The 72,089-nt window shown below is 37.9% G+C and overlaps 1 pseudogene; it reads left to right on the top strand.

The window, feature by feature from the left end:
* Positions 1-71,566: 71,566 nt before the first annotated feature.
* The window catches only part of LOC133814559 (uncharacterized protein At4g38062-like), a 4,552-nt pseudogene continuing 4,029 nt past the window's right edge, over positions 71,567-72,089 (top strand).

Here is a 72,089-nt window from a genome sequence, read left to right as displayed (position 1 = left end):
GTGTGAGAAATCCTTGCCATGTCATCAGTAGCCGTTTTTGGGTAAACACTAGGGTATTGCCCTATCTACAACTTGAATCCTTAGTGCTATTATTAATATTGAATCCCAATATCGTGATCAAAGAACTAGGGTTCTTGAGTTTCACAAATCTCGGGAGAATTTCAATAAGACGATGGATAATCGCACTATAGGCTCTCTCTCTCTCTCAATATTCAGGAAAAAGATTCAAAAGAGAAAAAGTCCCATCCTTGAGCTATTTCATGCATATTTATAGGCTCATGGGGGGTTACATGGGCCATTGAGCCTTAACTCTCCTTAATATCTGAGTATCAAGGTAATAAAGATGAAATAATCAATGTAATTATTACAAGATCACAATCTTATAACGGAATAAACCGAATCATACGAGTAACCTGGTCGTACCTAATAGTCAGTCTTGATGAAGAAATTTGTAGCTAGTCAATAATCGAACAGCACCGCTTTATTTGAATTCTGCCACATGTCATCCATGTGTGAGAAATCCTTGCCATGTCATCAGTAGCCGTTTTTGGGTAAACACTAGGGTATTGCCCAATCTACAACTTGAATCCTTTGTGCTATTTTTAATATTGAATCCCAATATCGTGATCAAAGAACTAGGGTTCTTGAGTTTCACAAATCTCGGGAGAATTTCAATAAGACGATGGATAATCGCACTATAGGCTCTCTCTCTCTCTCAATATTCAGGAAAAAGATTCAAAAGAGAAAAAGTCCCATCCTTGAGCTATTTCATGCATATTTATAGGCTCATGGGGGGTTACATGGGCCATTGAGCCTTAACTCTCCTTAATATCTGAGTATCAAGGTAATAAAGATGAAATAATCAATGTAATTATTACAAGATCACAATCTTATAAGGGAATAAACCGAATCATACGACTAGCCTGGTCGTACCTAATAGTCAGTCTTGATGAAGCAATTTGTAGCTAGTCGATAATCGAACAGCACCGCTTTATTTCAATTCTGCCACGTGTCATCCATGTGTGAGAAATCCTTGCCATGTCATCAGTAGCCGTTTTTGGGTAAACACTAGGGTATTGCACTAGTTTCAAATGGAATCCTTAATGCTATTATTAATATTGAATCCCAATATCGTGTTCAAAGAACGAGGGTTCTTGAGTTTCAAAAATATCGGGAGAATTACAATAAGACGATGGATAATCGCACTATGGGCTCTCTCTCTCTCACAATATTCAGGAAAAAGATTCAAAAGAGAAAAATTCCCATCCTTGAGCTATTTCATGCATATTTATAGGCTCATGGGGGGTTACATGGGCCATTGAGCCTTAACTCTCCTTAATATCTGAGTATCAAGGTAATAAAGATGAAATAATCAATGTAATTATTACAAGATCACAATCTTATAACGGAATAAACCGAATCATACGAGTAACCTGGTCGTACCTAATAGTCAGTCTTGATGAAGAAATTTGTAGCTAGTCAATAATCGAACAGCACCGCTTTATTTGAATTCTGCCACATGTCATCCATGTGTGAGAAATCCTTGCCATGTCATCAGTAGCCGTTTTTGGGTAAACACTAGGGTATTGCCCTATCTACAACTTGAATCCTTAGTGCTATTATTAATATTGAATCCCAATATCGTGATCAAAGAACTAGGGTTCTTGAGTTTCACAAATCTCGGGAGAATTTCAATAAGACGATGGATAATCGCACTATAGGCTCTCTCTCTCTCTCAATATTCAGGAAAAAGATTCAAAAGAGAAAAAGTCCCATCCTTGAGCTATTTCATGCATATTTATAGGCTCATGGGGGGTTACATGGGCCATTGAGCCTTAACTCTCCTTAATATCTGAGTATCAAGGTAATAAAGATGAAATAATCAATGTAATTATTACAAGATCACAATCTTATAAGGGAATAAACCGAATCATACCACTAGCCTGGTCGTACCTAATAGTCAGTCTTGATGAAGCAATATGTAGCTAGTCGATAATCGAACAGCACCGCTTTATTTCAATTCTGCCATGTGTCATCCATGTGTGAGAAATCCTTGCCATGTCATCAGTAGCCGTTTTTGGGTAAACACTAGGGTATTGCAATAGCTACTAATGGAATCCTTACTGCTATTATTAATATTGAATCCCAATATCGTGATCAAAGAACGAGGGTTCTTGAGTTTCAAAAATATCGGGAGAATTACAATAAGACGATGGATAATCGCACTATGGGCTCTCTCTCTCTCACAATATTCAGGAAAAAGATTCAAAAGAGAAAAATTCCCATCCTTGAGCTATTTCATGCATATTTATAGGCTCATGGGGGGTTACATGGGCCATTGAGCCTTAACTCTCCTTAATATCTGAGTATCAAGGTAATAAAGATGAAATAATCAATGTAATTATTACAAGATCACAATCTTATAACGGAATAAACCGAATCATACGAGTAACCTGGTCGTACCTAATAGTCAGTCTTGATGAAGAAATTTGTAGCTAGTCAATAATCGAACAGCACCGCTTTATTTGAATTCTGCCACATGTCATCCATGTGTGAGAAATCCTTGCCATGTCATCAGTAGCCGTTTTTGGGTAAACACTAGGGTATTGCCCAATCTACAACTTGAATCCTTTGTGCTATTTTTAATATTGAATCCCAATATCGTGATCAAAGAACTAGGGTTCTTGAGTTTCACAAATCTCGGGAGAATTTCAATAAGACGATGGATAATCGCACTATAGGCTCTCTCTCTCTCTCAATATTCAGGAAAAAGATTCAAAAGAGAAAAAGTCCCATCCTTGAGCTATTTCATGCATATTTATAGGCTCATGGGGGGTTACATGGGCCATTGAGCCTTAACTCTCCTTAATATCTGAGTATCAAGGTAATAAAGATGAAATAATCAATGTAATTATTACAAGATCACAATCTTATAAGGGAATAAACCGAATCATACGACTAGCCTGGTCGTACCTAATAGTCAGTCTTGATGAAGCAATTTGTAGCTAGTCGATAATCGAACAGCACCGCTTTATTTCAATTCTGCCACGTGTCATCCATGTGTGAGAAATCCTTGCCATGTCATCAGTAGCCGTTTTTGGGTAAACACTAGGGTATTGCACTAGTTTCAAATGGAATCCTTAATGCTATTATTAATATTGAATCCCAATATCGTGTTCAAAGAACGAGGGTTCTTGAGTTTCAAAAATATCGGGAGAATTACAATAAGACGATGGATAATCGCACTATGGGCTCTCTCTCTCTCACAATATTCAGGAAAAAGATTCAAAAGAGAAAAATTCCCATCCTTGAGCTATTTCATGCATATTTATAGGCTCATGGGGGGTTACATGGGCCATTGAGCCTTAACTCTCCTTAATATCTGAGTATCAAGGTAATAAAGATGAAATAATCAATGTAATTATTACAAGATCACAATCTTATAACGGAATAAACCGAATCATACGAGTAACCTGGTCGTACCTAATAGTCAGTCTTGATGAAGAAATTTGTAGCTAGTCAATAATCGAACAGCACCGCTTTATTTGAATTCTGCCACATGTCATCCATGTGTGAGAAATCCTTGCCATGTCATCAGTAGCCGTTTTTGGGTAAACACTAGGGTATTGCCCTATCTACAACTTGAATCCTTAGTGCTATTATTAATATTGAATCCCAATATCGTGATCAAAGAACTAGGGTTCTTGAGTTTCACAAATCTCGGGAGAATTTCAATAAGACGATGGATAATCGCACTATAGGCTCTCTCTCTCTCTCAATATTCAGGAAAAAGATTCAAAAGAGAAAAAGTCCCATCCTTGAGCTATTTCATGCATATTTATAGGCTCATGGGGGGTTACATGGGCCATTGAGCCTTAACTCTCCTTAATATCTGAGTATCAAGGTAATAAAGATGAAATAATCAATGTAATTATTACAAGATCACAATCTTATAACGGAATAAACCGAATCATACGAGTAACCTGGTCGTACCTAATAGTCAGTCTTGATGAAGAAATTTGTAGCTAGTCAATAATCGAACAGCACCGCTTTATTTGAATTCTGCCACATGTCATCCATGTGTGAGAAATCCTTGCCATGTCATCAGTAGCCGTTTTTGGGTAAACACTAGGGTATTGCCCAATCTACAACTTGAATCCTTTGTGCTATTTTTAATATTGAATCCCAATATCGTGATCAAAGAACTAGGGTTCTTGAGTTTCACAAATCTCGGGAGAATTTCAATAAGACGATGGATAATCGCACTATAGGCTCTCTCTCTCTCTCAATATTCAGGAAAAAGATTCAAAAGAGAAAAAGTCCCATCCTTGAGCAATTTCATGCATATTTATAGGCTCATGGGGGGTTACATGGGCCATTGAGCCTTAACTCTCCTTAATATCTGAGTATCAAGGTAATAAAGATGAAATAATCAATGTAATTATTACAAGATCACAATCTTATAAGGGAATAAACCGAATCATACGACTAGCCTGGTCGTACCTAATAGTCAGTCTTGATGAAGCAATTTGTAGCTAGTCGATAATCGAACAGCACCGCTTTATTTCAATTCTGCCACGTGTCATCCATGTGTGAGAAATCCTTGCCATGTCATCAGTAGCCGTTTTTGGGTAAACACTAGGGTATTGCACTAGTTTCAAATGGAATCCTTAATGCTATTATTAATATTGAATCCCAATATCGTGTTCAAAGAACGAGGGTTCTTGAGTTTCAAAAATATCGGGAGAATTACAATAAGACGATGGATAATCGCACTATGGGCTCTCTCTCTCTCACAATATTCAGGAAAAAGATTCAAAAGAGAAAAATTCCCATCCTTGAGCTATTTCATGCATATTTATAGGCTCATGGGGGGTTACATGGGCCATTGAGCCTTAACTCTCCTTAATATCTGAGTATCAAGGTAATAAAGATGAAATAATCAATGTAATTATTACAAGATCACAATCTTATAACGGAATAAACCGAATCATACGAGTAACCTGGTCGTACCTAATAGTCAGTCTTGATGAAGAAATTTGTAGCTAGTCAATAATCGAACAGCACCGCTTTATTTGAATTCTGCCACATGTCATCCATGTGTGAGAAATCCTTGCCATGTCATCAGTAGCCGTTTTTGGGTAAACACTAGGGTATTGCCCTATCTACAACTTGAATCCTTAGTGCTATTATTAATATTGAATCCCAATATCGTGATCAAAGAACTAGGGTTCTTGAGTTTCACAAATCTCGGGAGAATTTCAATAAGACGATGGATAATCGCACTATAGGCTCTCTCTCTCTCTCAATATTCAGGAAAAAGATTCAAAAGAGAAAAAGTCCCATCCTTGAGCTATTTCATGCATATTTATAGGCTCATGGGGGGTTACATGGGCCATTGAGCCTTAACTCTCCTTAATATCTGAGTATCAAGGTAATAAAGATGAAATAATCAATGTAATTATTACAAGATCACAATCTTATAAGGGAATAAACCGAATCATACGACTAGCCTGGTCGTACCTAATAGTCAGTCTTGATGAAGCAATTTGTAGCTAGTCGATAATCGAACAGCACCGCTTTATTTCAATTCTGCCACGTGTCATCCATGTGTGAGAAATCCTTGCCATGTCATCAGTAGCCGTTTTTGGGTAAACACTAGGGTATTGCACTAGTTTCAAATGGAATCCTTAATGCTATTATTAATATTGAATCCCAATATCGTGATCAAAGAACGAGGGTTCTTGAGTTTCAAAAATATCGGGAGAATTACAATAAGACGATGGATAATCGCACTATGGGCTCTCTCTCTCTCACAATATTCAGGAAAAAGATTCAAAAGAGAAAAATTCCCATCCTTGAGCTATTTCATGCATATTTATAGGCTCATGGGGGGTTACATGGGCCATTGAGCCTTAACTCTCCTTAATATCTGAGTATCAAGGTAATAAAGATGAAATAATCAATGTAATTATTACAAGATCACAATCTTATAACGGAATAAACCGAATCATACGAGTAACCTGGTCGTACCTAATACTCAGTCTTGATGAAGAAATTTGTAGCTAGTCAATAATCGAACAGCACCGCTTTATTTCAATTCTGCCACATGTCATCCATGTGTGAGAAATCCTTGCCATGTCATCAGTAGTCGTTTTTGGGTAAACACTAGGGTATTGCCCTATCTACAACTTGAATCCTTAGTGCTATTATTAATATTGAATCCCAATATCGTGATCAAAGAACTAGGGTTCTTGAGTTTCACAAATCTCGGGAGAATTTCAATAAGACGATGGATAATCGCACTATAGGCTCTCTCTCTCTCTCAATATTCAGGAAAAAGATTCAAAAGAGAAAAATTCCCATCCTTGAGCTATTTCATGCATATTTATAGGCTCATGGGGGGTTACATGGGCCATTGAGCCTTAACTCTCCTTAATATCTGAGTATCAAGGTAATAAAGATGAAATAATCAATGTAATTATTACAAGATCACAATCTTATAACAGAATAAACCGAATCATACGTGTAGCCTGGTCGTACCTAATAGTCAGTCTTGATGAAGCAATTTGTGGCTAGTCGATAATCGAACAGCACCGCTTTATTTCAATTCTGCCACGTGTCATCCATGTGTGAGAAATCCTTGCCAAGTCATCCGTAGCCGTTTTTGGGTAAACACTAGGGTATTGCACTAGCTACAAATTGAATCCTTAGTGCTATTATTAATATTGAATCCCAATATCGTGATCAAAGAACTAGGGTTCTTGAGGTTCACAAATATCGGGAGAATTACAATAAGACGATGTATAATCGCACTATAGGCTCTCTCTCTCTCTCAATATTCAGGAAAAAGATTCAAAAGAGAAAAAGTCCCATCCTTGAGCTCTTTCATGCATATTTATAGGCTCATGGGGGGTTACATGGGCCATTGAGACTTAACTCTCCTTAATATCTGAGTATCAAGGTAATAAAGATGAAATAATCAATGTAATTATTACAAGATCACAATCTTATAAGGGAATAAACCGAATCATACGACTAGCCTGGTCGTACCTAATAGTCAGTCTTGATGAAGCAATTTGTAGCTAGTCGATAATCGAACAGCACCGCTTTATTTCAATTCTGCCACGTGTCATCCATGTGTGAGAAATCCTTGCCATGTCATCAGTAGCCGTTTTTGGGTAAACACTAGGGTATTGCACTAGCTACAAATGGAATCCTTACTGCTATTATTAATATTGAATCCCAATATCGTGATCAAAGAACTAGGGTTCTTGAGTTTCACAAATCTCGGGAGAATTTCAATAAGACGATGGATAATCGCACTATAGGCTCTCTCTCTCTCTCAATATTCAGGAAAAAGATTCAAAAGAGAAAAAGTCCCATCCTTGAGCTATTTCATGCATATTTATAGGCTCATGGGGGGTTACATGGGCCATTGAGCCTTAACTCTCCTTAATATCTGAGTATCAAGGTAATAAAGATGAAATAATCAATGTAATTATTACAAGATCACAATCTTATAACCGAATAAACCGAATCATACGAGTAGCCTGGTCGTACCTAATAGTCAGTCTTGATGAAGCAATTTGTGGCTAGTCGATAATCGAACAGCACCGCTTTATTTCAATTCTGCCACGTGTCATCCATGTGTGAGAAATCCTTGCCATGTCATCAGTAGCCGTTTTTGGGTAAACACTAGGGTATTGCACTAGCTACAAATTGAATCCTTAGTGCTATTATTAATATTGAATCCCAATATCGTGATCAAAGAACTAGGGTTCTTGAGGTTCACAAATATCGGGAGAATTACAATAAGACGATGTATAATCGCACTATAGGCTCTCTCTCTCTCTCAATATTCAGGAAAAAGATTCAAAAGAGAAAAAGTCCCATCCTTGAGCTATTTCATGCATATTTATAGGCTCATGGGGGGTTACATGGGCCATTGAGCCTTAACTCTCCTTAATATCTGAGTATCAAGGTAATAAAGATGAAATAGTCAATGTAATTATTACAAGATCACAATCTTATAAGGGAATAAACCGAATCATACGACAAGCCTGGTCGTACCTAATAAGTCAGTCTTGATGAAGCAATTTGTAGCTAGTCGATAATCGAACAGCACCGCTTTATTTCAATTCTGCAACGTGTCATCAATGTGTGAGAAATCCTTGCCATGTCATCAGTAGCCGTTTTTAGGTTAACACTAGGGTATTGCCCTAGCTACAAATTAAATCCTTAGTGCTATTATTAATATTGAATCCCAATATCGTGATCATAGAGCTAGGGTTCTTGAGTTTCTAAAATATCGGGAGAATTACAATAAAACGATGGATAATCGCACTATAGGCTCTCTCTCTCTCTCTCAATATTCAGGAAACAGATTCAAAAGAGAAAAATTCCTATCCTTGAGCTATTTCATGCATATTTATAGGCTCATGGGGGGTTACATGGGCCATTGAGCCTTAACTCTCCTTAATATCTGAGTATCAAGGCAATAAAGATGAAATAATCAATGTAATTATTACAAGATCACAATCTTATAACGGAATAAACCGAATCATACGAGTAGCCTGGTCGTACCTAATAGTCAGTCTTGAAGAAGCAATTTGTAGCTAGTCGATAATCGAACAACACCGCTTTATTTCAATTATGTCACGTGTCATCCATGTGTGAGAAATCCTTGCCATGTCATCAGTAGCCGTTTTTGGGTAAACACTAGGGTATTGCACTAGCTAGAAATTGAATCCTTAGTGCTATTATTAATATTGAATCCCAATATCGTGATCAAAGAACTAGGGTTCTTGAGTTTCACAAATCTCGGGAGAATTACAATAAGACGATGGATAATCGCACTATAGGCTCTCTCTCTCTCTCTCTCTCCATATTCAGGAAAAAGATTCAAAAGAGAAAAAGTCCCATCCTTGAGCTATTTCATGCATATTTATAGGCTCATGGGGGGTTACATGGACCATTGAGCCTTAACTCTCCTTAATATCTGAGTATGAAGGTAATAAAGATGAAATAATCAATGTAATTATTACAAGATCACAATCTTATAAGAGAATAAACCGAATCATACGACAAGCCTGGTCGTACCTAATAAGTCAGTCTTGATGAAGCAAATTGTAGCTATTCGATAATCGAACAGCACCGCTTTATTTCAATTCTGCAACGTGTCATCAATGTGTGAGAAATCCTTGCCATGTCATCAGTAGTCGTTTTTGGGTTAACACTAGGGTATTGCACTAGCTACAAATTAAATCCTTAGTGCTATTATTAATATTGAATCCCAATATCGTGATCAAAGAACTAGGGTTCTTGAGTTTCAAAAATATCGGGAGAATTACAATAAGACGATGGATAATAGCAGTATAGGCTCTCTCTCTCTCTCAATATTCAGGAAACAGATTCAAAAGAGAAAAATTCCCATCCTTGAGCTATTTCATGCATATTTATAGGCTCATGGGGGGTTACATGGGCCATTGAGCCTTAACTCTCCTTAATATCTGAGTATCAAGGTAATAAAGATGAAATAATCAATGTAATTATTACAAGATCACAATCTTATAACGGAATAAACTGAATCATACGAGTAGCCTGGTCGTACCTAATAGTCAGTCTTGATGAAGAAATTTGTAGCTAGTCGATAATCGAACAGCACCGCTTTATTTCAATTCTGCCACGTGTCATCCATGTGTGAGAAATCCTTGCCATGTCATCAGTAGCCGTTTTTGGGTAAACACTAGGGTATTGCACTAGCTACAAATGGAATCCTTTCTGCTATTATTAATATTGAATCCCAATATCGTGATCAAAGAACTAGGGTTCTTGAGTGTCAAAAATATCGGGAGAATTACAATAAGACGATGGATAATCGCACTGTAGGCTCTCTCTCTCTCACAATATTCAGGAAAAAGATTCAAAAGAGAAAAATTCCCGTCCTTGAGCTATTTCATGCATATTTATAGGCTCATGGGGGGTTACATGGGCCATTGAGCCTTAACTCTCCTTAATATCTGAGTATCAAGGTAATAAAGATGAAATAATCAATGTAATTATTACAAGATCACAATCTTATAACGGAATAAACCGAATCATACGAGTAGCGTGGTCGTACCTAATAGTCAGTCTTGATGAAGCAATTTGTAGCTAGTCGATAATCGAACAGCACCGCTTTATTTCAATTATGCCACGTGTCATCCATGTGTGAGAAATCCTTGCCATGTCATCAGTAGCCGTTTTTGGGTAAACACTAGGGTATTGCACTAGCTACAAATTGAATCCTTAGTGCTATTATTAATATTGAATCCCAATATTGTGATCAAAGAACTAGGGTTCTTGAGTTTCACAAATCTCGGGAGAATTACAATAAGACGATGGATAATCGCACTATAGGCTCTCTCTCTCTCTCAATATTCAGGAAAAAGATTCAAATGAGAAAAATTCCCATCCTTGAGCTATTTCATGCATATTTATAGGCTCATGGGGGGTTACATGGGCCATTGAGCCTTAACTCTCCTTAATTTCTGAGTATCAAGGTAATAAAGATGAAATAATCAATGTAATTATTACAAGATCACAATCTTATAAGGGAATAAACCGAATCATACGACTAGCCTGGTTGTACCTAATAGTCAGTCTTGATGAAGCAATTTGTAGCTAGTCGATAATCGAACAGCACCGCTTTATTTCAATTCTGCCACGTGTCATCCATGTGTGAGAAATCCTTGCCATGTCATCAGTAGCCGTTTTTGGGTAAACACTAGGGTATTGCACTAGCTACAAATTGAATCCTTAGTGCTATTATTAATATTCAATCCCAATATTGTGATCAATGCACTAGGGTTCTTGAGTTTCACAAATATCGGGAGAATTACAATAAGACGATGGATAATCGCACTATAGGCTCTCTCTCTCTCACAATATTCAGGAAAAAGATTCAAAAGAGAAAAATTCCCATCCTTGAGCTATTTCATGCATATTTATAGGCTCATGGGAGGGTTACATGGGCCATTGAGCCTTAACTCTCCTTAATATCTGAGTATCAAGGCAATAAAGATGAAATAATCAATGTAATTATTACAAGATCACAATCTTATAACGGAATAAACCGAATCATACGAGTAGCCTGGTCGTACCTAATAGTCAGTCTTGATGAAGCAATTTGTAGCTAGTCGATAATCGAACAGCACCGCTTTATTTGAATTCTGCCACATGTCATCCATGTGTGAGAAATCCTTGCCATGTCATCAGTAGCCGTTTTTGGGTAAACACTAGGGTATTGCCCTATCTACAACTTGAATCCTTAGTGGTATTATTAATATTGAATCCCAATATCGTGATCAAAGAACTAGGGTTCTTGAGTTTCACAAAACTCGGGAGAATTTCAATAAGACGATGGATAATCGCACTATAGGCTCTCTCTCTCTCTCAATATTCAGGAAAAAGATTCAAAAGAGAAAAAGTCCCATCCTTGAGCTATTTCATGCATATTTATAGGCTCATGGGGGGTTACATGGGCCATTGAGCCTTAACTCTCCTTAATATCTGAGTATCATGGTAGTAAAGATGAAATAATCAATGTAATTTTTACAAGATCACAATCTTATAAGGGAATAAACCGAATCATACCACTGGCCTGGTCGTACCTAATAGTCAGTCTTGATGAAGCAATTTGTAGCTAGTCGATAATCGAACAGCACCGCTTTATTTCAATTCTGCCACGTGTCATCCATGTGTGAGAAATCCTTGCCATGTCATCAGTAGCCGTTTTTGGGTAAACACTAGGGTATTGCACTATCTACAAATGGAATCCTTACTGCTATTATTAATATTAAATCCCAATATCGTGATCAAAGAACGAGGGTTCTTGAGTTTCAAAAATATCGGGAGAATTACAATAAGACGATGGATAATCGCACTATAGGCTCTCTCTCTCTCACAATATTCAGGAAAAAGATTCAAAAGAGAAAAATTCCCATCCTTGAGCTATTTCATGCATATGTATAGGCTCATGGGGGGTTACATGGGCCATTGAGCCTTAACTCTCCTTAATATCTGAGTATCAAGGTAATAAAGATGAAATAATCAATGTAATTATTACAAGATCACAATCTTATAACGGAATAAACCGAATCATACGAGTAGCCTGGTCGTACCTAATAGTCAGTCTTGATGAAGAAATTTGTAGCTAGTCGATAATCGAACAGCACCGCTTTATTTGAATTCTGCCACATGTCATCCATGTGTGAGAAATCCTTGCCATGTCATCAGTAGCCGTTTTTGGGTAAACACTAGGGTATTGCCCTATCTACAACTTGAATCCTTAGTGCTATTATTAATATTGAATCCCAATATCGTGATCAAAGAACTAGGGTTCTTGAGTTTCACAAATCTCGGGAGAATTTCAATAAGACGATGGATAATCGCACTATAGGCTCTCTCTCTCTCTCAATATTCAGGAAAAAGATTCAAAAGAGAAAAAGTCCCATCCTTGAGCTATTTCATGCATATTTATAGGCTCATGGGGGGTTACATGGGCCATTGAGCCTTAACTCTCCTTAATATCTGAGTATCAAGGTAATAAAGATGAAATAATCAATGTAATTATTACAAGATCACAATCTTATAACGGAATAAACCGAATCATACGAGTAGCCTGGTCGTACCTAATAGTCAGTCTTGATGAAGCAATTTGTAGCTAGTCGATAATCGAACAGCACCGCTTTATTTGAATTCTGCCACATGTCATCCATGTGTGAGAAATCCTTGCCATGTCATCAGTAGCCGTTTTTGGGTAAACACTAGGGTATTGCCCTATCTACAACTTGAATCCTTAGTGGTATTATTAATATTGAATCCCAATATCGTGATCAAAGAACTAGGGTTCTTGAGTTTCACAAAACTCGGGAGAATTTCAATAAGACGATGGATAATCGCACTATAGGCTCTCTCTCTCTCTCAATATTCAGGAAAAAGATTCAAAAGAGAAAAAGTCCCATCCTTGAGCTATTTCATGCATATTTATAGGCTCATGGGGGGTTACATGGGCCATTGAGCCTTAACTCTCCTTAATATCTGAGTATCATGGTAGTAAAGATGAAATAATCAATGTAATTTTTACAAGATCACAATCTTATAAGGGAATAAACCGAATCATACCACTAGCCTGGTCGTACCTAATAGTCAGTCTTGATGAAGCAATTTGTAGCTAGTCGATAATCGAACAGCACCGCTTTATTTCAATTCTGACACGTGTCATCCATGTGTGATAAATCCTTGCCATGTCATCAGTAGCCGTTTTTGGGTAAACACTAGGGTATTGCACTAGCTACAAATGGAATCCTTACTGCTATTATTAATATTAAATCCCAATATCGTGATCAAAGAACGAGGGTTCTTGAGTTTCAAAAATATCGGGAGAATTACAATAAGACGATGGATAATCGCACTATAGGCTCTCTCTCTCTCACAATATTCAGGAAAAAGATTCAAAAGAGAAAAATTCCCATCCTTAAGCTATTTCATGCATATGTATAGGCTCATGGGGGGTTACATGGGCCATTGAGCCTTAACTCTCCTTAATATCTGAGTATCAAGGTAATAAAGATGAAATAATCAATGTAATTATTACAAGATCACAATCTTATAACGGAATAAACCGAATCATACGAGTAGCCTGGTCGTACCTAATAGTCAGTCTTGATGAAGAAATTTGTAGCTAGTCGATAATCGAACAGCACCGCTTTATTTGAATTCTGCCACATGTCATCCATGTGTGAGAAATCCTTGCCATGTCATCAGTAGCCGTTTTTGGGTAAACACTAGGGTATTGCCCTATCTACAACTTGAATCCTTAGTGCTATTATTAATATTGAATCCCAATATCGTGATCAAAGAACTAGGGTTATTGAGTTTCACAAATCTCGGGAGAATTTCAATAAGACGATGGATAATCGCACTATAGGCTCTCTCTCTCTCTCAATATTCAGGAAAAAGATTCAAAAGAGAAAAAGTCCCATCCTTGAGCTATTTCATGCATATTTATAGGCTCATGGGGGGTTACATGGGCCATTGAGCCTTAACTCTCCTTAATATCTGAGTATCAAGGTAATAAAGATGAAATAATCAATGTAATTATTACAAGATCACAATCTTATAACGGAATAAACCGAATCATACGAGTAGCCTGGTCGTACCTAATAGTCAGTCTTGATGAAGCAATTTGTGGCGAGTCGATAATCGAACAGCACCGCTTTATTTCAATTCTGCCACGTGTCATCCATGTGTGAGAAATCCTTGCCATGTCATCAGTAGCCATTTTTTGGTAAACACTAGGGTATTGCCCTATCTACAACTTGAATCCTTAGTGCTATTATTAATATTGAATCCCAATATCGTGATCAAAGAACTAGGGTTCTTGAGTTTCACAAATCTCGGGAGAATTACAATAAGACGATGGATAATCGCACTATAGGCTCTCTCTCTCTCACAATATTCAGGAAAAAGATTCAAAAGAGAAAAAGTCCCATCCTTGAGCTATTTCATGCATATTTATAGGCTCATGGGGGGTTACATGGGCCATTGAGCCTTAACTCTCCTTAATATCTGAGTATCAAGGTAATAAAGATGAAATAATCAATGTAATTATTACGAGATCAAAATCTTATAAGGGAATAAACCGAATCATACCACTAGCCTGGTCGTACCTAATAGTCAGTCTTGATGAAGCAATTTGTAGCTAGTCGATAATCGAACAGCACCGCTTTATTTCAATTCTGCCACGTGTCATCCATGTGTGAGAAATCCTTGCCATGTCATCAGTAGCCGTTTTTGGGTAAACACTAGGGTATTGCACTAGCTACAAATGGAATCCTTACTGCTATTATTAATATTGAATCCCAATATCGTGATCAAAGAGCTAGGGTTCTTGAGTTTCAAAAATATCGGGAGAATTACAATAAGACGATGGATAATAGCACTATAGGCTCTCTCTCTCTCACAATATTCAGGAAAAAGATTCAAAAGAGAAAAATTCCCATCCTTGAGCTATTTCATGCATATTTATAGGCTCATGGGGGGTTACATGGGCCATTGAGCCTTAACTCTCCTTAATATCTGAGTATCAAGGTAATAAAGATGAAATAATCAATGTAATTATTACAAGATCACAATCTTATAACGGAATAAACCGAATCATACGAGTAGCCTGGTCGTACCTAATAGTCAGTCTTGATGAAGAAATTTGTAGCTAGTCGATAATCGAACAGCACCGCTTTATTTGAATTCTGCCACATGTCATCCTTGTGTGAGAAATCCTTGCCATGTCATCAGTAGCCGTTTTTGGGTAAACACTAGGGTATTGCCCTATCTACAACTTGAATCCTTAGTGCTATTATTAATATTGAATCCCAATATCGTGATCAATGAACTAGGGTTCTTGAGTTTCACAAATCTCGGGAGAATTTCAATAAGACGATGGATAATCGCACTATAGGCTCTCTCTCTCTCTCAATATTCAGGAAAAAGATTCAAAAGAGAAAAAGTCCCATCCTTGAGCTATTTCATGCATATTTATAGGCTCATGGGGGGTTACATGGGCCATTGAGCCTTAACTCTCCTTAATATCTGAGTATCAAGGTAATAAATATGAAATAATCAATGTAATTATTACAAGATCACAATCTTATAACGGAATAAACCGAATCATACGAGTAGCCTGGTCGTACCTAATAGTCAGTCTTGATGAAGAAATTTGTGGCTAGTCGATAATCGAACAGCACCGCTTTATTTCAATTCTGCCACGTGTCATCCATGTGTGAGAAATCCTTGCCAAGTCATCAGTAGCCGTTTTTGGGTAAACACTAGGGTATTGCACTAGCTACAAATTGAATCCTTAGTGCTATTATTAATATTGAATCCCAATATCGTGATCAAAGAACTAGGGTTCTTGAGGTTCACAAATATCGGGAGAATTACAATAAGACGATGGATAATCGCACTATAGGCTCTCTCTCTCTCTCAATATTCAGGAAAAAGATTCAAAAGAGAAAAAGTCCCATCCTTAAGCTATTTCATGCATATTTATAGGCTCATGGGGGGTTACATGGGCCATTGAGCTTTAACTCTCCTTAATATCTGAGTATCAAGGTAATAAAGATGAAATAATCAATGTAATTATTACAAGATCACAATCTTATAACGGAATAAACCGAATCATACGAGTAGCCTGGTCGTACCTAATAGTCAGTCTTGATGAAGCAATTTGTGGATAGTCGATAATCGAACAGCACCGCTTTATTTCAATTCTGCCACGTGTCATCCATGTGTGAGAAATCCTTGCCATGTCATCAGTAGCCGTTTTTGGGTAAACACTAGGGTATTGCCCTATCTACAACTTGAATCCTTAGTGCTATTATTAATATTGAATCCCAATATCGTGATCAAAGAACTAGGGTTCTTGAGTTTCACAAATCTCGGGAGAATTTCAATAAGACGATGGATAATCGCACTATAGGCTCTCTCTCTCTCTCAATATTCAGGAAAAAGATTCAAAAGAGAAAAAGTCCCATCCTTGAGCTATTTCATGCATATTTATAGGCTCATGGGGGGTTACATGGGCCATTGAGCCTTAACTCTCCTTAATATCTGAGTATCAAGGTAATAAAGATGAAATAATCAATGTAATTATTACAAGATCACAATCTTATAACGGAATAAACCGAATCATACGAGTAGCCTGGTCGTACCTAATAGTCAGTCTTGATGAAGCAATTTGTGGCTAGTCGATAATCGAACAGCACCGCTTTATTTCAATTCTGCCACGTGTCATCCATGTGTGAGAAATCCTTGCCAAGTCATCAGTAGCCGTTTTTGGGTAAACACTAGGGTATTGCACTAGCTACAAATTGAATCCTTAGTGCTATTATTAATATTGAATCCCAATATCGTGATCAAAGAACTAGGGTTCTTGAGGTTCACAAATATCGGGAGAATTACAATAAGACGATGGATAATCGCACTATAGGCTCTCTCTCTCTCTCAATATTCAGGAAAAAGATTCAAAAGAGAAAAAGTCCCATCCTTAAGCTATTTCATGCATATTTATAGGCTCATGGGGGGTTACATGGGCCATTGAGCCTTAACTCTCCTTAATATCTGAGTATCAAGGTAATAAATATGAAATAATCAATGTAATTATTACAAGATCACAATCTTATAACGGAATAAACCGAATCATACGAGTAGCCTGGTCGTACCTAATAGTCAGTCTTGATGAAGAAATTTGTGGCTAGTCGATAATCGAACAGCACCGCTTTATTTCAATTCTGCCACGTGTCATCCATGTGTGAGAAATCCTTGCCAAGTCATCAGTAGCCGTTTTTGGGTAAACACTAGGGTATTGCACTAGCTACAAATTGAATCCTTAGTGCTATTATTAATATTGAATCCCAATATCGTGATCAAAGAACTAGGGTTCTTGAGGTTCACAAATATCGGGAGAATTACAATAAGACGATGGATAATCGCACTATAGGCTCTCTCTCTCTCTCAATATTCAGGAAAAAGATTCAAAAGAGAAAAAGTCCCATCCTTAAGCTATTTCATGCATATTTATAGGCTCATGGGGGGTTACATGGGCCATTGAGCTTTAACTCTCCTTAATATCTGAGTATCAAGGTAATAAAGATGAAATAATCAATGTAATTATTACAAGATCACAATCTTATAACGGAATAAACCGAATCATACGAGTAGCCTGGTCGTACCTAATAGTCAGTCTTGATGAAGCAATTTGTGGATAGTCGATAATCGAACAGCACCGCTTTATTTCAATTCTGCCACGTGTCATCCATGTGTGAGAAATCCTTGCCATGTCATCAGTAGCCGTTTTTGGGTAAACACTAGGGTATTGCCCTATCTACAACTTGAATCCTTAGTGCTATTATTAATATTGAATCCCAATATCGTGATCAAAGAACTAGGGTTCTTGAGTTTCACAAATCTCGGGAGAATTTCAATAAGACGATGGATAATCGCACTATAGGCTCTCTCTCTCTCTCAATATTCAGGAAAAAGATTCAAAAGAGAAAAAGTCCCATCCTTGAGCTATTTCATGCATATTTATAGGCTCATGGGGGGTTACATGGGCCATTGAGCCTTAACTCTCCTTAATATCTGAGTATCAAGGTAATAAAGATGAAATAATCAATGTAATTATTACAAGATCACAATCTTATAACGGAATAAACCGAATCATACGAGTAGCCTGGTCGTACCTAATAGTCAGTCTTGATGAAGCAATTTGTGGCTAGTCGATAATCGAACAGCACCGCTTTATTTCAATTCTGCCACGTGTCATCCATGTGTGAGAAATCCTTGCCAAGTCATCAGTAGCCGTTTTTGGGTAAACACTAGGGTATTGCACTAGCTACAAATGGAATCCTTACTGCTATTATTAATATTGAATCCCAATATCGTGATCAAAGAGCTAGGGTTCTTGAGTTTCAAAAATATCGGGAGAATTACAATAAGACGATGGATAATAGCACTATAGGCTCTCTCTCTCTCACAATATTCAGGAAAAAGATTCAAAAGAGAAAAATTCCCATCCTTGAGCTATTTCATGCATATTTATAGGCTCATGGGGGGTTACATGGGCCATTGAGCCTTAACTCTCCTTAATATCTGAGTATCAAGGTAATAAAGATGAAATAATCAATGTAATTATTACAAGATCACAATCTTATAACGGAATAAACCGAATCATACGAGTAGCCTGGTCGTACCTAATAGTCAGTCTTGATGAAGCAATTTGTAGCTAGTCGATAATCGAACAGCACCGCTTTATTTGAATTCTGCCACATGTCATCCTTGTGTGAGAAATCCTTGCCATGTCATCAGTAGCCGTTTTTGGGTAAACACTAGGGTATTGCCCTATCTACAACTTGAATCCTTAGTGCTATTATTAATATTGAATCCCAATATCGTGATCAATGAACTAGGGTTCTTGAGTTTCACAAATCTCGGGAGAATTTCAATAAGACGATGGATAATCGCACTATAGGCTCTCTCTCTCTCTCAATATTCAGGAAAAAGATTCAAAAGAGAAAAAGTCCCATCCTTGAGCTATTTCATGCATATTTATAGGCTCATGGGGGGTTACATGGGCCATTGAGCCTTAACTCTCCTTAATATCTGAGTATCAAGGTAATAAATATGAAATAATCAATGTAATTATTACAAGATCACAATCTTATAACGGAATAAACCGAATCATACGAGTAGCCTGGTCGTACCTAATAGTCAGTCTTGATGAAGAAATTTGTGGCTAGTCGATAATCGAACAACACCGCTTTATTTCAATTCTGCCACGTGTCATCCATGTGTGAGAAATCCTTGCCAAGTCATCAGTAGCCGTTTTTGGGTAAACACTAGGGTATTGCACTAGCTACAAATTGAATCCTTAGTGCTATTATTAATATTGAATCCCAATATCGTGATCAAAGAACTAGGGTTCTTGAGGTTCACAAATATCGGGAGAATTACAATAAGACGATGGATAATCGCACTATAGGCTCTCTCTCTCTCTCAATATTCAGGAAAAAGATTCAAAAGAGAAAAAGTCCCATCCTTAAGCTATTTCATGCATATTTATAGGCTCATGGGGGGTTACATGGGCCATTGAGCTTTAACTCTCCTTAATATCTGAGTATCAAGGTAATAAAGATGAAATAATCAATGTAATTATTACAAGATCACAATCTTATAACGGAATAAACCGAATCATACGAGTAGCCTGGTCGTACCTAATAGTCAGTCTTGATGAAGCAATTTGTGGATAGACGATAATCGAACAGCACCGCTTTATTTCAATTCTGCCACGTGTCATCCATGTGTGAGAAATCCTTGCCATGTCATCAGTAGCCGTTTTTGGGTAAACACTAGGGTATTGCCCTATCTACAACTTGAATCCTTAGTGCTATTATTAATATTGAATCCCAATATCGTGATCAAAGAACTAGGGTTCTTGAGTTTCACAAATCTCGGGAGAATTTCAATAAGACGATGGATAATCGCACTATAGGCTCTCTCTCTCTCTCAATATTCAGGAAAAAGATTCAAAAGAGAAAAAGTCCCATCCTTGAGCTATTTCATGCATATTTATAGGCTCATGGGGGGTTACATGGGCCATTGAGCCTTAACTCTCCTTAATATCTGAGTATCAAGGTAATAAAGATGAAATAATCAATGTAATTATTACAAGATCACAATCTTATAACGGAATAAACTGAATCATACGAGTAGCCTGGTCGTACCTAATAGTCAGTCTTGATGAAGCAATTTGTGGCTAGTCGATAATCGAACAACACCGCTTTATTTCAATTCTGCCACGTGTCATCCATGTGTGAGAAATCCTTGCCAAGTCATCAGTAGCCGTTTTTGGGTAAACACTAGGGTATTGCACTAGCTACAAATTGAATCCTTAGTGCTATTATTAATATTGAATCCCAATATCGTGATCAAAGAACTAGGGTTCTTGAGGTTCAAAAATATCGGGAGAATTACAATAAGACGATGGATAATCGCACTATAGGCTCTCTCTCTCTCTCAATATTCAGGAAAAAGATTCAAAAGAGAAAAAGTCCCATCCTTGAGCTATTTCATGCATATTTATAGGCTCATGGGGGGTTACATGGGCCATTGAGCCTTAACTCTCCTTAATATCTGAGTATCAAGGTAATAAAGATGAAATAATCAATGTAATTATTACAAGATCACAATCTTATAACGGAATAAACCGAATCATACGAGTAGCCTGGTCGTACCTAATAGTCAGTCTTGATGAAGCAATTTGTGGCTAGTCGATAATCGAACAACACCGCTTTATTTCAATTCTGCCACGTGTCATCCATGTGTGAGAAATCCTTGCCAAGTCATCAGTAGCCGTTTTTGGGTAAACACTAGGGTATTGCACTAGCTACAAATTGAATCCTTAGTGCTATTATTAATATTGAATCCCAATATCGTGATCAAAGAACTAGGGTTCTTGAGGTTCAAAAATATCGGGAGAATTACAATAAGACGATGGATAATAGCACTATAGGCTCTCTCTCTCTCACAATATTCAGGAAAAAGATTCAAAAGAGAAAAATTCCCATCCTTGAGCTATTTCATGCATATTTATAGGCTCATGGGGGGTTACATGGGCCATTGAGCCTTAACTCTCCTTAATATCTGAGTATCAAGGTAATAAAGATGAAATAATCAATGTAATTATTACAAGATCACAATCTTATAACGGAATAAACCGAATCATACGAGTAGCCTGGTCGTACCTAATAGTCAGTCTTGATGAAGCAATTTGTAGCTAGTCGATAATCGAACAGCACCGCTTTATTTGAATTCTGCCACATGTCATCCTTGTGTGAGAAATCCTTGCCATGTCATCAGTAGCCGTTTTTGGGTAAACACTAGGGTATTGCCCTATCTACAACTTGAATCCTTAGTGCTATTATTAATATTGAATCCCAATATCGTGATCAATGAACTAGGGTTCTTGAGTTTCACAAATCTCGGGAGAATTTCAATAAGACGATGGATAATCGCACTATAGGCTCTCTCTCTCTCTCAATATTCAGGAAAAAGATTCAAAAGAGAAAAAGTCCCATCCTTGAGCTATTTCATGCATATTTATAGGCTCATGGGGGGTTACATGGGCCATTGAGCCTTAACTCTCCTTAATATCTGAGTATCAAGGTAATAAATATGAAATAATCAATGTAATTATTACAAGATCACAATCTTATAACGGAATAAACCGAATCATACGAGTAGCCTGGTCGTACCTAATAGTCAGTCTTGATGAAGAAATTTGTGGCTAGTCGATAATCGAACAACACCGCTTTATTTCAATTCTGCCACGTGTCATCCATGTGTGAGAAATCCTTGCCAAGTCATCAGTAGCCGTTTTTGGGTAAACACTAGGGTATTGCACTAGCTACAAATTGAATCCTTAGTGCTATTATTAATATTGAATCCCAATATCGTGATCAAAGAACTAGGGTTCTTGAGGTTCACAAATATCGGGAGAATTACAATAAGACGATGGATAATCGCACTATAGGCTCTCTCTCTCTCTCAATATTCAGGAAAAAGATTCAAAAGAGAAAAAGTCCCATCCTTAAGCTATTTCATGCATATTTATAGGCTCATGGGGGGTTACATGGGCCATTGAGCTTTAACTCTCCTTAATATCTGAGTATCAAGGTAATAAAGATGAAATAATCAATGTAATTATTACAAGATCACAATCTTATAACGGAATAAACCGAATCATACGAGTAGCCTGGTCGTACCTAATAGTCAGTCTTGATGAAGCAATTTGTGGATAGACGATAATCGAACAGCACCGCTTTATTTCAATTCTGCCACGTGTCATCCATGTGTGAGAAATCCTTGCCATGTCATCAGTAGCCGTTTTTGGGTAAACACTAGGGTATTGCCCTATCTACAACTTGAATCCTTAGTGCTATTATTAATATTGAATCCCAATATCGTGATCAAAGAACTAGGGTTCTTGAGTTTCACAAATCTCGGGAGAATTTCAATAAGACGATGGATAATCGCACTATAGGCTCTCTCTCTCTCTCAATATTCAGGAAAAAGATTCAAAAGAGAAAAAGTCCCATCCTTGAGCTATTTCATGCATATTTATAGGCTCATGGGGGGTTACATGGGCCATTGAGCCTTAACTCTCCTTAATATCTGAGTATCAAGGTAATAAAGATGAAATAATCAATGTAATTATTACAAGATCACAATCTTATAACGGAATAAACTGAATCATACGAGTAGCCTGGTCGTACCTAATAGTCAGTCTTGATGAAGCAATTTGTGGCTAGTCGATAATCGAACAACACCGCTTTATTTCAATTCTGCCACGTGTCATCCATGTGTGAGAAATCCTTGCCAAGTCATCAGTAGCCGTTTTTGGGTAAACACTAGGGTATTGCACTAGCTACAAATTGAATCCTTAGTGCTATTATTAATATTGAATCCCAATATCGTGATCAAAGAACTAGGGTTCTTGAGGTTCAAAAATATCGGGAGAATTACAATAAGACGATGGATAATCGCACTATAGGCTCTCTCTCTCTCTCAATATTCAGGAAAAAGATTCAAAAGAGAAAAAGTCCCATCCTTGAGCTATTTCATGCATATTTATAGGCTCATGGGGGGTTACATGGGCCATTGAGCCTTAACTCTCCTTAATATCTGAGTATCAAGGTAATAAAGATGAAATAATCAATGTAATTATTACAAGATCACAATCTTATAACGGAATAAACCGAATCATACGAGTAGCCTGGTCATACCTAATAGTCAGTCTTGATGAAGCAATTTGTGGCTAGTCGATAATCGAACAGCACCGCTTTATTTCAATTCTGCCACGTGTCATCCATGTGTGAGAAATCCTTGCCATGTCATCAGTAGCCATTTTTTGGTAAACACTAGGGTATTGCATTAGCTACAAATTGAATCCTTAGTGCTATTATTAATATTGAATCCCAATATCGTGATCAAAGAACTAGGGTTCTTGACTTTCACAAATCTCGGGAGAATTACAATAAGACGATGGATAATCGCACTATAGGCTCTCTCTCTCTCTCAATATTCAGGAAAAAGATTCAAAAGAGAAAAAGTCCCATCCTTGAGCTATTTCATGCATATTTATAGGCTCATGGGGGGTTACATGGGCCATTGAGCCTTAACTCTCCTTAATATCTGAGTATCAAGGTAATAAAGATGAAATAATCAATGTAATTATTACAAGATCACAATCTTATAACGGAATAAACCGAATCATACGAGTAGCCTGGTCGTACCTAATAGTCAGTCTTGATGAAGCAATTTGTGGCTAGTCGATAATCGAACAGCACCGCTTTATTTCAATTCTGCCACGTGTCATCCATGTGTGAGAAATCCTTGCCATGTCATCAGTAGCCATTTTTTGGTAAACACTAGGGTATTGCATTAGCTACAAATTGAATCCTTAGTGCTATTATTAATATTGAATCCCAATATCGTGATCAAAGAACTAGGGTTCTTGAGTTTCACAAATCTCGGGAGAATTACAATAAGACGATGGATAATCGCACTATAGGCTCTCTCTCTCTCTCAATATTCAGGAAAAAGATTCAAAAGAGAAAAAGTCCCATCCTTGAGCTATTTCATGCATATTTATAGGCTCATGGGGGGTTACATGGGCCATTGAGCCTTAACTCTCCTTAATATCTGAGTATCAAGGTAATAAAGATGAAATAATCAATGTAATTATTACAAGATCACAATCTTATAACGGAATAAACCGAATCATACGAGTAGCCTGGTCGTACCTAATAGTCAGTCTTGATGAAGCAATTTGTGGCTAGTCGATAATCGAACAGCACCGCTTTATTTCAATTCTGCCACGTGTCATCCATGTGTGAGAAATCCTTGTCAAGTCATCAGTAGCCGTTTTTGGGTAAACACTAGGGTATTGCACTAGCTACAAATTGAATCCTTAGTGCTATTATTAATATTGAATCCCAATATCGTGATCAAAGAACTAGGGTTCTTGAGGTTCAAAAATATCGGGAGAATTACAATAAGACGATGGATAATCGCACTATAGGCTCTCTCTCTCTCTCAATATTCAGGAAAAAGATTCAAAAGAGAAAAAGTCCCATCCTTGAGCTATTTCATGCATATTTATAGGCTCATGGGGGGTTACATGGGCCATTGAGCTTTAACTCTCCTTAATATCTGAGTATCAAGGTAATAAAGATGAAATAATCAATGTAATTATTACAAGATCACAATCTTATAACGGAATAAACCGAATCAAACGAGTAGCCAGGTCGTACCTAATAGTCAGTCTTGATGAAGCAATTTGTGGATAGTCGATAATCGAACAGCACCGCTTTATTTCAATTCTGCCACGTGTCATCCATGTGTGAGAAATCCTTGCCATGTCATCAGTAGCCGTTTTTGGGTAAACACTAGGGTATTGCCCTATCTACAACTTGAATCCTTAGTGCTATTATTAATATTGAATCCCAATATCGTGATCAAAGAACTAGGGTTCTTGAGTTTCACAAATCTCGGGAGAATTTCAATAAGATGATGGATAATCGCACTATAGGCTCTCTCTCTCTCTCAATATTCAGGAAAAAGATTCAAAAGAGAAAAAGTCCCATCCTTGAGCTATTTCATGCATATTTATAGGCTCATGGGGGGTTACATGGGCCATTGAGCCTTAACTCTCCTTAATATCTGAGTATCAAGGTAATAAAGATGAAATAATCAATGTAATTATTACAAGATCACAATCTTATAACGGAATAAACCGAATCATACGAGTAGCCTGGTCGTACCTAATAGTCAGTCTTGATGAAGCAATTTGTGGCTAGTCGATAATCGAACAGCACCGCTTTATTTCAATTCTGCCACGTGTCATCCATGTGTGAGAAATCCTTGCCATGTCATCAGTAGCCATTTTTTGGTAAACACTAGGGTATTGCATTAGCTACAAATTGAATCCTTAGTGCTATTATTAATATTGAATCCCAATATCGTGATCAAAGAACTAGGGTTCTTGAGTTTCACAAATCTCGGGAGAATTACAATAAGACGATGGATAATCGCACTATAGGCTCTCTCTCTCTCTCAATATTCAGGAAAAAGATTCAAAAGAGAAAAAGTCCCATCCTTGAGCTATTTCATGCATATTTATAGGCTCATGGGGGGTTACATGGGCCATTGAGCCTTAACTCTCCTTAATATCTGAGTATCAAGGTAATAAAGATGAAATAATCAATGTAATTATTACAAGATCACAATCTTATAACGGAATAAACCGAATCATACGAGTAGCCTGGTCGTACCTAATAGTCAGTCTTGATGAAGCAATTTGTGGCTAGTCGATAATCGAACAGCACCGCTTTATTTCAATTCTGCCACGTGTCATCCATGTGTGAGAAATCCTTGCCATGTCATCAGTAGCCATTTTTTGGTAAACACTAGGGTATTTCATTAGCTACAAATTGAATCCTTAGTGCTATTATTAATATTGAATCCCAATATCGTGATCAAAGAACTAGGGTTCTTGAGTTTCACAAATCTCGGGAGAATTACAATAAGACGATGGATAATCGCACTATAGGCTCTCTCTCTCTCACAATATTCAGGAAAAAGATTCAAAAGAGAAAAAGTCCCATCCTTGAGCTATTTCATGCATATTTATAGGCTCATGGGGGGTTACATGGGCCATTGAGCCTTAACTCTCCTTAATATCTGAGTATCAAGGTAATAAAGATGAAATAATCAATGTAATTATTACGAGATCAAAATCTTATAAGGGAATAAACCGAATCATACCACTAGCCTGGTCGTACCTAATAGTCAGTCTTGATGAAGCAATTTGTAGCTAGTCGATAATCGAACTGCACCGCTTTATTTCAATTCTGCCACGTGTCATCCATGTGTGAGAAATCCTTGCCATGTCATCAGTAGCCATTTTTGGGTAAACACTAGGGTATTGCCCTATCTACAACTTGAATCCTTAGTGCTATTATTAATATTGAATCCCAATATCGTGATCAAAGAACTAGGGTTCTTGAGTTTCACAAATCTCGGGAGAATTTCAATAAGACGATGGATAATCGCACTATAGGCTCTCTCTCTCTCTCAATATTCAGGAAAAAGATTCAAAAGAGAAAAAGTCCCATCCTTGAGCTATTTCATGCATATTTATAGGCTCATGGGGGGTTACATGGGCCATTGAGCCTTAACTCTCCTTAATATCTGAGTATCAAGGTAATAAAGATGAAATAATCAATGTAATTATTACAAGATCACAATCTTATAACGGAATAAACCGAATCATACGAGTAGCCTGGTCGTACCTAATAGTCAGTCTTGATGAAGCAATTTGTGGCTAGTCGATAATCGAACAGCACCGCTTTATTTCAATTCTGCCACGTGTCATCCATGTGTGAGAAATCCTTGCCATGTCATCAGTAGCCATTTTTTGGTAAACACTAGGGTATTGCATTAGCTACAAATTGAATCCTTAGTGCTATTATTAATATTGAATCCCAATATCGTGATCAAAGAACTAGGGTTCTTGAGTTTCACAAATCTCGGGAGAATTACAATAAGACGATGGATAATCGCACTATAGGCTCTCTCTCTCTCTCAATATTCAGGAAAAAGATTCAAAAGAGAAAAAGTCCCATCCTTGAGCTATTTCATGCATATTTATAGGCTCATGGGGGGTTACATGGGCCATTGAGCCTTAACTCTCCTTAATATCTGAGTATCAAGGTAATAAAGATGAAATAATCAATGTAATTATTACAAGATCACAATCTTATAACGGAATAAACCGAATCATACGAGTAGCCTGGTCGTACCTAATAGTCAGTCTTGATGAAGCAATTTGTGGCTAGTCGATAATCGAACAGCACCGCTTTATTTCAATTCTGCCACGTGTCATCCATGTGTGAGAAATCCTTGTCAAGTCATCAGTAGCCGTTTTTGGGTAAACACTAGGGTATTGCACTAGCTACAAATTGAATCCTTAGTGCTATTATTAATATTGAATCCCAATATCGTGATCAAAGAACTAGGGTTCTTGAGGTTCAAAAATATCGGGAGAATTACAATAAGACGATGGATAATCGCACTATAGGCTCTCTCTCTCTCTCAATATTCAGGAAAAAGATTCAAAAGAGAAAAAGTCCCATCCTTGAGCTATTTCATGCATATTTATAGGCTCATGGGGGGTTACATGGGCCATTGAGCTTTAACTCTCCTTAATATCTGAGTATCAAGGTAATAAAGATGAAATAATCAATGTAATTATTACAAGATCACAATCTTATAACGGAATAAACCGAATCAAACGAGTAGCCAGGTCGTACCTAATAGTCAGTCTTGATGAAGCAATTTGTGGATAGTCGATAATCGAACAGCACCGCTTTATTTCAATTCTGCCACGTGTCATCCATGTGTGAGAAATCCTTGCCATGTCATCAGTAGCCGTTTTTGGGTAAACACTAGGGTATTGCCCTATCTACAACTTGAATCCTTAGTGCTATTATTAATATTGAATCCCAATATCGTGATCAAAGAACTAGGGTTCTTGAGTTTCACAAATCTCGGGAGAATTTCAATAAGACGATGGATAATCGCACTATAGGCTCTCTCTCTCTCTCAATATTCAGGAAAAAGATTCAAAAGAGAAAAAGTCCCATCCTTGAGCTATTTCATGCATATTTATAGGCTCATGGGGGGTTACATGGGCCATTGAGCCTTAACTCTCCTTAATATCTGAGTATCAAGGTAATAAAGATGAAATAATCAATGTAATTATTACAAGATCACAATCTTATAACGGAATAAACCGAATCATACGAGTAGCCTGGTCGTACCTAATAGTCAGTCTTGATGAAGCAATTTGTGGCTAGTCGATAATCGAACAGCACCGCTTTATTTCAATTCTGCCACGTGTCATCCATGTGTGAGAAATCCTTGCCATGTCATCAGTAGCCATTTTTTGGTAAACACTAGGGTATTGCATTAGCTACAAATTGAATCCTTAGTGCTATTATTAATATTGAATCCCAATATCGTGATCAAAGAACTAGGGTTCTTGAGTTTCACAAATCTCGGGAGAATTACAATAAGACGATGGATAATCGCACTATAGGCTCTCTCTCTCTCTCAATATTCAGGAAAAAGATTCAAAAGAGAAAAAGTCCCATCCTTGAGCTATTTCATGCATATTTATAGGCTCATGGGGGGTTACATGGGCCATTGAGCCTTAACTCTCCTTAATATCTGAGTATCAAGGTAATAAAGATGAAATAATCAATGTAATTATTACAAGATCACAATCTTATAACGGAATAAACCGAATCATACGAGTAGCCTGGTCGTACCTAATAGTCAGTCTTGATGAAGCAATTTGTGGCTAGTCGATAATCGAACAGCACCGCTTTATTTCAATTCTGCCACGTGTCATCCATGTGTGAGAAATCCTTGCCATGTCATCAGTAGCCATTTTTTGGTAAACACTAGGGTATTTCATTAGCTACAAATTGAATCCTTAGTGCTATTATTAATATTGAATCCCAATATCGTGATCAAAGAACTAGGGTTCTTGAGTTTCACAAATCTCGGGAGAATTACAATAAGACGATGGATAATCGCACTATAGGCTCTCTCTCTCTCACAATATTCAGGAAAAAGATTCAAAAGAGAAAAAGTCCCATCCTTGAGCTATTTCATGCATATTTATAGGCTCATGGGGGGTTACATGGGCCATTGAGCCTTAACTCTCCTTAATATCTGAGTATCAAGGTAATAAAGATGAAATAATCAATGTAATTATTACGAGATCAAAATCTTATAAGGGAATAAACCGAATCATACCACTAGCCTGGTCGTACCTAATAGTCAGTCTTGATGAAGCAATTTGTAGCTAGTCGATAATCGAACAGCACCGCTTTATTTCAATTCTGCCACGTGTCATCCATGTGTGAGAAATCCTTGCCATGTCATCAGTAGCCATTTTTGGGTAAACACTAGGGTATTGCCCTATCTACAACTTGAATCCTTAGTGCTATTATTAATATTGAATCCCAATATCGTGATCAAAGAACTAGGGTTCTTGAGTTTCACAAATCTCGGGAGAATTTCAATAAGACGATGGATAATCGCACTATAGGCTCTCTCTCTCTCTCAATATTCAGGAAAAAGATTCAAAAGAGAAAAAGTCCCATCCTTGAGCTATTTCATGCATATTTATAGGCTCATGGGGGGTTACATGGGCCATTGAGCCTTAACTCTCCTTAATATCTGAGTATCAAGGTAATAAAGATGAAATAATCAATGTAATTATTACAAGATCACAATCTTATAACGGAATAAACCGAATCATACGAGTAGCCTGGTCGTACCTAATAGTCAGTCTTGATGAAGCAATTTGTGGCTAGTCGATAATCGAACAGCACCGCTTTATTTCAATTCTGCCACGTGTCATCCATGTGTGAGAAATCCTTGCCATGTCATCAGTAGCCATTTTTTGGTAAACACTAGGGTATTGCATTAGCTACAAATTGAATCCTTAGTGCTATTATTAATATTGAATCCCAATATCGTGATCAAAGAACTAGGGTTCTTGAGTTTCACAAATCTCGGGAGAATTACAATAAGACGATGGATAATCGCACTATAGGCTCTCTCTCTCTCTCAATATTCAGGAAAAAGATTCAAAAGAGAAAAAGTCCCATCCTTGAGCTATTTCATGCATATTTATAGGCTCATGGGGGGTTACATGGGCCATTGAGCCTTAACTCTCCTTAATATCTGAGTATCAAGGTAATAAAGATGAAATAATCAATGTAATTATTACAAGATCACAATCTTATAACGGAATAAACCGAATCATACGAGTAGCCTGGTCGTACCTAATAGTCAGTCTTGATGAAGCAATTTGTGGCTAGTCGATAATCGAACAGCACCGCTTTATTTCAATTCTGCCACGTGTCATCCATGTGTGAGAAATCCTTGCCATGTCATCAGTAGCCATTTTTTGGTAAACACTAGGGTATTTCATTAGCTACAAATTGAATCCTTAGTGCTATTATTAATATTGAATCCCAATATCGTGATCAAAGAACTAGGGTTCTTGAGTTTCACAAATCTCGGGAGAATTACAATAAGACGATGGATAATCGCACTATAGGCTCTCTCTCTCTCACAATATTCAGGAAAAAGATTCAAAAGAGAAAAAGTCCCATCCTTGAGCTATTTCATGCATATTTATAGGCTCATGGGGGGTTACATGGGCCATTGAGCCTTAACTCTCCTTAATATCTGAGTATCAAGGTAATAAAGATGAAATAATCAATGTAATTATTACGAGATCAAAATCTTATAAGGGAATAAACCGAATCATACCACTAGCCTGGTCGTACCTAATAGTCAGTCTTGATGAAGCAATTTGTAGCTAGTCGATAATCGAACAGCACCGCTTTATTTCAATTCTGCCACGTGTCATCCATGTGTGAGAAATCCTTGCCATGTCATCAGTAGCCGTTTTTGGGTAAACACTAGGGTATTGCACTAGCTACAAATGGAATCCTTACTGCTATTATTAATATTGAATCCCAATATCGTGATCAAAGAGCTAGGGTTCTTGAGTTTCAAAAATATCGGGAGAATTACAATAAGACGATGGATAATAGCACTATAGGCTCTCTCTCTCTCACAATATTCAGGAAAAAGATTCAAAAGAGAAAAATTCCCATCCTTGAGCTATTTCATGCATATTTATAGGCTCATGGGGGGTTACATGGGCCATTGAGCCTTAACTCTCCTTAATATCTGAGTATCAAGGTAATAAAGATGAAATAATCAATGTAATTATTACAAGATCACAATCTTATAACGGAATAAACCGAATCATACGAGTAGCCTGGTCGTACCTAATAGTCAGTCTTGATGAAGCAATTTGTAGCTAGTCGATAATCGAACAGCACCGCTTTATTTGAATTCTGCCACATGTCATCCTTGTGTGAGAAATCCTTGCCATGTCATCAGTAGCCGTTTTTGGGTAAACACTAGGGTATTGCCCTATCTACAACTTGAATCCTTAGTGCTATTATTAATATTGAATCCCAATATCGTGATCAATGAACTAGGGTTCTTGAGTTTCACAAATCTCGGGAGAATTTCAATAAGACGATGGATAATTGCACTATAGGCTCTCTCTCTCTCTCAATATTCAGGAAAAAGATTCAAAAGAGAAAAAGTCCCATCCTTGAGCTATTTCATGCATATTTATAGGCTCATGGGGGGTTACATGGGCCATTGAGCCTTAACTCTCCTTAATATCTGAGTATCAAGGTAATAAAGATGAAATAATCAATGTAATTATTACAAGATCACAATCTTATAACGGAATAAACCGAATCATACGAGTAGCCAGGTCGTACCTAATAGTCAGTCTTGATGAAGCAATTTGTGGCTAGTCGATAATCGAACAGCACCGCTTTATTTCAATTCTGCCACGTGTCATCCATGTGTGAGAAATCCTTGCCAAGTCATCAGTAGCCGTTTTTGGGTAAACACTAGGGTATTGCACTAGCTACAAATTGAATCCTTAGTGCTATTATTAATATTGAATCCCAATATCGTGATCAAAGAACTAGGGTTCTTGAGGTTCAAAAATATCGGGAGAATTACAATAAGACGATGGATAATCGCACTATAGGCTCTCTCTCTCCCTCAATATTCAGGAAAAAGATTCAAAAGAGAAAAAGTCCCATCCTTGAGCTATTTCATGCATATTTATAGGCTCATGGGGGGTTACATGGGCCATTGAGCTTTAACTCTCCTTAATATCTGAGTATCAAGGTAATAAAGATGAAATTATCAATGTAATTATTACAAGATCACAATCTTATAACGGAATAAACCGAATCAAACGAGTAGCCAGGTCGTACCTAATAGTCAGTCTTGATGAAGCAATTTGTGGATAGTCGATAATCGAACAGCACCGCTTTATTTCAATTCTGCCACGTGTCATCCATGTGTGAGAAATCCTTGCCATGTCATCAGTAGCCGTTTTTGGGTAAACACTAGGGTATTGCCCTATCTACAACTTGAATCCTTAGTGCTATTATTAATATTGAATCCCAATATCGTGATCAAAGAACTAGGGTTCTTGAGTTTCACAAATCTCGGGAGAATTTCAATAAGACGATGGATAATCGCACTATAGGCTCTCTCTCTCTCTCAATATTCAGGAAAAAGATTCAAAAGAGAAAAAGTCCCATCCTTGAGCTATTTCATGCATATTTATAGGCTCATGGGGGGTTACATGGGCCATTGAGCCTTAACTCTCCTTAATATCTGAGTATCAAGGTAATAAAGATGAAATAATCAATGTAATTATTACAAGATCACAATCTTATAACGGAATAAACCGAATCATACGAGTAGCCTGGTCGTACCTAATAGTCAGTCTTGATGAAGCAATTTGTGGCTAGTCGATAATCGAACAGCACCGCTTTATTTCAATTCTGCCACGTGTCATCCATGTGTGAGAAATCCTTGCCATGTCATCAGTAGCCATTTTTTGGTAAACACTAGGGTATTGCATTAGCTACAAATTGAATCCTTAGTGCTATTATTAATATTGAATCCCAATATCGTGATCAAAGAACTAGGGTTCTTGAGTTTCACAAATCTCGGGAGAATTACAATAAGACGATGGATAATCGCACTATAGGCTCTCTCTCTCTCTCAATATTCAGGAAAAAGATTCAAAAGAGAAAAAGTCCCATCCTTGAGCTATTTCATGCATATTTATAGGCTCATGGGGGGTTACATGGGCCATTGAGCCTTAACTCTCCTTAATATCTGAGTATCAAGGTAATAAAGATGAAATAATCAATGTAATTATTACAAGATCACAATCTTATAACGGAATAAACCGAATCATACGAGTAGCCTGGTCGTACCTAATAGTCAGTCTTGATGAAGCAATTTGTGGCTAGTCGATAATCGAACAGCACCGCTTTATTTCAATTCTGCCACGTGTCATCCATGTGTGAGAAATCCTTGCCATGTCATCAGTAGCCATTTTTTGGTAAACACTAGGGTATTTCATTAGCTACAAATTGAATCCTTAGTGCTATTATTAATATTGAATCCCAATATCGTGATCAAAGAACTAGGGTTCTTGAGTTTCACAAATCTCGGGAGAATTACAATAAGACGATGGATAATCGCACTATAGGCTCTCTCTCTCTCACAATATTCAGGAAAAAGATTCAAAAGAGAAAAAGTCCCATCCTTGAGCTATTTCATGCTTATTTATAGGCTCATGGGGGGTTACATGGGCCATTGAGCCTTAACTCTCCTTAATATCTGAGTATCAAGGTAATAAAGATGAAATAATCAATGTAATTATTACGAGATCAAAATCTTATAAGGGAATAAACCGAATCATACCACTAGCCTGGTCGTACCTAATAGTCAGTCTTGATGAAGCAATTTGTAGCTAGTCGATAATCGAACAGCACCGCTGTATTTCAATTCTGCCACGTGTCATCCATGTGTGAGAAATCCTTGCCATGTCATCAGTAGCCGTTTTTGGGTAAACACTAGGGTATTGCACTAGCTACAAATGGAATCCTTACTGCTATTATTAATATTGAATCCCAATATCGTGATCAAAGAGCTAGGGTTCTTGAGTTTCAAAAATATCGGGAGAATTACAATAAGACGATGGATAATAGCACTATAGGCTCTCTCTCTCTCACAATATTCAGGAAAAAGATTCAAAAGAGAAAAATTCCCATCCTTGAGCTATTTCATGCATATTTATAGGCTCATGGGGGGTTACATGGGCCATTGAGCCTTAACTCTCCTTAATATCTGAGTATCAAGGTAATAAAGATGAAATAATCAATGAAATTATTACAAGATCACAATCTTATAACGGAATAAACCGAATCATACGAGTAGCCTGGTCGTACCTAATAGTCAGTCTTGATGAAGCAATTTGTAGCTAGTCGATAATCGAACAGCACCGCTTTATTTGAATTCTGCCACATGTCATCCTTGTGTGAGAAATCCTTGCCATGTCATCAGTAGCCGTTTTTGGGTAAACACTAGGGTATTGCCCTATCTACAACTTGAATCCTTAGTGCTATTATTAATATTGAATCCCAATATCGTGATCAATGAACTAGGGTTCTTGAGTTTCACAAATCTCGGGAGAATTTCAATAAGACGATGGATAATCGCACTATAGGCTCTCTCTCTCTCTCAATATTCAGGAAAAAGATTCAAAAGAGAAAAAGTCCCATCCTTGAGCTATTTCATGCATATTTATAGGCTCATGGGGGGTTACATGGGCCATTGAGCCTTAACTCTCCTTAATATCTGAGTATCAAGGTAATAAAGATGAAATAATCAATGTAATTATTACAAGATCACAATCTTATAACGGAATAAACCGAATCATACAAGTAGCCTGGTCGTACCTAATAGTCAGTCTTGATGAAGCAATTTGTGGCTAGTCGATAATCGAACAGCACCGCTTTATTTCAATTCTGCCACGTGTCATCCATGTGTGAGAAATCCTTGCCAAGTCATCAGTAGCCGTTTTTGGGTAAACACTAGGGTATTGCACTAGCTACAAATTGAATCCTTAGTGCTATTATTAATATTGAATCCCAATATCGTGATCAAAGAACTAGGGTTCTTGAGGTTCACAAATATCGGGAGAATTACAATAAGACGATGGATAATCGCACTATAGGCTCTCTCTCTCTCTCAATATTCAGGAAAAAGATTCAAAAGAGAAAAAGTCCCATCCTTGAGCTATTTCATGCATATTTATAGGCTCATGGGGGGTTACATGGGCCATTGAGCTTTAACTCTCCTTAATATCTGAGTATCAAGGTAATAAAGATGAAATAATCAATGTAATTATTACAAGATCACAATCTTATAACGGAATAAACCGAATCATACGAGTAGCCTGGTCGTACCTAATAGTCAGTCTTGATGAAGCAATTTGTGGATAGTCGATAATCGAACAGCACCGCTTTATTTCAATTCTGCCACGTGTCATCCATGTGTGAGAAATCCTTGCCATGTAATCAGTAGCCGTTTTTGGGTAAACACTAGGGTATTGCCCTATCTACAACTTGAATCCTTAGTGCTATTATTAATATTGAATCCCAATATCGTGATCAAAGAACTAGGGTTCTTGAGTTTCACAAATCTCGGGAGAATTTCAATAAGACGATGGATAATCGCACTATAGGCTCTCTCTCTCTCTCAATATTCAGGAAAAAGATTCAAAAGAGAAAAAGTCCCATCCTTGAGCTATTTCATGCATATTTATAGGCTCATGGGGGGTTACATGGGCCATTGAGCCTTAACTCTCCTTAATATCTGAGTATCAAGGTAATAAAGATGAAATAATCAATGTAATTATTACGAGATCACAATCTTATAACGGAATAAACCGAATCATACGAGTAGCCTGGTCGTACCTAATAGTCAGTCTTGATGAAGCAATTTGTGGCTAGTCGATAATCGAACAGCACCGCTTTATTTCAATTCTGCCACGTGTCATCCATGTGTGAGAAATCCTTGCCAAGTCATCAGTAGCCGTTTTTGGGTAAACACTAGGGTATTGCACTAGCTACAAATTGAATCCTTAGTGCTATTATTAATATTGAATCCCAATATCGTGATCAAAGAACTAGGGTTCTTGAGGTTCAAAATTATCGGGAGAATTACAATAAGACGATGGATAATCGCACTATAGGCTCTCTCTCTCTCTCAATATTCAGGAAAAAGATTCAAAAGAGAAAAAGTCCCATCCTTGAGCTATTTCATGCATATTTATAGGCTCATGGGGGGTTACATGGGCCATTGAGCTTTAACTCTCCTTAATATCTGAGTATCAAGGTAATAAAGATGAAATAATCAATGTAATTATTACAAGATCACAATCTTATAACGGAATAAACCGAATCAAACGAGTAGCCTGGTCGTACCTAATAGTCAGTCTTGATGAAGCAATTTGTGGCTAGTCGATAATCGAACAGCACCGCTTTATTTCAATTCCGCCACGTGTCATCCATGTGTGAGAAATCCTTGCCAAGTCATCCGTAGCCGTTTTTGGGTAAACACTAGGGTATTGCACTTGCTACAAATTGAATCCTTAGTGCTATTATTAATATTGAATCCCAATATCGTGATCAAAGAACTAGGGTTCTTGAGGTTCACAAATATCGGGAGAATTAGAATAAGACGATGGATAATCGCACTATAGGCTCTCTCTCTCTCTCAATATTCAGGAAAAAGATTCAAAAGAGAAAAAGTCCCATCCTTGAGCTATTTCATGCATATTTATAGGCTCATGGGCGGTTACATGGGCCATTGAGCCTTAACTCTCCTTAATATCTGAGTATCAAGGTAATAAAGATGAAATAATCAATGTAATTATTACAAGATCACAATCTTATAACAGAATAAACTGAATCATACGAGTAGCCTGGTCGTACCTAATAGTCAGTCTTGATGAAGCAATTTGTGGCTAGTCGATAATCGAACAGCACCGCTTTATTTCAATTCTGCCACGTGTCATCCATGTGTGAGAAATCCTTGCCATGTCATCAGTAGCCGTTTTTGGGTAAACACTAGGGTATTGCATTAGCTACAAATTGAATCCTTAGTGCTATTATTAATATTGAATCCCAATATCGTGATCAAAGAACTAGGGTTCTTGAGGTTCAAAAATATCGGGAGAATTACAATAAGACGATGGATAATCGCACTATAGGCTCTCTCTCTCTCTCAATATTCAGGAAAAAGATTCAAAAGAGAAAAAGTCCCATCCTTGAGCTATTTCATGCATATTTATAGGCTCATGGGGGGTTACATGGGCCATTGAGCCTTAACTCTCCTTAATATCTGAGTATCAAGGTAATAAAGATGTTGATGCTCATAATCTCATCAAGAGAAAATGTAAGGCCGTTCCCTCGCCATCATTCCGCGAGGCCCCCATAGGGGCGAGGCGTCCTATTCCGCGAGGCCCTCATATGGCGAGGCCATCATATGGGCGAGGCGCCCTATTCCGCGAGGTCCCCAGATGGCGAGGCCCTCATATGGACGAGGCGCCCCATTCCGTGAGGCCTTCATATGGGCGAGGCGCCCTATTCCGCGAGGCCCCCATATGGGCGAGGCGTCCTATTCCGCGAGGCCCCCATATGGCGAGGCCATCATATGGGCGAGGCGCCCTATTCCGCGAGGCCATCATATGGGCTAGGCGCCCTATTCCGCGAGGCCATCATATGGGCAAGGCGCCATATTCCGCGAGGTGCCCATATGGCGAGGCCATCATATGGACGAGGCGCCCCATTCCGCGAGGTCTTCGTATGGGCGAGGCGCCCTATTCCGCGAGGCCCCCATAGGGGCGAGGCGTCCTATTCCGCGAGGCGCCCTATTCCCTGAGGCCCCCACAGGGGCGAGGCGTCCTATTCCGCGAGGCCCTCATATGGCGAGGCCATCATATGGGCGAGGCGCCCTATTCCGCGAGGCCATCATATGGGCGAGGCGCCCTATTCCGCGAGGCCCCCTTATGGGCGGGGCGTCCTATTCCGCGAGGCCCCCTTATGGGTGAGGCGTCCAATTCCACGAGGCCATCATATGGCGAGGTCGTCCCATCCCGCGAGGCCACCGATCTGCGAGGCCCTTTGGCCACTCCCACCATGCCCATGCGCGGGGCCGAGGGAGGCTGCGAGGCCGCGCGAGGCCCCACGCGCACACGCCCCGGGAGGTCCACCAGCCCACCATCTTCTCAGGAGGTCGATGCCCCATGACTTGATGCGTATGGGCCAAAGATCCCCTTTTTCACACCTCGAAGTCCCTATGCTTAGGAGATCCAGTACGAGCCAAATGGGACATATTTGTACGACCAAATACTAGGTACGGATACCAGTGCCAGCAAGGATCATGGTCCGTACGTCTACGGCCATAGGTCAGAACCGACACCACTACCTCCTGTGCCACTACGCCTGCCACCATGCATCAGATACGGGTACAGATGAGTAGTGGAGACATCCTCCTGACACCTGCTCCTGTATAGGATGTACAACCACAACCTCTGAGGCCACACCCCTAGTACAGTACGTATGTACCACTTGGTCCCCTGGACCACTATGTACCTAAGGCCATTAGAGCCTACTATAAAAGGAACTCCAAGGCCACCTGAAAGGGGGTTGGAAATTTTACTGTAGCAGAGGCATTAGTGTGAATGACATACTGAATTCTTCATTGTTGTTATACCATTGTTCTTGAGTTATTGTTCAAGTTTTCATAGCTTTCCAATTAGCGATTTTAATTTGATAATTTTTCCAACTTAACTTCGTTGACGAGTTCTTACCGTCAACAAAAGATGAAATAATCAATGTAATTATTACAAGATCACAATCTTATAACGGAATAAACCGAATCATACGAGTAGCCTGGTCGTACCTAATAGTCAGTCTTGATGAAGAAATTTGTGGCTAGTCGATAATCGAACAGCACCGCTTTATTTCAATTCTGCCACGTGTCATCCATGTGTGAGAAATCCTTGCCAAGTCATCAGTAGCCGTTTTTGGGTAAACACTAGGGTATTGCACTAGCTACAAATTGAATCCTTAGTGCTATTATTAATATTGAATCCCAATATCGTGATCAAAGAACTAGGGTTCTTGAGGTTCACAAATATCGGGAGAATTACAATAAGACGATGGATAATCGCACTATAGGCTCTCTCTCTCTCTCAATATTCAGGAAAAAGATTCAAAAGAGAAAAAGTCCCATCCTTGAGCTATTTCATGCATATTTATAGGCTCATGGGGGGTTACATGGGCCATTGAGCCTTAACTCTCCTTAATATCTGAGTATCAAGGTAATAAAGATGAAATAATCAATGTAATTATTACAAGATCACAATCTTATAACGGAATAAACCGAATCATACGAGTAGCCTGGTCGTACCTAATAGTCAGTCTTGATGAAGCAATTTGTGGCTAGTCGATAATCGAACAGCACCGCTTTATTTCAATTCTGCCACGTGTCATCCATGTGTGAGAAATCCTTGCCATGTCATCAGTAGCCATTTTTTGGTAAACACTAGGTTATTGCATTAGCTACAAATTGAATCCTTAGTGCTATTATTAATATTGAATCCCAATATCGTGATCAAAGAACTAGGGTTCTTGAGTTTCACAAATCTCGGGAGAATTACAATAAGACGATGGATAATCGCACTATAGGATCTCTCTCTCTCACAATATTCAGGAAAAAGATTCAAAAGAGAAAAAGTCCCATCCTTGAGCTATTTCATGCATATTTATAGGCTCATGGGGGGTTACATGGGCCATTGAGCCTTAACTCTCCTTAATATCTGAGTATCAAGTTAATAAAGATGAAATAATCAATGTAATTATTACGAGATCACAATCTTATAAGGGAATAAACCGAATCATACCACTAGCCTGGTCGTACCTAATAGTCAGTCTTGATGAAGCAATTTGTAGCTAGTCGATAATCGAACAGCACCGCTTTATTTCAATTCTGCCACGTGTCATCCATGTGTGAGAAATCCTTGCCATGTCATCAGTAGCCGTTTTTGGGTAAACACTAGGGTATTGCACTAGCTACAAATGGAATCCTTACTGCTATTATTAATATTGAATCCCAATATCGTGATCAAAGAACTAGGGTTCTTGAGTTTCAAAAATATCGGGAGAATTACAATAAGACGATGGATAATAGCACTATAGGCTCTCTCTCTCTCACAATATTCAGGAAAAAGATTCAAAAGAGAAAAATTCCCATCCTTGAGCTATTTCATGCATATTTATAGGCTCATGGGGGGTTACATGGGCCATTGAGCCTTAACTCTCCTTAATATCTGAGTATCAAGGTAATAAAGATGAAATAATCAATGTAATTATTACAAGATCACAATCTTATAACGGAATAAACCGAATCATACGAGTAGCCTGGTCGTACCTAATAGTCAGTCTTGATGAAGCAATTTGTAGCTAGTCGATAATCGAACAGCACCGCTTTATTTGAATTCTGCCACATGTCATCCTTGTGTGAGAAATCCTTGCCATGTCATCAGTAGCCGTTTTTGGGTAAACACTAGGGTATTGCCCTATCTACAACTTGAATCCTTAGTGCTATTATTAATATTGAATCCCAATATCGTGATCAATGAACTAGGGTTCTTGAGTTTCACAAATCTCGGGAGAATTTCAATAAGACGATGGATAATCGCACTATAGGCTCTCTCTCTCTCTCAATATTCAGGAAAAAGATTCAAAAGAGAAAAAGTCCCATCCTTGAGCTATTTCAAGCATATTTATAGGCTCATGGGGGGTTACATGGGCCATTGAGCCTTAACTCTCCTTAATATCTGAGTATCAAGGTAATAAAGATGAAATAATCAATGTAATTATTACAAGATCACAATCTTATAACGGAATAAACCGAATCATACGAGTAGCCTGGTCGTACCTAATAGTCAGTCTTGATGAAGCAATTTGTGGCTAGTCGATAATCGAACAGCACCGCTTTATTTCAATTCTGCCACGTGTCATCCATGTGTGAGAAATCCTTGCCAAGTCATCAGTAGCCGTTTTTGGGTAAACACTAGGGTATTGCACTAGCTACAAATTGAATCCTTAGTGCTATTATTAATATTGAATCCCAATATCGTGATCAAAGAACTAGGGTTCTTGAGGTTCACAAATATCGGGAGAATTACAATAAGACGATGGATAATCGCACTATAGGCTCTCTCTCTCTCTCAATATTCAGGAAAAAGATTCAAAAGAGAAAAAGTCCCATCCTTGAGCTATTTCATGCATATTTATAGGCTCATGGGGGGTTACATGGGCCATTGAGCTTTAACTCTCCTTAATATCTGAGTATCAAGGTAATAAAGATGAAATAATCAATGTAATTATTACAAGATCACAATCTTATAACGGAATAAACCGAATCATACGAGTAGCCTGGTCGTACCTAATAGTCAGTCTTGATGAAGCAATTTGTGGATAGTCGATAATCGAACAGCACCGCTTTATTTCAATTCTGCCACGTGTCATCCATGTGTGAGAAATCCTTGCCATGTCATCAGTAGCCGTTTTTGGGTAAACACTAGGGTATTGCCCTATCTACAACTTGAATCCTTAGTGCTATTATTAATATTGAATCCCAATATCGTGATCAAAGAACTAGGGTTCTTGAGTTTCACAAATCTCGGGAGAATTTCAATAAGACGATGGATAATCGCACTATAGGCTCTCTCTCTCTCTCAATATTCAGGAAAAAGATTCAAAAGAGAAAAAATCCCATCCTTGAGCTATTTCATGCATATTTATAGGCTCATGGGGGGTTACATGGGCCATTGATCCTTAACTCTCCTTAATATCTGAGTATCAAGGTAATAAAGATGAAATAATCAATGTAATTATTACAAGATCACAATCTTATAACGGAATAAACCGAATCATACGAGTAGCCTGGTCGTACCTAATAGTCAGTCTTGATGAAGCAATTTGTGGCTAGTCGATAATCGAACAGCACCGCTTTATTTCAATTCTGCCACGTGTCATCCATGTGTGAGAAATCCTTGCCAAGTCATCAGTAGCCGTTTTTGGGTAAACACTAGGGTATTGCACTAGCTACAAATTGAATCCTTAGTGCTATTATTAATATTGAATCCCAATATCGTGATCAAAGAACTAGGGTTCTTGAGGTTCAAAAATATCGGGAGAATTACAATAAGACGATGGATAATCGCACTATAGGCTCTCTCTCTCTCTCAATATTCAGGAAAAAGATTCAAAAGAGAAAAAGTCCCATCCTTGAGCTATTTCATGCATATTTATAGGCTCATGGGGGGTTACATGGGCCATTGAGCTTTAACTCTCCTTAATATCTGAGTATGAAGGTAATAAAGATGAAATAATCAATGTAATTATTACAAGATCACAATCTTATAACGGAATAAACCGAATCATACGAGTAGCCTGGTCGTACCTAATAGTCAGTCTTGATGAAGCAATTTGTGGCTTGTCGATAATCGAACAGCACCGCTTTATTTCAATTCCGCCACGTGTCATCCATGTGTGAGAAATCCTTGCCAAGTCATCCGTAGCCGTTTTTGGGTAAACACTAGGGTATTGCACTAGCTACAAATTGAATCCTTAGTGCTATTATTAATATTGAATCCCAATATCGTGATCAAAGAACTAGGGTTCTTGAGGTTCACAAATATCGGGAGAATTACAATAAGACGATGGATAATCGCACTATAGGCTCTCTCTCTCTCTCAATATTCAGGAAAAAGATTCAAAAGAGAAAAAGTCCCATCTTTGAGCTATTTCATGCTTATTTATAGGCTCATGGGGGGTTACATGGGCCATTGAGCCTTAACTCTCCTTAATATCTGAGTATCAAGGTAATAAAGATGAAATAATCAATGTAATTATTACAAGATCACAATCTTATAACAGAATAAACCGAATCATACGAGTAGCCTGGTCGTACCTGATAGTCAGTCTTGATGAAGCAATTTGTGGCTAGTCGATAATCGAACAGCACCGCTTTATTTCAATTCTGCCACGTGTCATCCATGTGTGAGAAATCCTTGCCATGTCATCAGTAGCCGTTTTTGGGTAAACACTAGGGTATTGCACTAGCTACAAATTGAATCCTTAGTGCTATTATTAATATTGAATCCCAATATCGTGATCAAAGATCTAGGGTTCTTGAGGTTCAAAAATATCGGGAGAATTACAATAAGACGATGGATAATCGCACTATAGGCTCTCTCTCTCTCTCAATATTCAGGAAAAAGATTCAAAAGAGAAAAAGTCCCATCCTTGAGCTATTTCATGCATATTTATAGGCTCATGGGGGGTTACATGGGCCATTGAGCTTTAACTCTCCTTAATATCTGAGTATGAAGGTAATAAAGATGAAATAATCAATGTAATTATTACAAGATCACAATCTTATAACGGAATAAACCGAATCATACGAGTAGCCTGGTCGTACCTAATAGTCAGTCTTGATGAAGCAATTTGTGGCTAGTCGATAATCGAACAGCACCGCTTTATTTCAATTCCGCCACGTGTCATCCATGTGTGAGAAATCCTTGCCAAGTCATCCGTAGCCGTTTTTGGGTAAACACTAGGGTATTGCACTAGCTACAAATTGAATCCTTAGTGCTATTATTAATATTGAATCCCAATATCGTGATCAAAGAACTAGGGTTCTTGAGGTTCACAAATATCGGGAGAATTACAATAAGACGATGGATAATCGCACTATAGGCTCTCTCTCTCTCTCAATATTCAGGAAAAAGATTCAAAAGAGAAAAAGTCCCATCCTTGAGCTATTTCATGCATATTTATAGGCTCATGGGGGGTTACATGGGCCATTGAGCTTTAACTCTCCTTAATATCTGAGTATGAAGGTAATAAAGATGAAATAATCAATGTAATTATTACAAGATCACAATCTTATAACGGAATAAACCGAATCATACGAGTAGCCTGGTCGTACCTAATAGTCAGTCTTGATGAAGCAATTTGTGGCTTGTCGATAATCGAACAGCACCGCTTTATTTCAATTCCGCCACGTGTCATCCATGTGTGAGAAATCCTTGCCAAGTCATCCGTAGCCGTTTTTGGGTAAACACTAGGGTATTGCACTAGCTACAAATTGAATCCTTAGTGCTATTATTAATATTGAATCCCAATATCGTGATCAAAGAACTAGGGTTCTTGAGGTTCACAAATATCGGGAGAATTACAATAAGACGATGGATAATCGCACTATAGGCTCTCTCTCTCTCTCAATATTCAGGAAAAAGATTCAAAAGAGAAAAAGTCCCATCCTTGAGCTATTTCATGCATATTTATAGGCTCATGGGGGGTTACATGGGCCATTGAGCCTTAACTCTCCTTAATATCTGAGTATCAAGGTAATAAAGATGAAATAATCACTGTAATTATTACAAGATCACAATCTTATAACAGAATAAACTGAATCATACGAGTAGCCTGGTCGTACCTAATAGTCAGTCTTGATGAAGCAATTTGTGGCTAGTCGATAATCGAACAGCACCGCTTTATTTCAATTCTGCCACGTGTCATCCATGTGTGAGAAATCCTTGCCATGTCATCAGTAGCCGTTTTTGGGTAAACACTAGGGTATTGCATTAGCTACAAATTGAATCCTTAGTGCTATTATTAATATTGAATCCCAATATCGTGATCAAAGAACTAGGGTTCTTGAGTTTCACAAATCTCGGGAGAATTACAATAAGACGATGGATAATCGCACTATAGGCTCTCTCTCTCTCTCAATATTCAGGAAAAAGATTCAAAAGAGAAAAAGTCCCATCCTTGAGCTATTTCATGCATATTTATAGGCTCATGGGGGGTTACATGGGCCATTGAGCCTTAAGTCTCCTTAATATCTGAGTATCAAGGTAATAAAGATGAAATAATCAATGTAATTATTACAAGATCACAATCTTATAACGGAATAAACCGAATCATACGAGTAGCCTGGTCGTACCTAATAGTCAGTCTTGATGAAGCAATTTGTGGCTAGTCGATAATCGAACAGCACCGCTTTATTTCAATTCCGCCACGTGTCATCCATGTGTGAGAAATCCTTGCCATGTCATCAGTAGCCGTTTTTGGGTAAACACTAGGGTATTGCATTAGCTACAAATTGAATCCTTAGTGCTATTATTAATATTGAATCCCAATATCGTGATCAAAGAACTAGGGTTCTTGAGGTTCAAAAATATCGGGAGAATTACAATAAGACGATGGATAATCGCACTATAGGCTATCTCTCTCTCTCAATATTCAGGAAAAAGATTCAAAAGAGAAAAAGTCCCATCCTTGAGCTATTTCATGCATATTTATAGGCTCATGGGGGGTTACTGTAGAGTCCAAGAACTTTACTTAGCTAATTGTTTAGTAGTATTATAGTATGTTTAGTGTTATTTTTGTTACTATGGATTTTTGGTTCAGACCGGGAATTATTTGGACACTCATAGTAGTACTTATAGATTTTCTAAGTTTAATCTATAGTTTAAGAATATTAAGTTAACCTAAGGTTTGATTAATGTGACTGATATTAAGGATTATATTTATTATATTATAAGGTTTAGACATCAACCAATAGGATTTTAAGCACATGTTATGAATGGTAATTAAGGATTAAGTATTTTGGAGGATTAAATATAATAAGGAGTAAAGTTTGAATGTTATAGGGTCAGTCAGCAGCTTTGAGTACGTTGAGGGCTTAGTCAAGGCTGTTTACTCCATTCAAACCTAGCTAAAAATGTGTAATTTCGTGTTTAAATATTCAGCGTATGCCGATATATCGCAGCTATAGGGGGCGATATGTCGCAGCACGTAGATACGGAAAACACGAAACGATGCACGGTCGCCTCGGGCATACTGGCCCAGGCGATATATCGCCTACAGGGGGCGATATATCGCCTCCTTCAGCATGGATTCAAACTCTTTTGAATTCATTTCCTTTCAGCCATTCAAACTCCTTCAACAGTCCAGCATCTTGTGAACGAGTCTTCAGCCTCTGCTGAACGATTATTCAAATGATTTTCACCTAAAAAGCCATTATTTTTATTCAAGTAAAATCAAGATATTTTCATTCCCAAACTCTATAAATAGGACCTAGTACCCAGCCATTATTCACCATTTGCTCTAAGTTCAGAGGCTGCTAGTGTTAAGTGAGTGAGAGAGTGTAAACACTTGGTTTGGGGAAAAACTATAAGCTTAAACATCATAAGCTTATCAAACACTTGGGAAGTAAGTGAGTGTTATAGTATTTCGGTGGATGTTAGATTGATCTTGCAATCTTTGAGGTAAACCCAAAACTCTAGTCCTTTCTGTATTCTATGTTATTTCTTTTCTCAAAACCTTCTACTCAGTCCCCTAACCTTATTCTTATTTTGGTTAGGGAATCCAAGCTCTTAAGCATATAAGTTGGTAAGTATGTTTTTATGGTTTAGTCTTTCTTTCCATCTCTTTCATTTCATCTCCTTTCTTTAGACTCACTCTTTCTTATGGTTTTAGGAGTGTTCCAAAAGTCCCAACTCAGTCCATAATCCCGGTAACTTTGGTAAGGAAAATAGGCTAGAATTAATATGTTATGTGCTTATGTTATCTATATGTTTATGTTATTAAAAGTGTTATGATATGTATATGTGTATGTAGGCTTGGGCATATGACCCATATGACTAACAAGACCCCAAATGGGTTATGGGCATATGACCTACTTAGCTAGTAGGACCCCATTAACCCCATGGGCATATGCTTGTTTAGTCTATGGGACCCCAAGTAATAATGGCCATTATAATAAGTGTATTATGTGTTATGATATGTCTTTACGTTATTATGAAATTATGTTTATGTTTATGACTATGTGTTAGATTTTTCCTTGCTGGGCATTAGGCTCATTCCTTTCTGTTTATGTGCAGGAAATAAGCTTTAGAGGTGGAAAGATTCGTGACGCTTAGAGGATGTGTATCGATGGTGAATGGAGTCAAGGGGCCGAGCGTTATTCGATTCGAGGATGTAGTCTTGTTTATGCTTTTATGGTTTTAAATGTATTTTCCGCATTTTCTATGTAAGTCTTTTTAGTTTTTAAGTTATTTTTGTTTTAAAGACAATGGGTACCCATATCCTACTTATTTTATGAAAGTAACCTTTGTTTCCATAAGTTTTCAATAAAATTATGGTATTTCCGCAAAAATGTAAGTTTTATGTATAGATTCGTTAATGGTCCAAATAGTCTAGATTAGTGGGTCGTTACAGTTGGTATCAGAGCAAACGGTTCCTTCGCATGATTTTCTCCTCGATACACATGCTCAAAGCTCCGAATTGGACCGCCAAGTAAGTGTTTAAGTTACAAGTTACAAGTTACCTTGTCTATGTGTATAGCTAACGACTTTAGTGTTTATGTTTCAGTTAAGAATGAATGGAGCTTTAAGCAATGAGGATATCCGAGCCATTAAGGCTTTAAAAAGAATAAGGGAGCCAAGAAACACCGTAGGAGTACTAGAAAAGATCACTCGAAGATTGATCTTGTTCCACAAAGAGATAGGTCACCTTCAAGAGTCTAAGAAAATCATGATGAGAGCTGCAGAACAATATGTCCTAGTAATTAGGCTTTTAAAAGATTTTCCTTCAGCAATTTTAACTTTAGAAGAAATATGGGAGAATATAAATAATGATGATGACTTACAAGCAGCCCTAAGATATTATTCTCTCATACTTAAGTTCACCTATGATTTAGAGTTTCAATTCACTAATGAGCAACAACATAGGATCTTCTTGAATCTTCCCCGAGGAAATTTTGAGGCTCAAGACAATGATGATTATAAGGAGATAGATAATGATATGCTAGATGAAGGATCGGATGTAGAAGATCCCGATTTTTAGAATAGCTAGTTTTTCATTGTTTGTTTTGTTTATTTCTTATTTATGATTGTAATAAGTGAAAATCTTTTTCCAAATTAATTTCATGTTATTTTATCATGTATGAGTTTGATTTTATTTTCGCAATCATAATAAGTAATAAATAAAATGAATAATGACCAAGTTCAGTGAGGGTGGATACAAATCAATGAACCAAGTTTCCTTATTGAGAGTTAGGGGGCCTTAGTAGTGGGAACGATTTTACTGATCCCAGCCCTCCCTCAATATGGTTAACTTTGGAACAAAGATAAGTTTCGAGCCTGAGAATTAAGTCATATAGGATGATTAGAAACACACCTAGAAAATAAAGATGACTTGTTTTTCTAAGTATAGAAACCCACTCTAATAATAAATAAAGACCTATATAATTTTTCATAAGAAGTCATAATAAATAGGTCCGAGATATGTTTGTTTTAGAATAAGTTTTTGCCTTAGAGCCTATTAGGGTAAGTTCTAACAAGTTCTCGACTGTTAGAAATTTTGGTGAAGATGTTGCTCCGAAGATCTGCACGCACCAACGGAAACGCCTCCAACGTTGATTCCAACGACCAATGATGCCCTCCAGTTTGCAGAAGAGGAGTGCGTGCTACTACTAGCCGCAACGCGCCGACACCGTCAGCTGACAACACCGCGGAAATCGCTAGACGGCGACAACAAGTCGAGGAACTCTTGCAGCAACAACGTCAACAGGCGCAGACTCAGCCTCAGCCTCAGCCTCCGCCGCAACCGCAACCGCAGCTACAACAAATGGCCCTAGCACCCCAACAAGTTGGTCCATATGGGGGATGCCCAGTGACGAACTACGCGCCACATCCAGTACCGATTATGGAGTCAGTGTATGAAAGGTTCCGCAAGCAGCATGCTCCAAACTTCGAAGGGACTATAGACCCCTTTGAGGCAGAAGAGTGGCTAAGGAATGTAAAACCAATTCTTACGCACATGAACCTCAGAAATACGGACCGCATATCCTGCGTCTCGTCATTACTCAGGAAGGATGCCAGAATATGGTGGGACTTAGTTCAGCAGACTAACGATGTCACCACCATAATATGGACAAGATTTGTGGAGCCGTTCCACAAGAAGTATTACACCTCGGCAGTCATCGCTAATGGTAGAAGAATATGCTCGTCAGTTCAACAGATTAGTCAAGTTTGCACCAGAGTTGGTCCCAACCGACTTTACGAGGTTGACCAAGTTCGTCAGAGGACTTAGACCAAAGATGGAATTAGGGGTTAAGCTAGCAGACCTGGGAACTACAACAAAAAGGATTCAGAGGAATGCTAAGAGGGATTAAACGATGGTTCCAGACCAAAGTCTTTGCATTGACCCAAGGAGGAACCCATGCTAGTAACAAGCATTTATAGGTCAGATCCTATCCTCAATAGTATATGTATCGCTAGATTGGTAGCAGTATACTCGTATATCTCGTTAGGAATGATAGAAAAACTAGACAAACCTAGTGAAAGATTTAGAACTAGGTTTGTAACCGAGTTGCCTTCGGGCAGAGTAGTTCTATCATCACGAATAGTACGAGGCTTACCGATCAAGATTGAGGACATAGGACTAGAAGGAGACCTGATAGAGCTAGTAATCAAGGACTTCGACGTAATACTAAGCATGGATTGGCTAGCACGGCATGGCGCAACGATCGACAGCAAACGCAAGAAGGTGATGTTCGAGACTCCTGACGGCCAGAGACGATGCTTCATGGGACAAGCTTCAGGACTACGCACACCGTTAGTGTCATCTCTCAAAGCTCAGAGAATGATGGAGAAAGGATGCCAAGCATTCTTAGCCAGCATCACGAATGTGGAGAAGGAGACATCACTCAAAGTTGGAGATGTTCGGGTTATACAAGAATTTCCAGAAGTTTTCCCCGATGACTTGCCAGGATTGCCGCCAAATCAAGAAATAGACTTCACGATAGAATTAGTACCCGGCACCGAGCATATCTCTAAGGCACCATACCGGATGGCACCTACGGAACTCAAGGAGTTAAAGACACAGCTATAAGAACTCCTAGACTTGGGTTTCATTAGGCCAAGCCATTCACCATGGGGAGCTCCGGTACTATTCGTGAAGAAGAAGGACGGAAGTATGCGCATGTGCATAGACTACCGTGAGCTGAATAAAGTGAACAAATACCCGCTACTTCGGATTGATGATTTGTTTGATCAACTCCGAGGCGCGACTGTATTCAATTTACGGTCCGGGTATCATCAGCTCAAGGTAAAGGGAGAAGATATTCCTAAGACAACCTTTAGGACTCGTTATGGACGTTACGAGTTCTTGGTTATGTCTTTGGGTCTTACTAACGCACCAGCCGCGTTTATGGACTTAATGAATAGGGTCTTCAAAGACTATTTGGATAAATTCGTCGTTGTGTTCATCAACAATATCTTAGTATACTCCAAGGATGAAGTAGAGCACGAGGAACATTGAGGATGATTTTGACGCGATCGAACGAGCATCAACTTTACGCCAAGTTCAAGAAATGCGAGTTTTGGCTTTCGCAAGTGGCGTTCCTCAGGCACATCATATCGAAAGACGGAGTTGCAATAGATCCATCGAAGGTAGAGGCCGTGAAGGATTGGCCTAGGCCAAAGAACGCGTCAGAAGTAAGAAGCTTCTTAGGGCTAGCAGGTTACCATAGAGAGTTGTAGAGGGCTTTTCTAAGATAGTCACTCCACTCACCAACCTGACCCGGAAGCAACAAAAGTTTAACTGGAATGATAAGTGTGAGGAAAGCTTCCAGTTACTTAAAGATAAGCTTTGCTCAACACCAATACTTAGTGTACCGACACCCGACGATAAGTTCGTTGTCTAATGCAATGCATCAAAGCTAGGATTGGGATGCGTGTTGATGCAAAATGACAAGGTGATAGCCTACGCCTCACATCAGTTGAAGGAGTATGAACAACGCTATCCAACTCACGATATGGAGTTGGCAGCGGTGGTCGTTGCAAATCTGGCGCCATTATCTTTATAGAGAACGGTGCGAGATTTATACGGACCACAAGAGTTTAAAATACTTCTTTACGCAGAAGGAGCTCAACATGAGGCAGCGCGGGTGGATAGAATTAGTCAAGGATTACGACTGCGAAATCCTATACCACCCAGGGAAAGCGAATGTAGTTGCCGATGCACTTAGCCGGAAAAATTATGGGAACTTAGCAGCCTTATCCGGGATAGAAAAGCCACTACAGCAGGAGCTTATTAGTGCTGGAATAGAAATGGTTGTAGGCAAGCTGGCTAACCTGTCTATCCAATCAAATTTGTTAGAGGATATACGAATTGGCCAAGGACATGACGACACACTAGCATCACATATGGAAGCAGTCAGAGAAGGCAAGAATACAAATTTCTCAATATCTAGCCAAGGATTATTGAGATATAAGGATCGGGTATGCGTGCCAAGTGATCGGAGTATTAAGAAGATGATCCTAGAAGAAGCGCACAGCACCCCATACTCAGTTCATCCAGGGTCTACCAAGATGATCAAGACAATCTATTGGTGGCCAGGGATGAAAAAGGACATAGCAGAGCATGTATCTAAGTGTTTGGTATGCCAGCAAGTGAAAGCGGAGCATCAGCGGCCTGCAGGTTTATTGCAACCGCTTAGCATACTAGAATGGAAGTGGAATGATATAGCCATGGATTTTGTGACAGGGCTACCAAAGACGAACAAGCAGCATGATTCCGCTTGGATAGTAATAAATAGACTAACCAAGTCGGCTCATTTTCTGCCTGTTAGAACGTCATGCACGGCAGACCAATATGCAGACATCTACATCTAAGAGATTGTACGATTGCATGGAATCCCCAAGACGATAGTATCAGATAGAGGATCAGTGTTTACGTTAAGATTTTGGAGAAACTTACAGAGAGATATGGGTACTAAGTTAAGCCTTAGTACAACTTTCCATCCTCAAACAGATGGGCAGTCTGAGCGTACGATTCAGATCTTAGAGGATATACTACGCGCGTGTATACTTGATTTCGGAGGATCATGGAACAAGTACTTACCACTGATCGAGTTCTCGTACAACAACAGCTACCAGTCAACGATCGGAATGGCACCTTATGAGTTGTTATATGGACGAAGGTACCGATCACCGTTGCACTAGGACGAGGTAGGAGAAAGGCAGCTTCTAAGGCCCGAAGCTCTTAGACAAGCTCAAGAAGCAGTAACGCTTATTAGACAGCGTATGCTGGCTGCTCAAAGCCGTCAGAAAAGCTATGCGGATACCAAGCGACGCGATGTGGAATTCCAAGTTGGAGATCAAGTCTTCATGAAGATATCTCCTATGAAAGTGTCAAGCGGTTCAGAAAGAAAAGCAAGCTTAGTCCCTGATTCATAGGTCCTTTTAGATATTGGACAAAGTGGGAACAGTTGCGTATAGACTAGCCCTACCGCCAGCACTAGCCGATAGTCACAACGTCTTCCACATCTCGATGTTACGCAAATATGTGTCAGACCCATCTCACGTCCTCAAGAACGATACGATAGCACTCCAGAAAGACTTAAGTTACGAGGAACGACCGGTTAGCATCCTAGATAGAGGGATGAAGTAGTTACGGTCTAAGAGCCTTCCTATAGTCAAAGTCCTATGGAGCAACAGTTCTGAATGCGAGGCAACGTGGGAGTTGGAGGAGGACATGCAAGGCCGGTATCCGGAGTTATGTGATAAGTAAATTTCGAGGACGAAATTCTTTTTTTAGTAGGGGAGAATTGTAGAGTCCAAGAACTTTACTTAGCTAATTGTTTAGTAGTATTATAGTATGTTTAGTGTTATCTTTGTTACTATGGATTTTTGGTTCAGACCGGGAATTATTTGGACACTCATAGTAGTACTTATAGATTTTCTAAGTTTAATCTATAGTTTAAGAATATTAAGTTAACCTAAGGTTTGATTAATGTGACTGATATTAAGGATTATATTTATTATATTATAAGGTTTAGACATCAACCAATAGGATTTTAAGCACATGTTATGAATGGTAATTAAGGATTAAGTATTTTGGAGGATTAAATATAATAAGGAGTAAAGTTTGAATGTTATAGGGTCAGTCAACAGCTTTGAGTACGTTGAGGGCTTAGTCAAGGCTGTTTACTCCATTCAAACCTAGCTAAAAATGTGTAATTTCGTGTTTAAATATTCAGCGTATGCCGATATATCGCAGCTATAGGGGGCGATATGTCGCAGCACGTAGATACGGAAAACACGAAACGATGCACGGTCGCCTCGGGCATACTGGCCCAGGCGATATATCGCCTACAGGGGGCGATATATCGCCTCCTTCAGCATGGATTCAAACTCTTTTGAATTCATTTCCTTTCAGCCATTCAAACTCCTTCAACAGTCCAGCATCTTGTGAACGAGTCTTCAGCCTCTGCTGAACGATTATTCAAATGATTTTCACCTAAAAAGCCATTATTTTTATTCAAGTAAAATCAAGATATTTTCATTCCCAAACTCTATAAATAGGACCTAGTACCCAGCCATTATTCACCATTTGCTCTAAGTTCAGAGGCTGCTAGTGTTAAGTGAGTGAGAGAGTGTAAACACTTGGTTTGGGGAAAAACTATAAGCTTAAACATCATAAGCTTATCAAACACTTGGGAAGTAAGTGAGTGTTATAGTATTTCGGTGGATGTTAGATTGATCTTGCAATCTTTGAGGTAAACCCAAAACTCTAGTCCTTTCTGTATTCTATGTTATTTCTTTTCTCAAAACCTTCTACTCAGTCCCCTAACCTTATTCTTATTTTGGTTAGGGAATCCAAGCTCTTAAGCATATAAGTTGGTAAGTATGTTTTTATGGTTTAGTCTTTCTTTCCATCTCTTTCATTTCATCTCCTTTCTTTAGACTCACTCTTTCTTATGGTTTTAGGAGTGTTCCAAAAGTCCCAACTCAGTCCATAATCCCGGTAACTTTGGTAAGGAAAATAGGCTAGAATTAATATGTTATGTGCTTATGTTATCTATATGTTTATGTTATTAAAAGTGTTATGATATGTATATGTGTATGTAGGCTTGGGCATATGACCCATATGACTAACAAGACCCCAAATGGGTTATGGGCATATGACCTACTTAGCTAGTAGGACCCCATTAACCCCATGGGCATATGCTTGTTTAGTCTATGGGACCCCAAGTAATAATGGCCATTATAATAAGTGTATTATGTGTTATGATATGTCTTTACGTTATTATGAAATTATGTTTATGTTTATGACTATGTGTTAGATTTTTCCTTGCTGGGCATTAGGCTCATTCCTTTCTGTTTATGTGCAGGAAATAAGCTTTAGAGGTGGAAAGATTCGTGACGCTTAGAGGATGTGTATCGATGGTGAATGGAGTCAAGGGGCCGAGCGTTATTCGATTCGAGGATGTAGTCTTGTTTATGCTTTTATGGTTTTAAATGTATTTTCCGCATTTTCTATGTAAGTCTTTTTAGTTTTTAAGTTATTTTTGTTTTAAAGACAATGGGTACCCATATCCTACTTATTTTATGAAAGTAACCTTTGTTTCCATAAGTTTTCAATAAAATTATGGTATTTCCGCAAAAATGTAAGTTTTATGTATAGATTCGTTAATGGTCCAAATAGTCTAGATTAGTGGGTCGTTACAGTTACATGGGCCATTGAGCTTTAACTCTCCTTAATATCTGAGTATGAAGGTAATAAAGATGAAATAATCAATGTAATTATTACAAGATCACAATCTTATAACGGAATAAACCGAATCATACGAGTAGCCTGGTCGTACCTAATAGTCAGTCTTGATGAAGCAATTTGTGGCTAGTCGATAATCGAACAGCACCGCTTTATTTCAATTCCGCCACGTGTCATCCATCTGTGAGAAATCCTTGCCAAGTCATCCGTAGCCGTTTTTGGGTAAACACTAGGGTATTGCACTAGCTACAAATTGAATCCTTAGTGCTATTATTAATATTGAATCCCAATATCGTGATCAAAGAACTAGGGTTCTTGAGGTTCACAAATATCGGGAGAATTACAATAAGACGATGGATAATCGCACTATAGGCTCTCTCTCTCTCTCAATATTCAGGAAAAAGATTCAAAAGAGAAAAAGTCCCATCCTTGAGCTATTTCATGCATATTTATAGGCTCATGGGGGGTTACATGGGCCATTGAGCCTTAAGTCTCCTTAATATCTGAGTATCAAGGTAATAAAGATGAAATAATCAATGTAATTATTACAAGATCACAATCTTATAACGGAATAAACCGAATCATACGAGTAGCCTGGTCGTACCTAATAGTCAGTCTTGATGAAGAAATTTGTAGCTAGTCGATAATCGAACAGCACCGCTTTATTTCAATTCTGCCACGTATCATCCATGTGTTAGAAATCCTTGCCATGTCATCAGTAGCCGTTTTTGGGTAAACACTAGGGTATTGCACTAGCTACAAATTGAATCCTTAGTGCTATTATTAATATTGAATCCCAATATCGTGATCAAAGTACTAGGGTTCTTGAGGTTCACAAATATCGGGAGAATTACAATAAGACGATGGATAATCGCACTATAGGCCCTCTCTCTCTCTCAATATTCAGGAAAAAGATTCAAAAGAGAAAAAGTCCCATCTTTGAGCTATTTCATGCTTATTTATAGGCTCATGGGGGGTTACATGGGCCATTGAGCCTTAACTCTCCTTAATATCTGAGTATCAAGGTAATAAAGATGAAATAATCAATGTAATTATTACAAGATCACAATCTTATAACAGAATAAACCGAATCATACGAGTAGCCTGGTCGTACCTAATAGTCAGTCTTGATGAAGCAATTTGTGGCTAGTCGATAATCGAACAGCACCGCTTTATTTCAATTCTGCCACGTGTCATCCATGTGTGAGAAATCCTTGCCATGTCATCAGTAGCCGTTTTTGGGTAAACACTAGGGTATTGCACTAGCTACAAATTGAATCCTTAGTGCTATTATTAATATTGAATCCCAATATCGTGATCAAAGAACTAGGGTTCTTGAGGTTCACAAATATCGGGAGAATTACAATAAGACGATGGATAATCGCACTATAGGCTCTCTCTCTCTCACAATATTCAGGAAAAAGATTCAAAAGAGAAAAAGTCCCATCCTTGAGCTATTTCATGCATATTTATAGGCTCATGGGGGGTTACATGGGCCATTGAGCCTTAACTCTCCTTAATATCTGAGTATCAAGGTAATAAAGATGAAATAATCAATGTAATTATTACAAGATCACAATCTTATAACGGAATAAACCGAATCATACGAGTAGCCTGGTCGTACCTAATAGTCAGTCTTGATGAAGCAATTTGTGGCTAGTCGATAATCGAACAGCACCGCTTTATTTCAATTCTGCCACGTGTCATCCATGTGTGAGAAATCCTTGCCATGTCATCAGTAGCCGTTTTTGGGTAAACACTAGGGTATTGCATTAGCTACAAATTGAATCCTTAGTGATATTATTAATATTGAATCCCAATATCGTGATCAAAGAACTAGGGTTCTTGAGGTTCAAAAATATCGGGAGAATTACAATAAGACGATGGATAATCGCACTATAGGCTCTCTCTCTCTCAATATTCAGGAAAAAGATTCAAAAGAGAAAAAGTCCCATCCTTGAGCTATTTCATGCATATTTATAGGCTCATGGGGGGTTACATGGGCCATTGAGCTTTAACTCTCCTTAATATCTGAGTATGAAGGTAATAAAGATGAAATAATCAATGTAATTATTACAAGATCACAATCTTATAACGGAATAAACCGAATCATACGAGTAGCCTGGTCGTACCTAATAGTCAGTCTTGATGAAGCAATTTGTGGCTAGTCGATAATCGAACAGCACCGCTTTATTTCAATTCCGCCACGTGTCATCCATGTGTGAGAAATCCTTGCCAAGTCATCCGTAGCCGTTTTTGGGTAAACACTAGGGTATTGCACTAGCTACAAATTGAATCCTTAGTGCTATTATTAATATTGAATCCCAATATCGTGATCAAAGAACTAGGGTTCTTGAGGTTCACAAATATCGGGAGAATTACAATAAGACGATGGATAATCGCACTATAGGCTCTCTCTCTCTCACAATATTCAGGAAAAAGATTCAAAAGAGAAAAAGTCCCATCCTTGAGCTATTTCATGCATATTTATAGGCTCATGGGGGGTTACATGGGCCATTGAGCCTTAACTCTCCTTAATATCTGAGTATCAAGGTAATAAAGATGAAATAATCAATGTAATTATTACAAGATCACAATCTTATAACGGAATAAACCGAATCATACGAGTAGCCTGGTCGTACCTAATAGTCAGTCTTGATGAAGCAATTTGTGGCTAGTCGATAATCGAACAGCACCGCTTTATTTCAATTCTGCCACGTGTCATCCATGTGTGAGAAATCCTTGCCATGTCATCAGTAGCCGTTTTTGGGTAAACACTAGGGTATTGCATTAGCTACAAATTGAATCCTTAGTGATATTATTAATATTGAATCCCAATATCGTGATCAAAGAACTAGGGTTCTTGAGGTTCAAAAATATCGGGAGAATTACAATAAGACGATGGATAATCGCACTATAGGCTCTCTCTCTCTCAATATTCAGGAAAAAGATTCAAAAGAGAAAAAGTCCCATCCTTGAGCTATTTCATGCATATTTATAGGCTCATGGGGGGTTACATGGGCCATTGAGCTTTAACTCTCCTTAATATCTGAGTATGAAGGTAATAAAGATGAAATAATCAATGTAATTATTACAAGATCACAATCTTATAACGGAATAAACCGAATCATACGAGTAGCCTGGTCGTACCTAATAGTCAGTCTTGATGAAGCAATTTGTGGCTAGTCGATAATCGAACAGCACCGCTTTATTTCAATTCCGCCACGTGTCATCCATGTGTGAGAAATCCTTGCCAAGTCATCCGTAGCCGTTTTTGGGTAAACACTAGGGTATTGCACTAGCTACAAATTGAATCCTTAGTGCTATTATTAATATTGAATCCCAATATCGTGATCAAAGAACTAGGGTTCTTGAGGTTCACAAATATCGGGAGAATTACAATAAGACGATGGATAATCGCACTATAGGCTCTCTCTCTCTCTCAATATTCAGGAAAAAGATTCAAAAGAGAAAAAGTCCCATCCTTGAGCTATTTCATGCATATTTATAGGCTCATGGGGGGTTACATGGGCCATTGAGCCTTAACTCTCCTTAATATCTGAGTATCAAGGTAATAAAGATGAAATAATCAATGTAATTATTACAAGATCACAATCTTATAACAGAATAAACTGAATCATACGAGTAGCCTGGTCGTACCTAATAGTCAGTCTTGATGAAGCAATTTGTGGCTAGTCGATAATCGAACAGCACCGCTTTATTTCAATTCTGCCACGTGTCATCCATGTGTGAGAAATCCTTGCCATGTCATCAGTAGCCGTTTTTGGGTAAACACTAGGGTATTGCATTAGCTACAAATTGAATCCTTAGTGCTATTATTAATATTGAATCCCAATATCGTGATCAAAGAACTAGGGTTCTTGAGTTTCACAAATCTCGGGAGAATTACAATAAGACGATGGATAATCGCACTATAGGCTCTCTCTCTCTCTCAATATTCAGGAAAAAGATTCAAAAGAGAAAAAGTCCCATCCTTGAGCTATTTCATGCATATTTATAGGCTCATGGGGGGTTACATGGGCCATTGAGCCTTAACTCTCCTTAATATCTGAGTATCAAGGTAATAAAGATGAAATAATCAATGTAATTATTACAAGATCACAATCTTATAACAGAATAAACCGAATCATACGAGTAGCCTGGTCGTACCTAATAGTCAGTCTTGATGAAGCAATTTGTGGCTAGTCGATAATCGAACAGCACCGCTTTATTTCAATTCTGCCACGTGTCATCCATGTGTGAGAAATCCTTGCCATGTCATCAGTAGCCGTTTTTGGGTAAACACTAGGGTATTGCACTAGCTACAAATTGAATCCTTAGTGCTATTATTAATATTGAATCCCAATAACGTGATCAAAGAACTAGGGTTCTTGAGGTTCACAAATATCGGGAGAATTACAATAAGACGATGGATAATCGCACTATAGGCTCTCTCTCTCTCACAATATTCAGGAAAAAGATTCAAAAGAGAAAAAGTCCCATCCTTGAGCTATTTCATGCATATTTATAGGCTCATGGGGGGTTACATGGGCCATTGAGCCTTAACTCTCCTTAATATCTGAGTATCAAGGTATAAAGATGAAATAATCAATGTAATTATTACAAGATCACAATCTTATAACGGAATAAACCGAATCATACGAGTTGCCTGGTCGTACCTAATAGTCAGTCTTGATGAAGCAATTTGTGGCTAGTCGATAATCGAACAGCACCGCTTTATTTCAATTCCGCCACGTCTCATCCATGTGTGAGAAATCCTTGCCAAGTCATCCGTAGCCGTTTTTGGGTAAACACTAGGGTATTGCACTAGCTACAAATTGAATCCTTAGTGCTATTATTAATATTGAATCCCAATATCGTGATCAAAGAACTAGGGTTCTTGAGGTTCACAAATATCGGGAGAATTACAATAAGACGATGGATAATCGCACTATAGGCTCTCTCTCTCTCTCAATAATCAGGAAAAAGATTCAAAAGAGAAAAAGTCCCATCCTTGAGCTATTTCATGCATATTTATAGGCTCATGGGGGGTTACATGGGCCATTGAGCCTTAACTCTCCTTAATATCTGAGTATCAAGGTAATAAAGATGAAATAATCAATGTAATTATTACAAGATCACAATCTTATAACAGAATAAACCGAATCATACGAGTAGCCTGGTCGTACCTAATAGTCAGTCTTGATGAAGCAATTTGTGGCTAGTCGATAATCGAACAGCACCGCTTTATTTCAATTCTGCCACGTGTCATCCATGTGTGAGAAATCCTTGCCATGTCATCAGTAGCCGTTTTTGGGTAAACACTAGGGTATTGCATTAGCTACAAATTGAATCCTTAGTGCTATTATTAATATTGAATCCCAATATCGTGATCAAAGAACTAGGGTTCTTGAGTTTCACAAATCTCGGGAGAATTACAATAAGACGATGGATAATCGCACTATAGGCTCTCTCTCTCTCTCAATATCCAGGAAAAAGATTCAAAAGAGAAAAAGTCCCATCCTTGAGCTATTTCATGCATATTTATAGTCTCATGGGGGGTTACATGGGCCATTGAGCCTTAAGTCTCCTTAATATCTGAGTATCAAGGTAATAAAGATGAAATAATCAATGTAATTATTACAAGATCACAATCTTATAACGGAATAAACCGAATCATACGAGTAGCCTGGTCGTACCTAATAGTCAGTCTTGGTGAAGCAATTTGTCGCTAGTCGATAATCGAACAGCACCGCTTTATTTCAATTCTGCCACGTATCATCCATGTGTTAGAAATCCTTGCCATGTCATCAGTAGCCGTTTTTGGGTAAACACTAGGGTATTGCACTAGCTACAAATTGAATCCTTAGTGCTATTATTAATATTGAATCCCAATATCGTGATCAAAGTACTAGGGTTCTTGAGGTTCACAAATATCGGGAGAATTACAATAAGACGATGGATAATCGCACTATAGGCCCTCTCTCTCCCTCAATTTTCAGGAAAAAGATTCAAAAGAGAAAAAGTCCCATCTTTGAGCTATTTCATGCTTATTTATAGGCTCATGGGGGGTTACATGGGCCATTGAGCCTTAACTCTCCTTAATATCTGAGTATCAAGGTAATAAAGATGAAATAATCAATGTAATTATTACAAGATCACAATCTTATAACAGAATAAACCGAATCATACGAGTAGCCTGGTCGTACCTAATAGTCAGTCTTGATGAAGCAATTTGTGGCTAGTCGATAATCGAACAGCACCGCTTTATTTCAATTCCGCCACGTCTCATCCATGTGTGAGAAATCCTTGCCAAGTCATCCGTAGCCGTTTTTGGGTAAACACTAGGGTATTGCACTAGCTACAAATTGAATCCTTAGTGCTATTATTAATATTGAATCCCAATATCGTGATCAAAGAACTAGGGTTCTTGAGGTTCACAAATATCGGGAGAATTACAATAAGACGATGGATAATCGCACTATAGGCTCTCTCTCTCTCTCAATAATCAGGAAAAAGATTCAAAAGAGAAAAAGTCCCATCCTTGAGCTATTTCATGCATATTTATAGGCTCATGGGGGGTTACATGGGCCATTGAGCCTTAACTCTCCTTAATATCTGAATATCAAGGTAATAAAGATGAAATAATCAATGTAATTATTACAAGATCACAATCTTATAACAGAATAAACCGAATCATACGAGTAGCCTGGTCGTACCTAATAGTCAGTCTTGATGAAGCAATTTGTGGCTAGTCGATAATCGAACAGCACCGCTTTATTTCAATTCTGCCACGTGTCATCCATGTGTGAGAAATCCTTGCCATGTCATCAGTAGCCGTTTTTGGGTAAACACTAGGGTATTGCATTAGCTACAAATTGAATCCTTAGTGCTATTATTAATATTGAATCCCAATATCGTGATCAAAGAACTAGGGTTCTTGAGTTTCACAAATCTCGGGAGAATTACAATAAGACGATGGATAATCGCACTATAGGCTCTCTCTCTCTCTCAATATTCAGGAAAAAGATTCAAAAGAGAAAAAGTCCCATCCTTGAGCTATTTCATGCATATTTATAGTCTCATGGGGGGTTACATGGGCCATTGAGCCTTAAGTCTCCTTAATATCTGAGTATCAAGGTAATAAAGATGAAATAATCAATGTAATTATTACAAGATCACAATCTTATAACGGAATAAACCGAATCATACGAGTAGCCTGGTCGTACCTAATAGTCAGTCTTGATGAAGCAATTTGTCGCTAGTCGATAATCGAACAGCACCGCTTTATTTCAATTCTGCCACGTATCATCCATGTGTTAGAAATCCTTGCCATGTCATCAGTAGCCGTTTTTGGGTAAACACTAGGGTATTGCACTAGCTACAAATTGAATCCTTAGTGCTATTATTAATATTGAATCCCAATATCGTGATCAAAGTACTAGGGTTCTTGAGGTTCACAAATATCGGGAGAATTACAATAAGACGATGGATAATCGCACTATAGGCCCTCTCTCTCCCTCAATTTTCAGGAAAAAGATTCAAAAGAGAAAAAGTCCCATCTTTGAGCTATTTCATGCTTATTTATAGGCTCATGGGGGGTTACATGGGCCATTGAGCCTTAAGTCTCCTTAATATCTGAGTATCAAGGTAATAAAGATGAAATAATCAATGTAATTATTACAAGATCACAATCTTATAACAGAATAAACCGAATCATACGAGTAGCCTGGTCGTACCTAATAGTCAGTCTTGATGAAGCAATTTGTGGCTAGTCGATAATCGAACAGCACCGCTTTATTTCAATTCTGCCACGTGTCATCCATGTGTGAGAAATCCTTGCCATGTCATCAGTAGCCGTTTTTGGGTAAACACTAGGGTATTGCACTAGCTACAAATTGAATCCTTAGTGCTATTATTAATATTGAATCCCAATATCGTGATCAAAGTACTAGGGTTCTTGAGGTTCACAAATATCGGGAGAATTACAATAAGACGATGGATAATCGCACTATAGGCCCTCTCTCTCCCTCAATTTTCAGGAAAAAGATTCAAAAGAGAAAAAGTCCCATCTTTGAGCTATTTCATGCTTATTTATAGGCTCATGGGGGGTTACATGGGCCATTGAGCCTTAACTCTCCTTAATATCTGAGTATCAAGGTAATAAAGATGAAATAATCAATGTAATTATTACAAGATCACAATCTTATAACAGAATAAACCGAATCATACGAGTAGCCTGGTCGTACCTAATAGTCAGTCTTGATGAAGCAATTTGTGGCTAGTCGATAATCGAACAGCACCGCTTTATTTCAATTCCGCCACGTCTCATCCATGTGTGAGAAATCCTTGCCAAGTCATCCGTAGCCGTTTTTGGGTAAACACTAGGGTATTGCACTAGCTACAAATTGAATCCTTAGTGCTATTATTAATATTGAATCCCAATATCGTGATCAAAGAACTAGGGTTCTTGAGGTTCACAAATATCGGGAGAATTACAATAAGACGATGGATAATCGCACTATAGGCTCTCTCTCTCTCTCAATAATCAGGAAAAAGATTCAAAAGAGAAAAAGTCCCATCCTTGAGCTATTTCATGCATATTTATAGGCTCATGGGGGGTTACATGGGCCATTGAGCCTTAACTCTCCTTAATATCTGAGTATCAAGGTAATAAAGATGAAATAATCAATGTAATTATTACAAGATCTCAATCTTATAACAGAATAAACCGAATCATACGAGTAGCCTGGTCGTACCTAATAGTCAGTCTTGATGAAGCAATTTGTGGCTAGTCGATAATCGAACAGCACCGCTTTATTTCAATTCTGCCACGTGTCATCCATGTGTGAGAAATCCTTGCCATGTCATCAGTAGCCGTTTTTGGGTAAACACTAGGGTATTGCATTAGCTACAAATTGAATCCTTAGTGCTATTATTAATATTGAATCCCAATATCGTGATCAAAGAACTAGGGTTCTTGAGTTTCACAAATCTCGGGAGAATTACAATAAGACGATGGATAATCGCACTATAGGCTCTCTCTCTCTCTCAATATTCAGGAAAAAGATTCAAAAGAGAAAAAGTCCCATCCTTGAGCTATTTCATGCATATTTATAGTCTCATGGGGGGTTACATGGGCCATTGAGCCTTAAGTCTCCTTAATATCTGAGTATCAAGGTAATAAAGATGAAATAATCAATGTAATTATTACAAGATCACAATCTTATAACGGAATAAACCGAATCATACGAGTAGCCTGGTCGTACCTAATAGTCAGTCTTGATGAAGCAATTTGTCGCTAGTCGATAATCGAACAGCACCGCTTTATTTCAATTCTGCCACGTATCATCCATGTGTTAGAAATCCTTGCCATGTCATCAGTAGCCGTTTTTGGGTAAACACTAGGGTATTGCACTAGCTACAAATTGAATCCTTAGTGCTATTATTAATATTGAATCCCAATATCGTGATCAAAGTACTAGGGTTCTTGAGGTTCACAAATATCGGGAGAATTACAATAAGACGATGGATAATCGCACTATAGGCCCTCTCTCTCCCTCAATTTTCAGGAAAAAGATTCAAAAGAGAAAAAGTCCCATCTTTGAGCTATTTCATGCTTATTTATAGGCTCATGGGGGGTTACATGGGCCATTGAGCCTTAACTCTCCTTAATATCTGAGTATCAAGGTAATAAAGATGAAATAATCAATGTAATTATTACAAGATCACAATCTTATAACAGAATAAACCGAATCATACGAGTAGCCTGGTCGTACCTAATAGTCAGTCTTGATGAAGCAATTTGTGGCTAGTCGATAATCGAACAGCACCGCTTTATTTCAATTCTGCCACGTGTCATCCATGTGTGAGAAATCCTTGCCATGTCATCAGTAGCCGTTTTTGGGTAAACACTAGGGTATTGCACTAGCTACAAATTGAATCCTTAGTGCTATTATTAATATTGAATCCCAATAACGTGATCAAAGAACTAGGGTTCTTGAGGTTCACAAATATCGGGAGAATTACAATAAGACGATGGATAATCGCACTATAGGCTCTCTCTCTCTCACAATATTCAGGAAAAAGATTCAAAAGAGAAAAAGTCCCATCCTTGAGCTATTTCATGCATATTTATAGGCTCATGGGGGGTTACATGGGCCATTGAGCCTTAACTCTCCTTAATATCTGAGTATCAAGGTAATAAAGATGAAATAATCAATGTAATTATTACAAGATCACAATCTTATAACAGAATAAACCGAATCATACGAGTAGCCTGGTCGTACCTAATAGTCAGTCTTGATGAAGCAATTTGTGGCTAGTCGATAATCGAACAGCACCGCTTTATTTCAATTCCGCCACGTCTCATCCATGTGTGAGAAATCCTTGCCAAGTCATCCGTAGCCGTTTTTGGGTAAACACTAGGGTATTGCACTAGCTACAAATTGAATCCTTAGTGCTATTATTAATATTGAATCCCAATATCGTGATCAAAGAACTAGGGTTCTTGAGGTTCACAAATATCGGGAGAATTACAATAAGACGATGGATAATCGCACTATAGGCTCTCTCTCTCTCTCAATAATCAGGAAAAAGATTCAAAAGAGAAAAAGTCCCATCCTTGAGCTATTTCATGCATATTTATAGGCTCATGGGGGGTTACATGGGCCATTGAGCCTTAACTCTCCTTAATATCTGAGTATCAAGGTAATAAAGATGAAATAATCAATGTAATTATTACAAGATCACAATCTTATAACAGAATAAACCGAATCATACGAGTAGCCTGGTCGTACCTAATAGTCAGTCTTGATGAAGCAATTTGTGGCTAGTCGATAATCGAACAGCACCGCTTTATTTCAATTCTGCCACGTGTCATCCATGTGTGAGAAATCCTTGCCATGTCATCAGTAGCCGTTTTTGGGTAAACACTAGGGTATTGCATTAGCTACAAATTGAATCCTTAGTGCTATTATTAATATTGAATCCCAATATCGTGATCAAAGAACTAGGGTTCTTGAGTTTCACAAATCTCGGGAGAATTACAATAAGACGATGGATAATCGCACTATAGGCTCTCTCTCTCTCTCAATATTCAGGAAAAAGATTCAAAAGAGAAAAAGTCCCATCCTTGAGCTATTTCATGCATATTTATAGTCTCATGGGGGGTTACATGGGCCATTGAGCCTTAACTCTCCTTAATATCTGAGTATCAAGGTAATAAAGATGAAATAATCAATGTAATTATTACAAGATCACAATCTTATAACAGAATAAACCGAATCATACGAGTAGCCTGGTCGTACCTAATAGTCAGTCTTGATGAAGCAATTTGTGGCTAGTCGATAATCGAACAGCACCGCTTTATTTCAATTCTGCCACGTGTCATCCATGTGTGAGAAATCCTTGCCATGTCATCAGTAGCCGTTTTTGGGTAAACACTAGGGTATTGCACTAGCTACAAATTGAATCCTTAGTGCTATTATTAATATTGAATCCCAATAACGTGATCAAAGAACTAGGGTTCTTGAGGTTCACAAATATCGGGAGAATTACAATAAGACGATGGATAATCGCACTATAGGCTCTCTCTCTCTCACAATATTCAGGAAAAAGATTCAAAAGAGAAAAAGTCCCATCCTTGAGCTATTTCATGCATATTTATAGGCTCATGGGGGGTTACATGGGCCATTGAGCCTTAACTCTCCTTAATATCTGAGTATCAAGGTAATAAAGATGAAATAATCAATGTAATTATTACAAGATCACAATCTTATAACAGAATAAACCGAATCATACGAGTAGCCTGGTCGTACCTAATAGTCAGTCTTGATGAAGCAATTTGTGGCTAGTCGATAATCGAACAGCACCGCTTTATTTCAATTCTGCCACGTGTCATCCATGTGTGAGAAATCCTTGCCATGTCATCAGTAGCCATTTTTGGGTAAACACTAGGGTATTGCATTAGCTACAAATTGAATCCTTAGTGCTATTATTAATATTGAATCCCAATATCGTGATCAAAGAACTAGGGTTCTTGAGGTTCAAAAATATCGGGAGAATTACAATAAGACGATGGATAATCGCACTATAGGCTCTCTCTCTCTCTCAATATTCAGGAAAAAGATTCAAAAGAGAAAAAGTCCCATCCTTGAGCTATTTCATGCATATTTATAGGCTCATGGGGGGTTACATGGGCCATTGAGCTTTAACTCTCCTTAATATCTGAGTATGAAGGTAATAAAGATGAAATAATCAATGTAATTATTACAAGATCACAATCTTATAACGGAATAAACCGAATCATACGAGTAGCCTGGTCGTACCTAATAGTCAGTCTTGATGAAGCAATTTGTGGCTAGTCGATAATCGAACAGCACCGCTTTATTTCAATTCCGCCACGTGTCATCCATGTGTGAGAAATCCTTGCCAAGTCATCCGTAGCCGTTTTTGGGTAAACACTAGGGTATTGCACTAGCTACAAATTGAATCCTTAGTGCTATTATTAATATTGAATCCCAATATCGTGATCAAAGAACTAGGGTTCTTGAGGTTCACAAATATCGGGAGAATTACAATAAGACGATGGATAATCGCACTATAGGCTCTCTCTCTCTCTCAATATTCAGGAAAAAGATTCAAAAGAGAAAAAGTCCCATCCTTGAGCTATTTCATGCATATTTATAGGCTCATGGGGGGTTACATGGGCCATTGAGCCTTAACTCTCCTTAATATCTGAGTATCAAGGTAATAAAGATGAAATAATCAATGTAATTATTACAAGATCACAATCTTATAACAGAATAAACTGAATCATACGAGTAGCCTGGTCGTACCTAATAGTCAGTCTTGATGAAGCAATTTGTGGCTAGTCGATAATCGAACAGCACCGCTTTATTTCAATTCTGCCACGTGTCATCGATGTGTGAGAAATCCTTGCCATGTCATCAGTAGCCGTTTTTGGGTAAACACTAGGGTATTGCACTAGCTACAAATTGAATCCTTAGTGCTATTATTAATATTGAATCCCAATATCGTGATCAAAGAACTAGGGTTCTTGAGGTTCACAAATATCGGGAGAATTACAATAAGACGATGGATAATCGCACTATAGGCTCTCTCTCTCTCACAATATTCAGGAAAAAGATTCAAAAGAGAAAAAGTCCCATCCTTGAGCTATTTCATGCATATTTATAGGCTCATGGGGGGTTACATGGGCCATTGAGCCTTAAGTCTCCTTAATATCTGAGTATCAAGGTAATAAAGATGAAATAATCAATGTAATTATTACAAGATCACAATCTTATAACGGAATAAACCGAATCATACGAGTAGCCTGGTCGTACCTAATAGTCAGTCTTGATGAAGCAATTTGTAGCTAGTCGATAATCGAACAGCACCGCTTTATTTCAATTCTGCCACGTATCATCCATGTGTTAGAAATCCTTTCCATGTCATCAGTAGCCGTTTTTGGGTAAACACTAGGGTATTGCACTAGCTACAAATTGAATCCTTAGTGCTATTATTAATATTGAATCCCAATATCGTGATCAAAGTACTAGGGTTCTTGAGGTTCACAAATATCGGGAGAATTACAATAAGACGATGGATAATCGCACTATAGGCTCTCTCTCTCTCTCAATATTCAGGAAAAAGATTCAAAAGAGAAAAAGTCCCATCTTTGAGCTTTTTCATGCTTATTTATAGGCTCATGGGGGGTTACATGGGCCATTGAGCCTTAACTCTCCTTAATATCTGAGTATCAAGGTAATAAAGATGAAATAATCAATGTAATTATTACAAGATCACAATCTTATAACAGAATAAACCGAATCATACGAGTAGCCTGGTCGTACCTAATAGTCAGTCTTGATGAAGCAATTTGTGGCTAGTCGATAATCGAACAGCACCGCTTTATTTCAATTCTGCCACGTGTCATCGATGTGTGAGAAATCCTTGCCATGTCATCAGTAGCCGTTTTTGGGTAAACACTAGGGTATTGCACTAGCTACAAATTGAATCCTTAGTGCTATTATTAATATTGAATCCCAATATCGTGATCAAAGAACTAGGGTTCTTGAGGTTCACAAATATCGGGAGAATTACAATAAGACGATGGATAATCGCACTATAGGCTCTCTCTCTCTCACAATATTCAGGAAAAAGATTCAAAAGAGAAAAAGTCCCATCCTTGAGCTATTTCATGCATATTTATAGGCTCATGGGGGGTTACATGGGCCATTGAGCCTTAACTCTCCTTAATATCTGAGTATCAAGGTAATAAAGATGAAATAATCAATGTAATTATTACAAGATCACAATCTTATAACGGAATAAACCGAATCATACGAGTAGCCTGGTCGTACCTAATAGTCAGTCTTGATGAAGCAATTTGTGGCTAGTCGATAATCGAACAGCACCGCTTTATTTCAATTCTGCCACGTGTCATCCATGTGTGAGAAATCCTTGCCATGTCATCAGTAGCCGTTTTTGGGTAAACACTAGGGTATTGCATTAGCTACAAATTGAATCCTTAGTGCTATTATTAATATTGAATCCCAATATCGTGATCAAAGAACTAGGGTTCTTGAGTTTCACAAATCTCGGGAGAATTACAATAAGACGATGGATAATCGCACTATAGGCTCTCTTTCTCTCTCAATATTCAGGAAAAAGATTCAAAAGAGAAAAATTCCCATCCTTGAGCTATTTCATGCATATTTATAGGCTCATGGGGGGTTACATGGGCCATTGAGCCTTAACTCTCCTTAATATCTGAGTGTCAAGGTAATAAAGATGAAATAATCAATGTAATTATTACAAGATCACAATCTTATAAGGGAATAAACCGAATCATACGAGTAGCCTGGTCGTACCTAATAGTCAGTCTTGATGAAGCAATTTGTAGCTAGTCGATAATCGAACAGCACCGCTTTATTTCAATTCTGCCACGTGTCATCCATGTGTGAGAAATCCTTGCCATGTCATCAATAGCCGTTTTTGGGTAAACACTAGGGTATTGCACTAGCTACAACTTGAATCCTTAGTGCTATTATTAATATTGAATCCCAATATCGTGATCAAAGAAATAGGGTTCTTGAGTTTCACAAATCTCGGGAGAATTACAATAAGACGATGGATAATCGCACTATACTACAAGAAAAAACAGTATTCATAACACTAAAAAAGTGCTATCTGGGTCTATTGATATCACTTCTGGAAATGCTAACGTAGCCCATGTTATTAAAAGTCCAGTCTTCTCTATAACATTTTTTGAATGTTATGTTCGGTGTTATCTTAAACTATTCAATAACACATTTTTAGGTGCTATAATATTCAAATAATAACATTTAGATAGAGTTTTTGATTATAAATTTGAAGTTTAATCTTGTATTTTTTTCATAACACTTTTCAACTGTTACATTTGATTATTTTGATAACATTTTTAGTTTGTTATATTATATAAACCATAACGATTTTTTACGCTTATAATATGCTTTTAAATCATAACATATAGTAATAAAATTTTAAATTTTATTTTGATAAGTATACTTATATGGTTTTTTTTTAATTAAAAGATTTTAATTATTGTATTTTGATAAAAATATTCAAAATTAATCATAAAATGTAATTCTCAATAGATTGATAAACCATAAGTATTACATTAAACAATAACTAATTCAAACCATGAATGTGTCTACTTCATGAGATCTTAGTTCTAACTTAAGTTTGAAAGCATAACATAATAAAGTTTTATAATCTTGAACAATTTTTACTTCAAAAATGAAAAATAGAAACATTACAAGATACACAAAAGTAAACCATGCGTGAAACTTGCTCCATCCTTCAATTCATCATCATTTGTGCACTTGTCTTTGTTGCAAGTCCATTTGTTTAGCTACAACAAAATTTAAATAAGTAATGCTTCAACTTAAAGTTATAGTAAACTAAAAGAGTACATAAAAACGTTAATTACCTAATTATAACTTTATCAGCTGGCCATGCAATTATACTACCTACAGCATCTTCTATAGTAGACATAATTGTTGAAGGCCTCCACAGAAATGCATCATTCTTTCTCACAAGATCTATCCCCACTTTCATAGCATTAGGCCCAAGAGGAACATGGTGAACCTCATCCTTTGGGTCACTTGAGATAAAATAACCTTCTGCAATAATTTCTCCAGATCCAATCCAATCTAATATTTTGCATTTTGAGCCAAATGTGTGGTTCTTGACACTCTAACAATATATCAATATAACAAATTCAGCAGCAGTAAATGATTTTATATTGAATATTATATGTTTTAGATTTTATCATTTTCATATAATTAGTATCATAATTACCTGAGTGGAATGAACATGAGAATTTGATTGAACATTGACATTTGATTGCTCCTCGCTCTGATAAGTCTATGTAATGGTAAATACAAAATTGTATCAACCAAAATATACTATATGATTTGATTTTTAAAATTACTTGATTTTGAGTTCAGAAATGAATTTAAGCTGTTTATTTAGTCTTATTGCTAAACTTGAGATAATTCTGGCATTTCCAATCCTCATCTCAAAGAAATATTATATATATTTATATATATATATATATATAAAGAGTATTGTCAGTTCAAGAATTTGATATCTATTTCAATATGGTAGTTTGAGGGAGCTTCTGATGAGGGAAATAAAGGAGTTAGTATATGGGATACATTTACAAAACAACCAGGTGAGAAGTTCAAAAGCCCCGAAAGTGTCAACTGTAATTGTAGTCATGCATATTCTTATCATTGATTGAACCTAATAAAAAAGCACTCATTGCAATTCTTATCTGTTGCTTACTTTTGTTATAATAATAACAATAATACACTGTTCTTTTCTTCTTTAAATATAACGCCATTCAGATTTTAGATCATATATGCTAATCCGATATAGAAAACCACTGAGCTATCCAGCCATGCATGCACTTTTGGTAGTTTCTAGAGGACATTTTGGCATTAGTGTTATTCACGTGTCTTATATTTTATAAAGATACACTATGACTATGTATGTTTTGTATTCAGAAAACACAAGAGGAAAGAAAAAAAAACAGAGGCAGAATAATAAAAAGTTGTTTGATTGGTAGCAGAAAAAGTGGAAGAAAAAAGTTAAAGGGGTGTTGTTTGTTTTTTGGTTCATCGATCTATGGATAGGAAAGAAAAATGAAGGAACTTTTCTAATTTATTA

The sequence above is a fragment of the Humulus lupulus genome, chromosome 2 (genome assembly GCF_963169125.1).
Source record: "Humulus lupulus chromosome 2, drHumLupu1.1, whole genome shotgun sequence".
Lineage (NCBI taxonomy): Eukaryota > Viridiplantae > Streptophyta > Magnoliopsida > Rosales > Cannabaceae > Humulus > Humulus lupulus.
This window is presented reverse-complemented; position numbering and strand designations above follow the sequence as displayed.